Raw genomic sequence first — 68556 nt, forward strand, 5'->3', positions numbered from 1 at the left:
TTTTTTCTCTTTCCCTGCTTGAGGTCTTTAACTGAACAAGATGGCTCTGGTGGAATTTCGAACAAAATTCTCCACTGCTCATCCAAATCGTAGCATTATTATTTTCCCAAATTTTTTTGTCAGGGGATTAAAAGGTTTTAGTGCGGGTCATAATTAATAACTTCGCGATGTACAAGGGTAGCTCAGTGGTTAGAGCGCTACCCTACTGACCAGAAGGTCTGTGGTTCGTAATTAACCTCTACCTCCTGACTTCCCCTGTCTGGGCTCTGGCAACCGGGCAGTATCTCAAATCCTCGTGTTTCCTTCGTGTGGCATGACAGCAACACCGAAAGGGTGCTAGAGGTGAATGATTGATTGATCGGTTTGATGCGCGAAGATATTCCCTCATAAGTGCGTATTCATGTGGATCTGCAAGTGCTGATTGTTTCGGTTATGGGTTTATCCATGACAGATGGAACCCGCCTCCTAACTCAAACCCTGATTTGGGTCTTCAAAACCCTACGGGTATCCTGACCACTCTGCTTATTCTCCTATCCCCAGTATTTTTGTAGTACCTATGGCGCGGTGGTGTGGTGCTGTCTGGGGTACAGTTGACCCACCACAAGTCTTCCATACAGTTGTTTTCAAGCGCATTTTCTTGTGCATTTCATCAGGCGTGACGTCCTTATGATTGAGACTAACCTCCTCAGTGTAGGCGGAAGGCATCCAACAGCTCTGCCTTAAGTCTGTAGTTTTTACTAAGCATATACTTTTTCTTACGACGCGTACATATCGTATGCTCCAGGTTCCCATTTGTTTTCTCTGTTCCCATGGTATTTAGCCGGTACTGCCAGACAGATGCCGATGTGGGCCAGGCGCATCTCACGTGAGTGCAATCGTTTGTCTTTACTGCCAATTTCAGTTAAATATCTGCGGAATACTTGGCCAAATTTGCAGATAAACTGAGTTTTGCTAATGACTGTTGATCTCAAAAATCGATTGGGAGCACAGAGCAGCCCTACTCTCGTTTCTATGCCAAGTTCGTCCATGGAATGAGGCACAAACTAGTTTTTTCGGGTGGTGCTTTACGCCTAAGCCTCAGGGAGGCACTGGATTCACCGAACAGACACTCCTCGGGGCTAGGGAATGATTCATATGGTTTATTCTTAGCCCTCTTTCTGTCCACAGGGATCTTGCAGCTTTCCGTTTCCATATGTAGTACTTCATGTTTACTGGGGCTATGAAAAAACGTAGCTAATTCAGTCGCTTTCGATAGGCTTTCAGGATGCTGAGGAGTGATACTCGCTGCATTCGGTTACTGATGAACTATGGGCGTGTTGATTATCGCATCAGCCGGTGAACCGGTCGATCCGCTCTCAGTTATTTGGTCATGTATATTGGTAACGTGGTGCGAACCATTCCAATCCATTGGTTGGTTTGGTTGCATAAGTAGGTGAAGTGACTTTTTAGCATACCCATTTCTTGCCGTTAGTGGAATAAAATACTCAACATTGTCAGCATCATGTTACTATTTGTGTAACAGTAGTTTATTCCGCGTTTGGTCACGGTACTTCTGAACGAGAATCGCCCGATGCAATTACGCCCACTGGTTAATCGCGATAATATTCAGGAAAACAAGTTTTCCTCTTCGTTTTGCTACCATGTGTGCGGGATCAAGAATTCTTATCTGTCAGCACAGGGATCAACAGCAGCGAGAAACAATTGAGATATTTCAGACAAATATCTCACCATTTTTGTGGAGGATAAAGGAAATAGTCTAAAACTGTATTTTTCGCAGTCCTAAGGGAGACAAAAGAATCAGCATGTTGAATTTTTCGAAGACCACAAATGCAGCACCGTTGGGGTCATCGGTCTAGTCACGCAATCATCGCCATTTCACGATCATGTGAAAGTAAACGCTGATGGCGGCATATGGTAAAAAAACAGACGACTTGTAAGTTCTTGACATATGGTGGTGCTTTTAGGACATACTCACCTGGAAGACATTCCTACAAGTGTCTTAAAATGCATCTAGCTGAGATTTTCGCGTTTGGGTCAGTCCACTTGCTTATACTTAAATTCAATGAGGAAAATAGCCGTTGTGACTGATTATGAACAAGGCTCAGTGCGCAACCATCGAGACCTTCATTATATTTGGGTAAAATCAGTTGTTGATAGGCCACGTGATTCGGGAAGTCTATGGATAAAACCACGATTATGTTTTGAGTTTCCTTGTGATTATCAACCATCCACCTGTTGAATGGAGGTGAAATAGCTCATACTCGTTGTCTCAGCGGCTGAGTCAAGACATGTGTCGCTACACGAAACCGCACAAATGACATTATATGAATGAATGAACAAGGTCCGCGCGATTTCTCCTTATGGAGGATCATGTGCTTAACCTTACACCAGCACCTCTTTGTTGAGTTACTGATTGATAACAGTGGCTTTTTTAATACCTACCGAGCGGCGTGCAATGTAGAGTAACTGTCATAAATAAGATAGCCCTTAAGTCATTCGCCCCTGTTTGTGCAAGTTTTCACGTAATATCATCCATTCTTGAAAGAAGTTCCTTCTCCTCTTGAGTGGTGATTTTTAAACGATTGTTTTCTCATAATGGTCATTTTATGTTCCTAATCCCACCTTATTTGGTTTTGCTCTTCGATATCGGCTGGAAAGAAACCAACTCCTCGTCCCCATTTTAATAACATTCTTGTTTTATTTCTGCTGCTTCTGGAGTTTTGTCCATCTCCTTAACTAATTGACCCTTTATTGTTATTCTAGCCATCACGACCCTCCTATTGTCGATGCGGATCACATTCAACAGTAACCCATGTAAGTACCATCCTTACAGATAGACCTACTCTTGATTGCACCAGAGAACACGAGCTAGCCTAAAATATCAGCTTCGGGGCCACAGTATCCATTACCATCTTGCACCAAATGGAATAAGCGTTGAGAAGAGATCCTGTCGAATAACTAAAACAGTAACACTGTTTGGGGTTTTCGTAGTGTTCTACCCAACCGTAGTCATGGGAGCAGCTGTCTTCTTCCTAATGAGGCTCACCAACGTTGCGGCACTCTGGTTCGAATCACAGACTAACGGCTTCTTTGAGACTCTACCTCGTATTAACTATGTTGGGTGATTGGATTCATCATCTCCGTAGGCTAAATCCCAACGCCTGAAATGCTGAAGTGCTTTAAGTAAGAGCGCGGCAATTGTCCCATGATTCGCAAACCAGCTACAACGGGGCTAATCAGAATAAACTGAGGCCCACATTAATAAAGCCTTAATAATTGATCTTTGGTGTTCGCGAAGCCTACTTACGGACTTTCGAAGGTTTTCCGTGCTCCATGGTGAGCTGCTTTGAATAGACACGACAATCCCGTCTATTCTGTTCATAGATATGTGCGTTCTTTGGAGTGTATCACGCCAGAAGGACAATCTGCCAAAGTTAGATGTGCATATACTCTGAAGGGCAAGCTCCAATTAACTTCTTGGATTCCCTAGCCTGCCTTGAGAGCAGGATCGGTGTTGTTAAGTTTTATCCCCGCGTTTATTCATTCAATAGAATGACAGATCTAAGAGACCGTCCAACCTATGCATGTTTTCACTGCTGAACATGGTCTGTATATCTGTATATCTGTTCAGTTGGGCAACTGCTATCATTTGCATAACCTTAAAAACATTTCCTTTGATAAAGGCGATGGATTAATTTGTTTTTCCCGGTTAGCCATCGATTGTACCGTGTAACTGCATTCAGAGCATTCCTTACACTCGGTAAGACTAAACATCAACGCACTAGGGGACACCTACCAACCCTGCTTATTGGTGTCAAGGTTTTGTGCTCTGGTCTTCCTAGCCCTTAGATTTCTGTGTTCTTTCGCCATCCCCTCCCCAATGGCGTCGTGTGCGTTAAATGACTGCGCGTCTGTGCAGCTGTGGGTGGATGTCGTAGAGAATTGGAAGAGTTGAAGGACTTCTTTTTTGTTGGAGATCATTTGTTATCTTAGAACAGTGGTATGGATTGTTTTTATCTTATGTATTATTTTTGTTTATCCACACGTTTCGCTAGGTCGCTCTCGGTTCATTGGGTTCACGTGCGAATCCACGATCCACATGGATCGTATTGCGTTCCAACATTAGGATTATCTAGCAGGCTGGGTTAAGTGCTAAATCTACACTGTTCAGCCGCATATTCACCAGCCCATCGAAAGCACACACGCATGCATGAACATGTCAGCACAAACAGATAACGCTTGGGGAACATGTATTAGTAATTCTTTACGCCATATCTTTGGCTTTGGCTTCTGTTTAAAGGATGGGCTTGCCGGAAGTCTTTTTACGGTCCCACTCCCGGCAGGTGTTGCTATTATAGTCTGTATCAGTTTCTAAGGCTTTTTATCTGTTTGGGCGCACTTGCTGGCCGTTCCGGGTTATTCATCCAAACACCTGCCTAGCATCGTGTAAAGATGTGATATCCCATCGAGAGCCTTTGCGCTTGACGATAGTATTGAATCGGTCGGATGATACAGATTTATCCACAGCTGAAAATCCCCATCGTCATTCTTACTCTCAGCTGCCGAGAAATGTCGTGAAATCTAACAAAATGCATTGACAATGATTACTGTGCCGCCTTCTACGCGATAAACATCTGTTCGGGTGTCTTCTGTTTGTGAACACTAATCTGAGTACCATCTTTCACTCAGTTTATCTTGTTTTTTTTACAGCCACCAGCATTTCCCAAGGATGAGCTAGTGGTTATTTGTTGTGGCAAAGTTTTCCGAAGTTGGGATCTGCTCCACGAGGGTAAGTGATCACTTGTTTAGACCGAGTGACTCGTTCAACCAAAGTGTCACCAGGCACGACTCGCCTTTTAACAAACTGCCTTGTGCATATTTTCTCATGTGGGCTTCTTACAATGGCCACACGGCGGCTGCTTTCAATTGACACCTTCTGCCACCTAACCGCAATATCTTTCTCCATCACTGTCAATTTCGCTTGCATCAATAGTCGAAATATTTTTTTCCAGCACTTTCAAATTCCGTAATAGAAGAATGGAAACTCGAGTGGAAGGTAGAAGGTGCTTGTTACATTGTCCAAATTATAAAACTATATAGGACAAATAATATCAAGCATCCCGTCCTGCTCCACTTTTTCAAGAGAATGATTTCCCGTCCCTCACCAGACGCGTCTCCAAGTTGATAAGTAGTACCACTTTGAGTTTCGAACGCCTGTTGTTTTCTACATTGATTCTCTGTTGGCAAAGGTAAATGCCACACAGAAACGGATTGTTGCTATTCTATACAGGTGGTTCAAATGCTCGGCCTAACTGCTTTCAACTCTTGTTCAGGTTGGCTGGCTGATAAACACAACAAAAGTTTCAGTGTTTAGTGCCTGCGTCAAGTCAAATTGGGTGAAAGTCTGGTAAATTCGTTGTTATTATTACCGCTTCGTCCGTCTAGTACTGATCATCGACTTTGTTATCAAATTGCGTCGTCTGACATCTTTGGATATGGCAACTATTCATACGATAGTAGATAGTTGGGTATCTTCTATGGATCCGCGTGCCTAAAAAGCCGATCTTTATGTGCTCACTCGTGCGTGCGTTTGACGTCCAGAAATTACGGTGAAGTGACTTTTATCTTTGGTAGCTACCAAGGACGCCCTTTCGGGAAGATTTACTGATACCACTGTCTATAACCTTTTTTATCTCCTAATCGAAACGCATGCCCTCAACTAAGGATGACCGGATTTTCAGAAACTAATACTTTTCCCATTGGCTACCAAGACATAACATAACTAATGGTCTTTAACATCTAACCTCCTAAATGTCCCCTTTTTGCTGCCATGAGCAACAAAAAAATGGGTGTACTGTGCGCAGTTGCTTAGTGTGCCAAATAGTGATGTCATAAAATGCTCGTTCGCTTACCAGAGACTTTGTTCTTTAAGCCACCATTTCAATAGCTTGAACTAGTAGCTACAATATGTGAGTTTCTACTTTCGAACCGCTGTTGTTTTCACTTTACGGTATTATCTCTTCCTCACAAGGTTTTCGATCAGTGTTCGACGAGGATACGATACCCTTCTTACAGTGGCGAGGAACTCTGAAGCTTGTCAAACTGAATACCACAGCCGGTTACGGGGCTGCGCGTCTGGTTGCTCGGTTGAACGCTGGTATTGCGCTCCCGATTCCTGCAGATGCAACTGTACCGCTGGACACAATAGCAATTGATTGTTCTGAACTCAGATGGTCTTCTGCCAGGCATTCTCTCAAACAATTCCAATAGGATTTTGTTGCAGTTTGTTATTTTTTTCGGCTTTTGATTCGAATCCCGTTTCTGTGACGTTCTCGCAATTTCATTGTCATTTTTTATTGTTTGTTCTTTGAATTATTTTGTTGGCATCGTTCAATACCGGTTATTTTTTGGGCCAGCCTCTGGCTACCATATATTTAATTCTGCCGACTAGTACTTTATCACTGATTCAGGACTGGAAAGGGATCGGCAGTATTTTATCATTTTGAGTGCCTGTAGGGATGGTAGTGGCAAAACGTCCAATGTGCTTGTTTTATTCAATTCCAATGATGATTTTGTGAATGGTTCGTCCACATCTCTCTCGGTAAATGAGGAACGTGATTTAAATGGTGTGGAGATTGGCCGAACATCCCTACTACTTGGAGTGTCACCCTTGTCTGACGGCACGTCCAGCGTTCATTTTGCCGATTAGATCTTGGGTCCTTTCGACTTACAGTCCTCCTCCTTTGGATGGAATCTCTCCGTAGAGTGCCTTTCAGGTGGTACCCTTGAACCCCATCTTAAAAGTAAACCTGATCTAGCTTTGATCAACACATCTGAGTGCTATCTCCGGGGACAATATACCCGCATGGCATAAAGGTTCTAATTCAGCTCACCTGTTGACTACATTGGCTTTCTCGACAGCGACACTGCGGACGAGCTGCTACATCCCACTCTAGATTTTTCTTGTTGCAAGCACAGGCACATCAGTCGCTCGTTCCTAGATCCAACGATGCGTCTAATACCGGGGTCAAGCTCAGAACTCTTATCAATGTAGCTGTAAATATTGATATTAGGGTTCATGTAGAATAAAAATTCGTTATTTATAAGGTATATGTCTGTTTCGTGGTCATCTGGTCAACATCAGCATTTTGGAATAGCTTTGTTTAAAAATAGTACTCTAGACACCTGTACATTTTCGAATTACAGTAGCTAGATATCTCTCCTGTAGAATGTACTTCCATATCCGTTTGTATGCAGTATAGTGTGTAGTTTACAACGCGTGCTGTGTGATTATTCCTTCAGTTTGTAAACTGCATCAACAACCCGCAATCTGAGTCAGAACATAATGGATCTATACCCGTTTGCTTAGCATTGGTTGCTTGCCACTGGTTTGTCTTCGGAGCATGCATGAACTCAATGATTCCGCACAGTCGACTTCCTTGTTTTGGGGACGCTGCGATTTACTCACTAGAACTTAGTCTTTGGTGCTGGTTTGGTGTACCGTTTGACGGCCCCATTGTCTCGTTTCTGGGATTGCCACGGCGAACTGTTACCCACGGTCATTGTGCCATAAACAAGCTAATATTTAACCGATTGTAATCTGGAAGCATGACTAGCTGACGCTCCAATTGATCGAGAGCGCTGGATTCAAGGTAGCATTCCTACCGCCGCGGGCCAGGCTATTCGTTCACTGCAGCCCTTAACCTTGTCTTAATCCTGTCTCTCATGTTTACTCCTCCGAACCCGTACGATTAACTTCCCTGCTTATATTGACTCACTCACTAGTGAAGACCGCTGGTGATACAGCTCTACATCGAAGCAAATCCCGGATATCGCCTCAACGGAACACAGACAGCTTTTGCGTTGCCCACTCAGTTGAAGGACCTTGTAGTCGAGGCTCGCTTCAACTCCCCATTTGCAACCATATGAGGTTAAAATATCCTATAAATACAAAGGGTTACCAACTGCACTCATGTAAGACCGAAGCTTGGGTTTACGCCCAAGACTACGCCTGTCTGATGATTCATAAGCAATTCTACCCCGAGTGGATTGTCGAAGAAGTCTAATAGGCCCCGCCATATTTCTCTGGAAATGTCGCCTAAAAGCCCCAAGTATAGGTTTCCTGACGATGTCATCCAAGTGTACCCAATCTGTCAAACTCCAGACAGGGCAACTTATTTTAATTGCAATCGGTTTTATCGCAAAGGAAAGTAGTCGGTGCTTCAGATACCTAGTGTTCTTACTCGCGTTCTCTTGGTAAATGAAAATAGTCGTTCACCTGTAACATACTTTCAGCGTCTTCCTGCCATCCTACTCGAAGAAAGTACGAGGGCTGAGATACCTCCAGGTTGCTCAAGCCTAGACAGGGTCTAGATGCCAGAGTTTTGAACCGTGCAGTGTTCTTACTCGCGTTCTCTTGGTAAATGAAAATAGTCGTTCACCTGTAACATACTTTCAGCGTCTTCCTGCCATCCTACTCGAAGAAAGTACGAGGGCTGAGATACCTCCAGGTTGCTCAAGCCTAGACAGGGTCTAGATGCCAGAGTTAGGTTTGAACCGTGCATATTCCGGTCGATCGGTTCGGATTTCCACCACGTAGCTTTGTTGAACCCATTCTCTTGGTCAGTATGCAGTTCAGTGGAATTTGCCTCTGGCCGTACGGTGCCAAATAATTGTAGGCCCAAATACAGCTGAGTTTCGTTACTTTCATTTTAGCACAAAGTTGATGAGTGGACAATCAGTGATGACATCACTGTGGAACTTCGGAAATCACTATTCCTCCGTCATAAGCGAATAGGTTTTAACAAAACAGATTGAAGTAGTTCTGTTTCGAACATTGATGTTAACCCCCGTACAGTCTTGCTGGCACGAAATTTTTACCGAAGTGCCGTGCATGATACTCTCGTGGGCTCCTGAAGTCAGCACTTGATAAATCGTCCCAACACTCATTCAGTGTGCTTCATAGTGCCACCTTGATCCACTACACTTGAAGTTCGATTAGGAAGATTTAGTAGCTCGTGTACAGGAAGTACGGAGGGACCCTTCCAAGCACATACTGCCCAGCGTCAACATGGGGTCCAGACTTTCTTGGAGGATTTCGCGTTTACTGATCGCAAAACATGTCTATCGTATACTTGGTATATTTAATTCCAAAACTGTCAAGAACTTCGCACCTCCAGCGACGGACTTTGCACTTCGTTGGGAATTCTAATAATCCAATAAGCGCATTGTGCTTCCTCAAGGCTGTGCACGTATACGTATCTGCGCAGGGCACGCAAACGATTGCGTGTGAAGCTAACGCTGCTCCTCTCGGGCTCGTGTGTGACAGACAGGAGCTCTATCCTCCAGTTGCGCGGGCACGACGAGGCGCCAGTTTAATTGAGTCGGACGATTGAAATCGCATTACATATCGGCTTGTCTTCGGGGTTTGACGCAAAGAGAATGCAACTACTGAGAACAGCCGCCTGCCCTTGGCAAACTCCAGGTCGCCAACCGAAAGGTCTACAGCGTCCGGTGTCTTGTGTGTCAGCCCAATGACATTGGAGAGAAAGAAACCTGACGTTCGGGTCGCATGTGATCTCGACAGTATGAGTTGTGCAATCCTGTCGATCGCCATGTCAGGTTTTACTGTCAGTTGAGCTGCAACACTTCACCAATGAAGGTGGTTGTTTCACTGGAAACAAATGCCTGTGTATGTATGTGAACTTCTAGGTTCTTTTGAGACGTCAGGCGTGGTTCGCCAGTCTCAAGGAATAAGTAACAATCGTTAAAACTGATCAGGACGCAGAATTTTGATTGAAGTTCGGTAGATGATTGGTTCTTTTCAGCGAGTAATGCATTTCATTAGATAATGCAAGGTGTGAGAAATCTAACGACGTTATATGTCACTCTGTCTTCGGTCTGCGTGTTGGTACCATGTGAGCCAGAATATGGTCGTTTATTGGAAATGGGGCACCAAGTAAAGTGCCGCAACAGCTTTTCTACCTCTCGACTCAGTACTGGGAGCACACCGCTTTCAATCAGAACAAAGATTCTGACCACTGCGGCATAAGGATTCTCTAGCTTGAACCTTATACTCAAAATAATTCAACCAGCGCTCGCGTGGCTGGTTGGTCAGTTGATAAAATCACGTGGCTTTCGTAGTCCGTGTTAGTTTTTAAGAAATACAAGTTGACATTTGACCACTGAATATTGTCGCATGATAGCATCATGTCTCGTACATTTCTGAATTTGGCTAAAAAGTACCCTTCACTCGATCTTTTTTCTGAAAAGTACAACAAGAAGTTGTGATCGATTGAGTGCGATCATTCTTGTCCGATTCTACGGCAAGGATATGCGTTTCTGGAGCGTGAACACTGGTTGTTACCACAGAGTTAGCAGAAAGGCTCTGGTAATGGTTAATGCTAGCACACTAGAACGAATGAAATCACGGCGAAACTTGCCAGGATTGGTTGTAACACCTAGACCTGTTTTTATTTGATAGCTAGCAGTGTCCAGTCGGGGCTGAGAGTATCATAGTATACAGATGTAAGCTCTGCCGATATGTTACCTTCCGTAATCCACCCAATCTCAGAGGATAGGACTGGACATCGATCGACGCGATTAACGACCAATGCTCCTTGTTGCGCAAGTTACCACTGACAAAATTAGGTGTTAACTGGTGTTTAGATTATCATCCACTCTCTGAATTGCACCCTGATCTAAAATATATATGAAGAGAACGGAGAGTTTCATCTTCCCGGATTCACGGCAACCAGTATGCAGAATGGCAGTGACCGGTTTATTTCGGTCGCCATCAGTCCTTTTACACAAACAGTAATACCCAAAGAAAAAACAAAAGGTTCTAACTGCGCGCAGTAGTAATTAGGAAGAATTCCATCTTAATTATGCAAGCGCAACAAACGCGTTTCTTCACAGAATAATGGAAGCTCAAAATCAGGGAGTTTTTGGATTCCAAAGTGAGGACAGCAACTTAGTGGGCAAATTCACGTATGGATGTTTCCGAATATCACTATCAATGCACAGGAGAAAATTCCTATGTCGCTAAACTCAACTCAATCTTCTCTAGACAGAAGGGAAGCCAACCGATAATTCGGGTACAAAGTCCAAGAAAATGCCTCTCGAGCATCAGACAATATGTGACTGCTCGTTCTGATGCATCCGTGCTCGGTGTTCTTCATGTGAACTCGCGTGACGAACTCGCCGAGTAATCTCCAGTCGAGATCGTTGCTCGTGATCCCCAGGTTTTACTAACACAGCGCGAATTCGAACACGTTTCCGTTAGTTGCTATTGTCGGTTCTTACCTTAGGGCTGACGGGATCCGTGAACCAGGCCATTATACTAGAAAGTAATCAGCAGATTTGGGAAGTTCATGTAAGGTAGAGCAAAGGATTGACAAAGGTTTACTTCTATATCTTCATAAAATTCTATGAAACAGTACAAAATTAACCAGTCCCATCCTAATGTAAAGAAATCCGCTGTTCCAGAGACTGCGCTCAATAAATATCCGCAAAATGGGCACGGTTGCGTGCCACATAACACATGTTGAAAGCAGAACAGGACTCAGTAGGCTAATAAGCCTAACATAATAGACAAGGAGGGTCCGGAAGTTATTTTTAGTGGCTCTGACTGCGCGCTTGTCATGTGCCCAGGCGATGAGATATTTTTGGAGCGATGCAACTCTCCTAAAGACCCGAGATAGACGTTCTCTATCAGGCAAGCTTTACTGTTGTTGAGGGATATCCTGCTAAGACTAACCAAACAACTTTTTAGCGTGGTAGCAACATCGGATGGATAGCAATATTCGGATGAAAAGATCCTGGCAAGCAGACATAATATTTCCCACAACGGTCTTCAGGTGGGGAAGAAAAGCACAACTGTAACCACGCAGTTATTGTTTTGAGTCCTGAAGACGTCAATAGACCTTGAGTCAAAGCATTCGTCATCCCGGTCCATTCGAGTTGATCATTGTGCAGGAAAACAGGTGATACATGTTACCATTCACGTGGCTGTCTCCGTGCTATCTTGACTTGGATGATTTCGTTTACTATCCACGTTTGTTCACTCCTAAATCACCATCTGCATATCCCTCAGCTTTGAATGAATACACAGCGGTCTCTGTGATCTGCAAACAGAGTTAAAAAAGAACAGGATAGCTTGAAGGCCACAATCAATGGTCTAACACTCATTCCAGTTTTTGCCGGAAAAGGCAGATAATCTGGTTGATCCTAATAATCATATTTACGAAGAAATTTTCTCGTCTTCAGTTAGACCCAGCATATTTATTTGAGTCTGCTTGCTACAACAAATTCGGGCCACATTTGGGCTTCGTCTAATTTGACAACGAGGCAAGTGTAGAATTTGATGAGGAGACAGGCAAGCTGAAGCACTAGATGTCTCAATTACCATTTAGCAAAATGTGGAAAGTAAAAAGAAAGTGGTTCAGTAGTTTGCAACAAGCTAGTGAACTGATGTGCGATGCGATCTTACACGTCAGTGACGGAAAATCACCCTGTAGTGAACTAGCCTGTAGCCTGACAGATAAGCGCCACAATGTTAACACCCCTCTCCGTGTACAGAGCGGGTTAAGCTACGCAATAAACCTACTAGAGTTTTTCATTAGTACAAGTTGTGCGAGCAAAGGTTTTGATTCGCTCATGGAGAATGTTTAATCATGTGCTCTAACAAATTATTATCACTTACATGTACACGTATTAAGTCCTTATGATGGGTGACAATAGGTTGTTAGTTTGGCGTGCTGACTTGTCCCTTCCAGGGTCGCAATCTTACCCTCAACAGATAAGTCTGAATGTGAGCGAACTTCGCGAACTTCTACTTTTGTCTGACACTCATGTGCCATGTTCGCTCTTGGGCCCTATCAGATTATTTGTTTCCGTACTGATTTAATCGGCAGCTCTACGTCGGCGAGATTGGTCTCACTTGAGTGCCACTGTTCCTTCATTAGTATGGAAAGACAAGACAGACAGTACAGACATCAGATATTGATGGGAGATCTGGTTGATGTTTGCGCTCTAGTGGCAGGGTCAAACTTTGGTTGGAATGAAAATGAAATTCACTAATGGGAGTTGAACTCAAAAAAGTGCTTGGGGCCAAAAGATAGTACGATCTTTGCTCTTCTGTCAGAATTGTTCCGGTAGCAAGGTAGCTGTTGTCGGTGAACGTTTTCACGTAAATCCTAATGAGGCACTGAGTGAGATTTAAGTAACCTTTCCCTCAACGTTAAGAATCACCTTGGGACTGGAAAACGGCTGTCCTTCTTTGTTTCTAGTTCTTTTTCCTCTTTTTCCAGAACTCTCGCAACTTTCGGATTCCACATGCAATTTACTGTGAATTCGAACAAACCTAGCGGAAGCTGCCGCACTTGAGAGTTGGCCAGCGCTGATGTACATTGTTAGTTTGATCTTTATCTGTTTGTATGTCTGTGCTCTGACGTTCCTTGAGTCAAATATTGATAGTCAGCATACCGATAACTGGGCTGCAGTCTTTGACCAAGCTTCACCACACAGAAGGCGCTTACTGCGAGAAGAAAATGGAAGCGGTAGGATTTTGAATATGGAAGGATCTCATCCCAGACAAAGCTTCGAAAGTGGTTTTGGAAGAATTGCGTCGGTTGTATTAAAGCCTAATCATAATAAGGACATTTTTTAGAGGTTGTGCTTTCTAAGTGAATGTCGAAACAACTCGGAGCTGCTCGGTATGCATCACGATATGCATTCTCCCATTCAGTCCTTTTGAGGCAAGTAAGTAAGGTAGTTTCAGCATGACAATCGAGTCCTTATTGGTCATTTGAGACTCAAGCATGAATGGACATGAACAAGGTGTTGCGCGTAAGAAATTCCAATACAGTCGTAACATATGAGTTTTGTGGCTAAGAATTGGGCTGATATTTTGTGGTCGTTGGCTTGTTCGCTGAGCTGGGCATTTGGATTGCAAACGCTTTATCACCAACCGAGGTGTAACATCATCAGTGGGTTATTGGAGAGCGTAGTAGTGCGTAGCGGTGGGTTAGTGGTTCTGCTGAAATTCGTCTGAGTGGCTCCATTGGTGACTATATTTCGAAAACACCATCACCCGTTTCATTCTTGAACTGCACACTGAACTAGCGGATTCGGCCAACGTATGACGTTAAAGTTGTTAGGAAAGATGGAGTGACTCGGGTATTATCTTCAAAAGGCAATTCTAATGCTCCCAATAATGGCTTTCTTTTTCGTTTTCCCCATACATCTGAAGCACTGTGCGGAACTACACAAACATCACGGTCAGTCGCTGTAGTTTCTCTGCTTCAAGCAGTCCAGACCTTGGCCGTAGCACTCATCTGCGCCATCTTTGTATCTAGTAGGCAGACTATGTAAATTTGTTCGTTTCCATTTCTTGTTTTTTTTCCACTCGTCACCCAACTCGTCGATATGTCAGGCGGCACTAACAAGGTTCACGTCAAAGAAGAAGTAATGAGAAGTCGCACTCAATGGTTCTATATCCCTCTGGGTTACAGGACACACCCGTCGTGCCAAAATCCGTAGTTGAGTGCTGATAAACTAAGGTTGTTTCTGTTGACCAGCTTGTTAGGAAAGACTGAACCGATCAGTGCGCACTCATTTGTTTCTGGGTGTATGCTGGATTACGTGGAGTAAACCATTCCGATCAAATGATTGGTTACACGATAAGGCGAAGTGACCTTTTAACGTACTCATTTCTCATCGTTGGGTATAATGAAAGGCGTAACATTAGATATGCATATGGTAACGATGTTTCCGAACGAGGATCGCTCGACGCAACCACATGTGCATGCACTCACGGAAAGCTTGATTCGATGCGCCCCAATGACGAGTGTCTTGAGCTCAGTTGGCACGTGGTGGAAGAGTGGATTTGACAGAACGTCATCTATCATTCACGCAACTGAGGTCGCGTGATCTGTTACAGTGCTACAAATGTACCTTGAGTGGCTGTACTGCTGCTAAGACAAGCAGGCTCATGGACCTTTATCCACAATTCATTTGCTCAATAATTTGACCTGCAGTTACCTGCAGCCGTAGAAACCGCACTGGACAAAACTAGAACCTTTCCACACCCTGTTGACAGTCAGTAATAATCAACAAGGTCTCTGTTGTGGTGTACAGATGAAGGCAGAATGGATTTTACCTTGTGCGTTAGTTTTGCTTATCCACATCGTTTGCCGGATTGTTTCCTCCGCGGTGTGCACATGGGACTCCACCACCACAGTCTTTGTAGTTGAATATTGCGTCAGTAGGATTATCTACCGAGAGCCACAAGTGGGCCACTCTGGCACATATTCATCGGGTCAGCAAATATGTGCACAGATTGGCTGATGCGGTATCGTGATTAGATAACCATTGAGGGGTAGGTATGAATTATTTTAGATACCGTATTTTCATGATTCTTTGCTTTCTTTTCAAAGCGTAGGGTGTGTCTGAAATTGTTGTTCATAGTTCCACCCATGTAGGATGTTTTTGTTATTATTATGGTTGTCCGTACCAGATAGACGAATGTTGTTATTGTCATGTTTGATCGTATTGGCTGGCCGTTCTGGACTGTTTGTTTGGTTGAGTGCCTTGCATTTTGCTGGTCAGCGGACGATAATCGTAGTTCTCACATGCCATTCTAGTGGGCCTTGTGCGTAGCGATCTCTGATACTTGAAATCAGCCTGATGAACCTAACTTCAGGTTTATCAGATTTTACGTGGTTACTACTAACTCCATCATGCGTCTAACCCTGAGTCATTCGGAAATTATGGTGATAGGAATTTGCCTGTAGCTTTCACGTACTCGGATCGTCTTCTTCGCGATCAGTGTCTGAAGAATATTGTGGGTCTCAGAAAATTCAATGGGTAATGAAGGAAACATTGTACCGGCACTCTGGCATCTGACAAATGTACTGTTTTGAGAAAGCACCAGCCAATTATCCTACAAAGGCCAGTGTAACCTCTGAAAGAGTTGTGTTGCATTTTTCTCTACGGCATTGGAGCCAAACAGATCTTCGGATGCTCGACTTGATTTTTTTCCCCTGGAGACCACAAAATTAACAAGTTTTCTATTGCTGATACACTTTCGTACGTAATGTGAAATGTAACACGAATATGTAATTCGTAAAACCACTTGAATAACACGTTTTGCTCAAATCAACCCACGTTTTCCATTGCAGTCATCATCAGTTCGTAATAATAAAGTGATAGTTACTTGTTGTCGCGAAGATTTCCGGAGTTGATGTCGTTCCGTGGGGGTAAGTGATCAGTTCCTTGTAACTAGTGGCTCGTTAAATTAAAATATCACTCAAACATATTGTCTTTGGATAACTTGCTTGATACAAAAGTACTTGTGAATAACCTCCATGTGGTGATGGAACTTTGGTTCTTTTCTCTCAAGACCTAATTTTTTCTCTTAGGACCCGGGTTATCGTAATGGTGTTCGTTCTGCCTGTATTGACTGTCGAGGTATTGACCCACAGTCAATATGATCAGCACTACATCATAGGTAGGAGATCTTCATCAATGTATGTTTCGATAGCATTGTTGAAGAGGAATGAAATTGTGGACATTTTTTTCAATTTGATCTGTTCTAAATCAGAATGTCGGTGGTCCTTATTAGGACCTTCCTCACTTAGAAACAAATAACTTCACCGCATTTTGGGTTCTTGCTGACAATTTGTTTGCCTTGCTTTTCATTTTGAAGAGAGAGAGAGACTAAAGGTCGTTGGACCTCACAACGGCAAGTGGTATGTTGGGACGTTGTTAGTGTTGGAATGTTTGTGAAGACCAGCTGGTGTGCTGGTCAGTGGTCGTAGTTTGTAATAGAATACATGCAATGTGTGAATGCCTACTGAGTGTCATCTCAGCAAAATTTGGTTTGTGGAGGCTATGTGGCAAACACAGATGGAATGGAATACCAAATTGACAGGTTGACTTCATTGTGGGCTTCTGAGCTTGTTACGTGACCATAGGGATGCGCGAAAGTTCATTCACAGTCAAATATCTGAAATGGATCTGTTTTAGGGGATTCGGTGTCTTAGTCGCACATTATGGGGGATCGCTCTGCGCGTTTTTCAAGTCGGACTCTGACTGCTTACGCATGTCTGCCGGAGGTCTTGCCTGTTCTTTTGGCGTGAAAATACCAATACTTTCATACAGAAAAGGACTGGGTGTGCACACTAACTGTGATATATTGCTGAATTGTCGCATACTATACGAACCACTGGATATTGAACTGGGGTTGGCTGAGTGCATCAAATGCATTTCTCGCCAGAAAAAGGACTTTATTTTTGAAAGGTTCACTCATACTTATTAGCGGGTTTAACCACCGTAATTTGAGATCCCCTAAACTCCAACAGAAAATAAACGTATCTGCCGGTAAAACGAATTTTCCCAACAGTGAGGAAGCATGGTAACACGATGGACACCAGCACAACCAGCGAGTCTGTAAAGTCAGCTTGGCAGCATAACCCCCAGATGAGATTGATAAGAGTGCGAAACCATCAGTCTTTTTCCAGGTCAAACGTTAAGAGCTGGTTTATAGTGCACACTATCACGTAAGAGGATTGGTCAACGAAGAGCTCGGTAACAAGAATTTGTGAACAACACTGCCAGCGAGCTGTACACCCCTGAACGTACCAGCTATCTTAGATTAGATCAGTGTAAAAGGTCTCGATTCCGCTCCTTTTGTAATATATGGTGATGTGGATTCTGGCCCCGGATGAACCCACTCTCGGTAACTCTGTGTAGTAGGAAATCCGTTTGATGCGACAAGGATAACTGGGTGTCTTACGATGGTAGTTTTTCTGTTATCTTCTCCCTTAATCTCGTTAATGTGTGCTGGACTCAACCAGAATATTAAATGTAGATTACGCCTAAGCATGAACGTTTTTTCTACAATAAAGCAAAATAGGCTACCTCATTTTACTCAGACTTCTCGTAGTGCAGATGTTCGTTTCTTGCAATTTATGGACGATGTTGGGAAGTGCTTATTGTAAGTGTAGATACTATTTTGGCAGACGCAAGATTTTCCGTAAAACTACCTGAATTCCATACTCCGAACACTGTTGACGTAAGTGCTCTGTCATTTGAAATTCCCTGCCAAATTCGGACCATTGATACGTTACCTAAATTGACACTTCTCGCCTTGTGACGTTGATTTGATTCTTCATCACAGTGTTAATGTTAGCCGTAACACCACATAACTCAATCGTCGTATTCCTAAAACTTATTGGTCACCTTTGGAAGCACATCCACCTGATCGGAGGAATTCGACGCCTTTTTAACATTTCTGTTAGCGTAGCTGCAATTGATAAGACCTTGTGCTGTGTGACACTAAGCTATGCGTGCCAGTTTGCCGCGATTTTTCTTCGCACAATGGGGAGGTGACGGCTGTAAACCAGCAACTGATACACTACGACTGTTCAGAGTCTTCCCTGTGACCATAGATTAACTTTATTTGGTTAACTGAGGTACGTATCCTAGAGGAAGACAAAAAGGCTACAGCGATTCTGGCGTTCACGCGGTTCGCTTACCTGCGTCAAAAAATATGAAGTTACTCATTCACTGGTATTACTGCCACGAATAAACTTGGGAGCACCTTCTTTGGCTGGGTTACATTAAAGAGAAGACCTGGGGGATAGGAACATTTCGGCTAGAATATAAACTACCAGATGCTTTCAGCAACATGCTGTCGTGTTACTTAAACTATGCCAACATTGAATTATACTGAATGCATAAGATCTAACCGCAGTATAGCTTAGCACTCCCGCAAAATGATCCACGTGGGTAAAAGATCTTTGCTTCTCCTGAGGAGTGGATCGTCTAGCCAGTGTGATGTTTAGGATCTAGTACCAGAGTACCAGGTCGTAGAAATGTTTTACACGGTGTCGGGGGTGTCTGAAGATATGTTTACGTCCAGAATTTTCCAAACTCTCCTTATATAGTAAAACTCTTATAATAAGTCCTGTTTCACAGTTTTGGCTTTGGCTTGGTCAGTAGATTCCGTCAAATTAACTTCGGGTTTGCTGCCTCCTACACTTTATGGGCGCATGGATGATGATTCGTGACAGGTGATGAATTGTTTGCGAGCAGTTTGCCAACCTTGATGAGCAGGTCAACAGCAACCCAATCGCAAATCAGTAAACCAAACTTTTGACATATTGTTGGCATTATTCTTTATCGGGGACATTAAGTAACTCCGTGATAATTGCGTATGGGGTGTACACGCAAAGATCTACGGTTAGCATCTAGTCATCTGTGCCCCAAGATATGGGTCACTTGGACGTGTGTTCAGTATTCCGGCACAAATTAATAACACAAGGCGGAGAAGTATTCTACGCTTAACCGCTTCCGAATTCACCTGTGCCCATGTAAAAACAGTTGTAGTGTTTGTAATGCACTACTCATAAGGTTGCTGAAAATTCGTGGACAGCCCACGACCGGATTCTCCCTTCTTGGGGCTCATCAGGTAGGCGCAGTTGCAATGTTTTTCCATTTCGATAAATATCAGGAAGGCCAGATTCCTGAAGCAACTTTAGAAGGCCCGGAACCTACTGCTCCACCAAAAACTCAACAGGAAAGCCGGCAAGCATCCAGGCCAATCAATCAATCAATCAATCAATTCAGCAAAACCTGATGAGTGTTCTTGCGCGCCACAGAAGCACGGCCGAATGTGATCAGCGTTCAGGCTTTTCACAGAGACACGATCGATGTTGATGGGTGTTCACTAACGCCTATCAGACAGCCTGCATCAATGTCAGAAAGTCCTCTTTAAATAGCGTGGGGCCGTTTTAATTTTTGCTCTCGCACCCGCTTTGTTGAAATATAGCTATTGTGTCCCCTTCTGTGAGTTTTTTTCTCAGGCATTAGGCACTGGAGCGGGTCAGCAGCAGATACCACAGATTGACGAATCGGCAGACATAACAATAAAACGTCAGCTTAATAAGGAAAGATGTCCATAACATTCTCATCGTCGATGGCTCATGAATGACACGACCCACGATAGTGTTGTCTTTTATTTTTTAACTGATTACAAACACATTCTCAGTATAGTCCTGGCTAGGTGTAAAATACCGCATTTATCCGTGAAATATTGAATATTGGGGTGGCCGGTCTCCTAAGACTCAAAGAAAATTTCACGATATCTTTATTAACAGCAGTGAGTACTGTGAAACTTTCTAACGAACATCTGAACATTTGTACTTGTCACTGAAGCCCGCGGACGCGTCTGTCCTTTATATTCGATCTGCTTATCAGAATGGCGTCAAGAGCTAAGCTGGTAAGTAATAAGCACTTATATGCTCATCTAGTATGTACATAACTAACAGTGCATGGTCGTTCAAATACCTTTTGTTTACTGGTCAACCGCATATGTGCCTTCTGAGATCAACAGTTTCAACAGCGCTTAAAGCTATCCTAGACCATGGCCTTGGTGATGACCTATGGCCCCATTCGCTAATTCGTGATTTTAATGTATAAACTCACTTAAGGGTGTATAACATGTTCTATTGGTCGAACAAACGAGCACAACTTTCTAATAACGGTTACCTGATATATTGACGACTGCTAATGAGACTCTCAGTGGCGGATTCCATTGTTATCTAACACCAGCTTCCGTAAAAAAATAGGCATACCTAACCATAAGTTCACACTTGTTGTATAGTCTCTCTTTGGCTACTCATCTCGTCTAAGGACCGTTTTGATTCGAGGTGAAATGCATTTCATCCCCCATCATGCCTCGTTGGATGATTGCTTTAGCCGCTTTTGCTGATATTCTTGACCCCAACAACGCCCTGGATGCTTTGGTCTGGTCTTGGGGGCAGGTTATTCAGTGCGAATGTGGGAAGGGAATACTTTCTGAATGAGACTATCACATTCATCGCAGGCCTATCAACCCTTGCACACTGGTAATTAAATCCTCAGGTTCTACGTTCTTCTTATCATAAGGGATTAAATGCTACTCTGAAACATCAGAAACCGTGAAACAGACTATTTATCCTCTACTGTAGAGTGAACTAGAAAGCCATTGCCCTGATTTCGAGTGTAGGCATATGGACAAATGAGGCGCTCATATTCCTGTCGTTTACTAGCAGATGTCTATATCAATTTATTCGGGAGATTTCTGAGTTTCTGCTGGTATGATTTTAAGGCCCGCAGAAACACTATCCAAGCTTAATGGCTTCCCATAGCCGCATTCTCATTACTCGTTGTGTCTGATTTAAGTGATCAGCGATTCTCATGGCTGTAAAAGTAAACAAACACGTATATTTGTAATGTACTACGCATAAGGTTGCTGAAAATCCATCGACAGCTCACGACCGGTTTCGCCCTTCTTGGGGCTCATCAGGTAGGCGCAGTCCCCGGGTTTCCGTCAACCTTATGTTCTACTTGAAACATGAGGCGGCCTGGTGCAGCACATTCAGTTGCCTGAGAACTTCAAAAGCATTGCACCATTTTTTCATTCCGAATCCACATGAAAATACTTCGATCGATAGGGTCTTCCTCTACCGTAGCGGTGTCGTCGCATCTTGAATATTCGTAACCCAAGGGTGAATGAGGCGGGATGCCTGCTATATCGTCCAAACTGCTTAATAGGGTAGATGATGTCGGGAGTGTGAGGAGATTTGGGATTTTTGTGGAGATTTCGTCCTGCAAGTGAAGCCAATCTATGCTGAAAAGCCGATAAGCACTGTACAAATGTTTCATCCTTATTGGGAATCATCAGCAGTGCGCATCTCACGAAACTCCGAAGAGTCTCGAACCCGCGACCTCCCGGCTAGTAGTTTGAACACTTAACCGTTCGGCCGCGAGTGGCTGATCAGCAGTGTGATTAAGTCGCACTTAAACAGTCAACATGCGCTATATCCTAAGTGCGAGTTAATCACACAGTTGATCAGGCACTCGTGGCCGAACGGTTAAGTGTTCAGTATAGATTGGCTTCACTTACGGGACGAAATCTCTACAGGGTAGATGATGTCAAGCAACCGCGTTACTCATTTTTCCTTTTTCTTCACGGCCTCCGAAATGAGCAGTGCTATTCTGTTTCCCAAAGAATGACATCATCTTGCATTATTTTGCTGTTCGGCTCTCTGTCGTTCAAGGTAATAGCCACACGGAAGCGTGTTGCTAGTACTGGTGTTGATATTGGAGGATTCTACACGTGTGAGTCAACTGTTAGGTCTAGCTGGGACCTCCTACATCTCTTGTTCTGGTTCGAACTGCAGACGCTTCAGTGGGTAGAACTGGCTTGTAATTAAATGACGTTAAAGAGCCTGATAGATCGCTTATCATTATTAACGTTCTCCATGGTTTCTGCCAAGCCAGTTCAATTTTAATTACGGTCCTTCCTACCAGACAGCGTTGTTTGTCGTCCTATGATATGCAGACGAATCATATTGTAGGTAGTAGATAGCTGGGTATCTCCTATGGATCAGGGCGCCCTCCAAAACATTGATTCTACGGCTGGTCCAGTACCGATGACATTCGAAATTTGATATCTTAAATGCTATAAGTGGTGCTGAAATCAGTATCAACAGAAATGTGTTTTCACTGCAGACGGTCATTCAGGAAGCTAAAAGCTTCTGATTGCATCTGTGTGATGTTCTATCGGTTCTCTTGCGGTATATTTTGCTTTAGTTTGATTGTGGTATGAATTGTCACTAATATTTCATACCGGTGATTTTAGGACCAACTTCAGTCCATCATAGATTTGATTCGCCGATGAGTGCCTTGTCACTGAATGAGGACTGGGATTGACCAAAATTCAGAGAGTATGTGGAGATGACCGTGGCAAAACTTACAATCTCTGTTATTTTTACCAGAAAAGGTTATTCAAATTTAGTCCTCTGCAGCATATATAAATGGAGGATTCTTCCACCTCTCTAGACAGAAAACAAACGTTACATCCACACGATATAAGTGCTCTAGTTCAGATTACTGAATGACAAAAGACAGCATGTTTAGGCTGTGATATGAGAATTTTATCACTCGTTTCCCCTTGTACGTGACAAAGCATCTAGAGGCATGGTATATCCAGAACTCATGTCAATGTTACTGAGAAATGCTGTACATATATGCATTGACGTACTGGACATAGGGACTTGTTTGAGGCTGCGTTGGCTATAATGGTATGTCGGAAAATACTTCATCAAATTTCACCCCTTAGGCACTCTGTAATTACAGAGGCTAACTCATTCTGGAAACAGGGTTGTGAAATGTGGAAGTTTTAAGACGGGGATACGTTTACATCACAGGCCGCGGTGATGGAAGTCACTTACCATCCCAGCATGAATAGAATAGAGGGTGTAGAGGTGACGAGTATACAGGGGCGTCTTTCGTTAAACCAAAGTATAACGTGAAGGTGTGCGGAATCATACGAAGTGGCAAGTGGCAAATAATCCAAACTAACCGTACTTCACGTTATCCTTCCAACGAACCAAACCACTTTAGCACTAGCCCATCCACACAGCGCAATAATCACCATAAAGGACGCTCAAGGGGGATCTCTACATGAATCGGAAGAACTAGACCGTAGACCCGGTCCAAGTTCATGTAAGTCACCACCTAGAAAGTTGGCCTTAGAACTTGCTAACCCAGACTAATAAATAAAATAAGTGACTGTAAGTAGGAAGCTATCTTGATAAGTGGTTGTTCTGCAGGAAAAACTCTACCACACACGTAACCTAGTCATTAGGCCTGACTACGTTTTATGTCAAAAGCGGGACGCTGCCGAGCAAGCCTTTCTTCCGTTTATTTGCACTGCAGCACTAGTGAGATAATATGAGTGAGTAGGATAGCTGGACATGAAAAGCGGTGTATTGTGAAGTTCACAAACCACTTTAGTTCAGACACGCTTTCTAGTTAATCTCCTGATTGTATGCTGCTTCAGTAGCTAATGTCGCTTTCAAGGCGTGTCATGGTAGACCTGCATCCATTTACTCGGCATTAGCAGGATTTGTTTGGAAACGGCCATTAACCCGTTGATTTCAAACAGTTGAAGACTAATGTGGTACTCCCAGCTTCGCTGTCTCGAACGGACCGTTTGGTACTGGTTTGTTCTCTCGTCTGGTAGTCGTATTTTCGATCTTTTGGGAAAATCACGGAAGCACAAAATGGACTAAACTAAGTGGTGCGCAAGCTAAGGTATGAAATATTGTGACAACAGAGACAAGAGTTCTTCTCAATACATCTTCAACCGGCTCTTATATAAACTAAGCAGTGATCCAGTCTAGATGAAATGGAAAACAGTAATATCCCAGTCGAAGAACTACGCCCAGGTTCTCAAGCTCTCATCTTGAAATCGTGTGTTACAAACATGTGGAAGGGGGTTACAGGATACGTAGTTGCGTGACGATAAATCGACGTGTTATTCTTTTGAGGGAACAGTGGTCGGTAATTCATTTTTGTTGCTTTGAATGCAAACGATTAACCGACTCTCGTTCTTTGTGGCGTTCTTTAGCCAACCTGGTATATGACGATAAGCTCCGCCCCACAATCTACTCAGCATTTTGATTTTAGCAGGTGCGCTAAAAACTGAAGTGTCGCATATCCCTGTCGTTCCTTCTGCCGGTCAAGAACTGATGTCTTCACACGTCCGCTTTGATAATGTTCTAATTCTCCACCCGATGTACAGGAGCTAGTAAACTAATCGCCGAGTTGCCTGGACTTTGTAGCTGGTCTTTATGGAATCATCTTAAAAGGGGATATCTATAAGAAGTATGCATCTTAACATTATGGTGAGTTTATGTCTTAACACCTCGCCTTGAATAACAGGTGGCGATGAAGTGCTTTCCGTCGTAATTAAGCTTTCAGCTCTCCATGTTTCTTTGAAAAACCTATCTAGAAAGTCATTGTCTTAAATTGTTAAGGATGAAATCAAATTCATCGGAGAAGGTGATACACAAAGCTTTCTTGCTCTGGCATAGGGACAATGTACTAAGTTTGTTTTCACCGTCAAAATAAGAAAAATGTGAAATGAGTGTGCTAACCAATCCAAGCTGGTGCTCCATAAACACGTCTCTACTCTCTCAGCACCACATAAAGAGAATACCCAAGGTCGGTAACCTTCTCTTATGTTCTGTTTCGCACATGAATCTTATAGCAGAGTTAATATCTGCAGAATGCTCAGTTAACTTTGCCTAGTTGCTAGTCAACAACATTCCTAGGGCGAAGATTCAAAGGTCCCATTTATCGGAGGTCCTCGTTCTCTATCTTTGCCATAGTTATATCAACAAGAACCGAGTTAACAGATGGTCGCCTAGCAAAGCCGTCTCGTTTGGGATATAGGATATCACTGAGCAGGAAATGTAGACTCGTTGTGTATGGTAAGTTAAATTTGACCTTGGACATTTGATATTGTTAGCTGGAACATTTTCAGCAGCCTACGACCAGCGTTGCCTTTGCTCGGGCTCATCCGGTAGGCGCGGCCTCCGAGCTTTCACCAACCTAATGCTCTACCTGAACTCATATTGTAGGCAGTTTGGAAATGCATTCAGTACAGGTTGATTTACCTCTGACATGAGACTCAATGAAAGCCTCGTATCAAAAGATTGATCAAGGCTGGTTTGAAGATCTTCCCTCCATATGGCCATGTGTTTCATACTATATTACGAAGAGTATTACGAAGAGTAGGATGCCGTTTGGTGTTAAACCCTTCGGCTTTTGGGTTTATTTAGAGCCAACTTAGGACAAGCTGCCAGAGCACTAGTTCTTGATAAACTACTGATAAATTTTCTTAAAACATGCACCTTTGACGCTGTTTTCATATAAACCACTTTCTACCTTGCAGTGGGGCACTGTGTAGGCAATATTGAGGGTGGGTAATATTGCTAATTGTTATTCTGATGAACCCAATGAGGGTCTCCTACTCATTTCCCGGCCTGTTTCCAATGAACAGTGTATATTTTTTTCAAAAACAAGGACACCTGAAATGTAGCGAACCCGAAAGGAACTAAACGATAAATTTCCGATTGGCCGCACAGTCTGCTGTGTGCTACGATAAAGTGTCTTCCGAGTCGAGGTAACAATAGGCCGTTACCTGAAGCGTCAACAGGAATTCTAAGGATGCATTGTATTTGTCAAACTTAAAAGCCATGCTGGCAAAGTGGTAGTGAGCAAATGATTTAAGAACTTTACTAACTTGCCAGTCCGGTTTGAGGTAACTAAGTGCTTCAATTCTGACCTTCTGGCTGCCTAGTTTTTTAATTCATCAGCCAAATGATAGTTTATAACCCCCCAGGAGGACACCGTCACATATGGAAGAGGATGCTCGAGAGTTCAATTTTCAGGATAGACGCCCTTAATACCAATGCGAACGCATTCTGTATGATGTGGGTGTGTTCAAACTTGGTGTAACGGCATGTGGCACTTATGGGAAGTTTAAGTGGTGTTCAAAGGAGTTTACATTATCCCCATATCCATTCATCGACTGGATTGGAGATTATTCAGCTGTTCAATTGTAGCAAATAAGCGAAGGACATCCGGGACAATTTAGTGGAACGCTTTAGAACATTAGGTTTTCTGACCCTGGGCAAATGAGATTCTTGTATTCGTGTCCGATTGTCTTATACCGCTCCGTTCGTGTTTGCCGGAGGCTTATTTACTTTCAGTGACATTATCGGCCCATCAGGCGACTTTTACTCACCTTATTTGTCTTCTGCATCGAAGGCCTCGTCGGGTTTGCTGGTTTCGTTTATTATCCGCTTGGACGGCAGACCACCAGCTCAGGTGAGTTAAGTATTGTGCATACGGGAGCCCTTGCCAAGACATTCATCTATGTTTACCACCGCCACTCCTCTCAGAATGACCCGGTCAAACTTATCACTATTTCTCAGGTTGACAAGTGGTCTTCATCTGGTCAAACGCTGCCTGCACAAGTTTCGTTTATGTCGCTCGGTTTGAAACTCCTGTTCGACCGTGAGTGTGCATACCAGTAAATTGACGGACACTATCGTGTCGAAGAATGTTGTTTGGAAGTTAGTGGCCTGATGCTTGTTCCAGCTTATCAACATCCGGTTGTTCAAGTCATCTGCTGGATCGTGGAAAGTCAGTTTGCCTAACAACACATCCGGTCAACACTATAGCTTCTGACCACACCCAACGGCTCGCTTATTAGTATTCACGTGTCTCAACTCCAGATGAATGCATTTGATCCTTGGAAGGTTGTGATAGGCCACACCTCCACCAAATAAGAATCTCTCTTGTGATGTGAGTAGTTGTAAGTTGGCCCTGTCCTTTGTGTATGTATGTCTTGTAAGCTTCATCGACATGAAACCTCTTTTAACTCCAAATCATGGTATTTTGCCAGTAACTGTTCGATAAAAATGCGTATGAAGTTAACCGCGGAAGTTCCCAGTCTTGAATGTATACGCCTACAAATTTTCCGAAATTCGATTGGTAACGAGTGTACAGAGGGAGCCTAGAAACCATATTCTGTTATGTGCATCTCATTGGAAGACTTGAACACCAGCAGATAGCCATGCGGAAAACATGTTAAGCACGCAGGCTAAAACGTGCTTCGCACATACTCACACGAATCTATAAAACAGGCTGGCTAACTACAACAAGTCTGACGTTTCAAAGCTGGAGTGACTTCACATTTCAATAAGGAAGGTTGACGGGATGGTTATGTGAGGGCATAACACACCTGTGAGAAGCCTAGAAATCACCCCACATTAATTGATTAGATAGCTGATAATTTAAGAAATACCATCGCTACGCATGTGGGTGTCGCTGCCATAACCACAGTTAGAACCCATTAACAACAAAGACGGCACAGTATAGTTCGATAACGTCAGCCGTCAAAGAGAGGTCGTATTCGGGTGGCACAGGGCAACCAAGTACGGACAGGGGTGTTCCACAGGCGGTAGGTTTGCGCTTTGATTCAGTACGATTGCTGAATGGGTGAAGGCAGTTACGGACGTGCGGTCGGGGACGTGTAGCGAACTGTCGATCCACTGGAGTTACGGACAGCGCATCATACCAATTTCCATAGAGAGAATTTCTAAGCTGTCCTCCAGGAAGCGCATACGAATTTCAAAGAGATGGTAAGAAAAATTGTCCAACAGTGAAAGACATAGAAATATGAATTGTAAGGTTATTCAGGAACGCTAACTTTTCAAATTTGTTTAGACGGGACGGTTTGAAGGTTTGACAAATTTTCCGAGCTCGTTTTTCATCCTGCTATCCACAGACCAGTTTGCACCTGACTAGCAAGTTCTGCTCCATCGGGTTTCAAAACAAATGCAAGCCACATCAATGGACGTCTTTCCGCGTCGGGCGTTTAGCTAGATTAATGATACAGAACCTACTAGGAGGTCTGTGATTTAGAATGAATCCACATTAGATCGCAGGCATAAAGAGCATCCCGGGGGTACTTCTACAACATAAGTTTACCTGTGTTGGTACGTTCATCGAAAGTCCCTTAAGCTGGGGTCGCTTGTGTTCAAGCCATAAGACATGAATTAGTTTCAAAATGTACCGCACCTGAATTTGCAGTCTTGTAGTAGACGTCCCCCTACAGCACCATTTTTCCCTATCTTCTACGGTTATTGAGTTGGTGAGATGAATTTCAGTTGATATATAATCTTCTGCAGATGTTGTAGGTTGTAGGCCGAATCCATCAATGAATCGGACATACCAGACATTGCCGTGCACTGAATCATCAATGAATATGGAACTCTCATATTTCTTCCAGATTTTTCTCTAGCCAAGTGAATAGTCACGTCTAGATTATTGACTGTTTTAGGTGATTCGTAGAAAAGGTGCCGTAGAGAGAACCGAAATTTTGCATGTGATTTCAGAAAGAAAACCTTTATCGGTAGGTAACATTAGGCCTACAGTTCAGTTCCAAAAAGCAGCTTGATAACATGAATACAAGCTGATATTTTTAGGTGTTCCATTCAACAAAATCAACCAAGGTGTCAGCTGTTCAGTATTCTTCAGTTTTGTAGTTTGAATTTTATGCAACTATCGACTCTGTACTGTTCGGTGTTACTCGCTAAATTCGGCAGTTTTAATGTGTTTTAGGTGGTTTTTTATCCTTCATCTGACATAAACAAAAGAGGCTTCTTGGCTACCTGATGTCGGAAGTCTTAATGGTGCCACAATTTGAAATATCTTAAGTGCTTACAATGATTGTTGTATTCTTATATGGCCAGAGGCAGGAGCCCGCGAGCTCCCAGCACATCAGAGGTCAGCAATTCTGGAACGTCATATAATGTTTGTCTGACGTGTAGGAAAAAAAATATAAATATTCAAAACACATCGATCTCCACGTGTGTGATCTCCCCTCTGGAATGACCAACTATGTACTCATCTCGAAGGGGTAGGCACAAGCAATAAATCGTAATTTTGTTGAGGTTTTTGTACAAATGAGGTAAGTAGTAACTGATAAGAACTCTGGAAATATATTTACTACTTTATTTGGAATAAAAAGTGACATAGTTGCCGAGTGTATCAAATAAAATTACAACCAAATGTCTCTGTGACAAACTGCAGTGCTGAGTAAATTTGGCGGCACTTGAATCTGAAGTCTGCTAGTAATGACGAAAATTCTAGGACGAGACAGATAGAAAATGTATAAAGCTATTGACAAGTGTTTCATTCAGTTGCGTGTGAGTTATATGACATTACATTGTTCGGTTTCCACTTCCGCATCATGGACTTGTTAATGGTTTATTTTTATGAGGCTTGCACTGTTCTAGACCACACAAGATTTCCGCGGAATACTTTGAAGCAAACCAAAACTCGCCTATATGTCTACTTTGATTTTCTGTATAAAGAAGGATAGGTTTCTCGTCGAGATGTTTCTTTAGTAGGCTGTGCATCGTAAGCTTTAAGAAGGACTTTTCCAACCGCTATCATGTGGTCCTGAATGGAGAGGCGTTCCAAGGCCACCTGAGTCCAAAGCTAAGTTTAATACGGCTCATGCAAGTTTTCCAACCATGAAGCATGCACCTCAGGTGTACCGTTTCATCAGACAAAGGTAGTATGATCATAAGTTGGCGGACTTTTCGGGCATATGAGCATCTTCCGTCGGCTGGATTATTCTTTTTTATCTCAACTCTACCCCATGGTCATGTGTGGCTAATATTATAAGGTCTGGCAGGCATACGGGTAGATATTCTGTCAGGATCGTGTCAGAAAATGAGATGCTAGAAGAAGCATTTGTGAGAGAGATAAAAAGTTGGGTACAAGAAAATGGAGGCTAGCGTCTTGAAAGCAGATGTTGTCGGATTATGAGACAAAATTATGAGGCAAGATTATGACGACGAAATGTCGGTTGCAAGCGACTGTGAACGTTGATTCCCATCTAGACGACAGAATGTCAAGGGTTTTGGTATAAAAGTCAACCGGGAAGGATCAGAGTGCTTACGGCCTTCTAAAAATCTACCTAGGAAAGAAGGCTCTATCGTGGTTAGAACCGTGGTGCACTACACCACGGCTGAGAATGGTGATATATAATTTTGACGGAAACCCAATGGGATTTTGGAAAGTTGTGAAAGTTTTTCCACTGAGTGTAGCTAATCAACTGTTCGGAGTTAACAAGTTGATGTACCTTCTCCATTACTGATGCTGGGGAGAGAAAAGAGCCATAAAGCTCTACGTGTTCCTTCCTGGTAAGGCAGACTATTAAAGACCACGGGTATCCTCCGGCAGACCACATGCCACATTACAGTCATTCGTGTATGAATTATTTGTTGGGGATGCTGAAGACGTTGATACCTTTCGAAGACTGATCAAGAAGATGGTTAATTGAGAAAGTGCACTCAGACCCAACGAATCTCAAGCCGTAGTAGAACCTTTGTTTACTTTGTCATCTTCATCGCAGGGGGGTTGAAGTGGTGGACTGCATCCGGGTTCAGAGCCTGAATTTGAACACCTCGTTTTATTCTTTGAAAGATGTGCCTTTCCTGCCTTAGAGCCTTACGGAGTTATTGCTAATCATAAGAGACATACTAGCCAATTAGATAAAATAAGCTGTGTCGCCAAACTACTACAGAAACTCACATCAACTTCGTGGAAATGAAGAAGCGCACTGCTTATTCTCATTGTGCACATCACACATAATCTTTCAAACCATGAAGTATTGGCTTATCTTCTTTATCTTAAGCAGCTTGAGGGGCTAAAATACTTCAAGTTATGCTTTAGCTGCTTGGAACTTAACCATAAAGCCTTTGAATGTCTCGTCCATACACGTTGCGACGTCTCTGATTGTAACCAACGACAACACCATCTGCATAACGACACACAGAGAATGACGGCGAAGGATAAGAAAGATGCTGACGTCCCCCAACTCAACGGTAGTTGGGGGACACTGAAGCTACCTTGGGTTCGTCGAGAAAAAGGGCAGTGTGTTAACTCATGCTCTATTGGACAACAGTTCTGGCCGGCATAGCTAAGCAGCTTGGGGTAGAAGGTGAAGCAACAGGTTTAGAATTTCCAGCGGTAAATTTGTCCACGATCAAGAGTACCATGGCTGTCAGTTTTGCTATACAGTCTTTGCTTGATGGGTATGTTTCCGACGTCAACCGCGTCACCTATAGTCACCAAGGCTTCGATCCCGGATGATTTGCTGCTAAGGGAATGGACTCACCTTGCTAATGTTCGTCTCGCGTGAATTCCCGGGAATGGTGTCTCGAGTTTGATAATAGCCAATGTTCTATTGCCCAGTGGGTTATCGAGCAACATCTGGGGTCTCAGACACATCCCTACGCGTATCTAACGGCCTCCAGTCATTGTTGGAGGACCCAAATCGGAACCAATCAATTGCCTCAGAATGCAACCCAGTTTTGGGGATTCTGTATTTAAATTTGATTCCGGTGGAAGCGGTGGTGGAGTTGTTGAACCCAATAAATCCCCAGCCCACAATATCAAGATACCGAAAGCAACAAAGCAGCAATATTCATCCGTGGTCATCCAGCCAACAATCTCCAAAGAGTACAGAGTTCACGGAGTAGATATCGAGAAAATAACCGCTCCTGATCATACACGGCCTCACAAAAATCTGTTGATTGCAAACCCGACTGAAAAGTTTTCATAAGTTAAGATGGTATTGGGCGAACGTGCCTTTCCAATGGAACAGCTGGAGCAGCTGAACGTTCACGTGATGGTGATGAAGGTATCTGCTAACAATGATACAAAGAATTTGCTATCAGTTGAGAAAGTTGTCTATAGATGGTAAAACCATCCATTTCCATTCGTGGGTGAGTCACCTGGTGAAATCGTTCACTTTGCTCCAGAGACGAACGAAGCACTGGTTATAATTTGTAATTGTAATTGTAATTGTAACTCGTAACAATGGAAATTCTATTGACGCAATACACTACTTATAAGATCGCTGTTTAAAACACCATCAGCGGGAGATTGGGCTGAATGCCGGGTGAATCTCCAGCAAAACCAAATTGGTTTTCACACAAGTGTAAACATACAAACTTTTCGACAAAGGACGCCATATTCGGCGCTTTAACACTGGGTTCTTGGGATTCTACTCAAGGTCGGTTCCAGCAACCTCATTCACTGCGTCACAAAACATGAAATTCACTGACCATACAATAAATGTGTCCTACTCGAATTCTGGTGAAGCGAAGACTGCCTCCAAATCTGTTCGCTTGTTTCAAGTTTGGTTACTCAGTATTTTGGGGGTATGCTACCGATGACAATGTGTGGCCTCTATTTCTCTGGGGCGACTAAGACCCATCGCACACACGCGAGACATTTCCCGAATTTCCTGATAAAGAACACTGCGTACGGCCGAAGTAGGACAGATTGCAGGAAATTGTATTCCCTTTGATATCCAGGACAAAGTTTATCTGATCAGGTATATACCATTCGGTGATTCGGAATCCGACTTGCTCGAAGCTCATCCGGAGGCTTTGGAGAGCAATTTGAACCGGAGAAATGATGGTGTCTTGGATAGGTCTGCAGTTGTAGAGTTGTCATTTGCTGTTCCTGACCAGTCGGCTCTCTAGAAGTGTGTGGCACGGAAGGGCTGGCGACCTTTTGGGATTCCATTCTTTGTAGAAATTCGCACGGAAAAAGCATCAGTGCCGAGAATGAAACCTTGAGTAAACAAAACTATCCGGAAATCCTGAGGTTACTCCCAATTTGGCAATAGATCAGAAGAGGTGAAAATGACTTTGACGAGTCAGAGGATGACCTCCTAATTCCACATAAACCTCCATTAGGAAAAAATAAGGACGCCACGGGGAGAGGAGAACCCCCTCAGTGAAGGCAGCAAGGATGAAGTTGATGAGGGTGTGGATGGCGACGATGGTGAAAAAACTGAGAGCACTGGTTCAGAATCTGAGGGGAAAGGAGAGACCAGTAATTAGGAGACGCCGAATGGAAAGCCGCGATAATGAAGTTGCTCCGCTCCATCCGGAAATAAACAATCTGAAATCCAGGGTAGAGCATACTGTGGTTCAGGACGGAAGTGAGTTCGGTGCCTTCTTCCTCAAGAGGGCAGAGGCTTTAGTGACAGGGGTCGTGGTTGCCACAGTCATGGAGGCCACGACAGCGGTTTCAGGTATCATGTGGAGGTCAAGCCCAGAAGTGATGGCCATTTTTGGAAAGAGCTAGTGCAAACTGCATCCGGTAATGTTAGGCGTAATATAGTCGTATCTTCCTGCTGGAAGCAGTAGAGGGTAGTTGCCCACCTATCCTGGGTTCATGATCCCAGCTGAGGATGCGTTTGTCACCAGAGCAATTTTAGCATCCTTGTAGAGTGGTGGGTTGAGTTGGTAGATCAGGAAAAACCATGCCAGCATTTAGGAGTGAACCTGATTCTTCTCCTCTACTCTCATTATATACAATGTGGTTCTCCGTTTGTTGTTACTCTCTTACGCCTATGCCACTTTTTGTTTCGATCGGAATGTAAACCGGCTTTTTTACCTTGTCACCACAAGTCTGGTTTAGAACCAGCCAACCGGGTTTCGCCATCTGGTGGCTACTTTGTCTTGAGTCGATGTAAACTTTGTGTAGGCGTTGTATTACCTACCTACCTATTTGTAAAGTATCTTATTTTGAATAAGAAGCTCGTAAACCTGTGTATAGAAGCAGGCGTAACCCCACGATTTGATGCTTGAACGATTTTATTATTTTATACGTGTATTCATAGTACCGCGTTGATTGACCCACCTTCATCTGAGCAATTCGACTTTTGGGGTTTACCTCGTAATTCAGCGTCACCCAACTGATTACTAGAAACAATTCCTACTGGGAACTACGGTCATCCGCAGACACTGTAGTTGAGTGACACTAATAGTTTGTCAAAGTGGAGGTCGCCAAAGATTTGAAGAATTAGTCCTTATATTCCCCAACTCAGACTAAACATTCATTGGTACGAATTTGTATGCTTTCAACGACTTCATTTAACGGAACTGCTGAATTCGCCGCTTCTATAAAGATCCGACCACAAAATGCATTGTCCCAAAGCATCTTAACAGAGTGATTGTGCTCCAAAATTGCTCTGAAGCCATGTCGTACCATGAGTTGTTCTGAAGTATGTATGTGATTGACGCACCACTTCTAAGCATCAGACATGAAAAATACACTAGATTTAACTTAAGACCGAGATGCTTATGCTTATGATTCCCAGGTTTCAGTAATTGTTAAGACGGTCACAGTATGGTAGCTAGCCAACTTACATATTTGTCAGTCACAAGACTTACAGTAATATGACGTTTTATAGTCTCAAAGTCCGGGTGTTAGGATTCTGGAATTGTTGTGGGATCGAGATAAAGAAATAAAGATAGAAAAGAAAGGCGGAACTTGCACACAAACTAGATAACAGAACCTACTCTTCCAGGAATACCTGAAGCATCCCAGACCAAATAATGCTAATCCAGTTATATCAACCCAATTCGGCCACTTTACAGACGACTTTATTCTGAGAAGTTAGAATGTTCAGATGTCGAAATAGCTATATTAGAAAAAGAGGACTGAGTTCGCCAGCTGGAACTGAGTCTCTGCAGGAGCTGATAAGGTTTGTCGTATAATTTACCTATTTATCAAACCTCCTTGATTACGATTTATGCAACATTGATTATGTACTTTTTGAGAACTTTTCGTGAGACACCTTGCAACCTATTAGTAGCCATGGTTAATCTTATCCCATAGTCACTCCAACGTTTTTTTCAACCGGATCAGACAAATCGATAAATTAATTGTCATGCAGTAGGAAAAAATATTTAGCTTGGTGCCTTACGTTAGGCCTCAGGTGCACGTTGACAAAAGTCATGCACTCTAGGTTTTTCTGTACTTAAGTCAGATTGAAGTGCTACTGAGTTAATACTACGGTCAAAAGCTGCAATTGTGCATCAGCATGGGGCAACAAGGTAGATTAGTCTACCAGTGATTTTGAATATCCGTCTTCTTCTTCAACGAGTCTCCTTCAACTTTCCTGGATGATCATTTTTTATCACGCAAATCTAAGCGAATGCTATAAAGCAATTCCGCAAATTCCGTATTAAATCCCATCTCCCATTAGATCAAGGCGGGGTTACGAGAAACCACATACTACTCGCGTACCTCATCAGTAGTATCCGCCGCTGCGTCAGTATCAATACGGACATAGTTTTGACCAGGAGATGCTTCGAACTAAGCAAACAACCATCCTAACGGTTGAAAATATGCATACAACCTACCCGACAGTGGAACGTCCCCCGCATGGATGGTTGTTCAATAGAGGCTACATGGTTCTTGGCCGAGGACACTATGGTTGACCACAGTGTCGATTTCAAACTTGACCGTGATAGCTATGAAGATCATCGCCCTGATTTTATTACGAGTGTACTTCACTCTAAAGAATTTTATAAATCTGCCGGACAAAATCCTCAGTAAATTTTCAAATTTCATAATCTCTATAAATGGCTTGTTACTTGCCTCATGTAGTATGCTTTGCACCAGCATACATGCAGCATAAAGTCAACTGGATTCCAGCGAAATATACTCATTTGCATACCAATCTGGTCTCGACAAAAGTCTTACTTGTAACATATCTAAATCCCTCTTCTATGATGTTTTTGAGCAACTGAACATAATACATCAGACAGCCTCATGTTTCAGGTGATACAATATTCTGTATATCGCCGGACATATACAGACGTAAGGTTGTTGAAAACCCTTCGACAGACCGGTTTCACCTTTTTGAGGCCCATCAGATAAACGCAGTCCCCAAGTTTTTGCCAACTTTATGTTCCACTTGAATACAGATTGTTTACAGACGTTGTAAACGAAAGATGCAGCTAGATTTCAGGTGAGCCTCCCGTCAAAACCAAACTGGTTTGCAACCAAGTGAATTTCGCTAATTTTGTGCAATTTGGGTTAAAATCGCACATGAAGTTGGCGGAAAATCGATGATTGAGTCTAACTGATGAGCATCAAGAAGGAAAAAAACCAATCGTGGGCTGCTGAAAAGTTTTCAGCGACGTGATGACTAATGTATTTGTTTATCAATTGAATCTCCCGTTTATTCACAATTAGACTAGTAAAACTAAGCACTGGGAATAAAGCCTGACATTCGGAAATCCTGTGGGATTAATCACACCTTACGTAAACCATTCGTTTGTCTACTTTTTGTCTTCATTCTTCCAATGTCACCATGGATTCACTTTATGGACTTTGCCTTTCTGGCTGTTGGCCAACGAAGTTGATGATGATTACGCCTTTCTTTATTTTGGTAGGGGATTATCCAGAATTCCGGTGGTTGTTTTCATTTTTGTGCATCAGGTACCCAGTCTCTTCATCGATCAATGGTCAACAATCTAACGACGGTGATCATGTCACTATATTGCGAGTTTAGTTGCGCATTTCTACCATGATATAATCTGACAACAATTCCTGTCGGTCAGGCTTGCAAACGGGTTATTCTTTGTGGTCGGAGGCTGGGTGACGCAAACGACTTCGCCCAATAAACTTGCAAGGATGGTACACAAAGCAGAATGAAACGTCAGGCACATTTATCCGTGCATTAGCGTGATTCAGTAAACTGTTAAGTCAGTTCCAACTGTGGACCTGGAAAATCAGCGAAAAATGATTACATAAATTACGTATGTAAATGCAAAAAGTGAATGCTATTGGCTTCCGTAACGTTCAAGGCATGTGGGGAGACAATATGGTAGATAAATTCGAATTCACTATTATATGCAAGTAAGCTTGGTAATTTTGTGGAAGACGTCAACTCACAGATTGACGCAATGCGAATCGGTAATCACGTCAGGTGGGCGTCATGATACCGACTTTTTTTCGGGGAAGCAGCGTGGAATGGTTTGTTTAAATCTACAATTCCTAGAGAACTGATTTTATTGATCAATCTGACCAGCCGTCACACTCTCTCCGCCTGTTGTTTGTATTTTCGCGATTGGAGGTGAATCAGTTTACCGATAAGTACTCTCACCTTCATACAAATTCGGTTTTAACAGAAAACTAAAATGAATACAGCCGAGTCTTTTGTTTTTACGACTGTACGCTTCAGCTGAATGTGCCGAAGAGTTTTCAGCAAACTTATGAGTACTGAATCAGCTTGTTTGGTTTGTGCTGTGAGTTGACCCCTAGTTTTTCAGGAAAAGCTGAAACTCATAAGCTTCCAAGGCTGATGGGTTTACTCCAATACAATGTGTGTGTCTGGGTTGGATCACTTCAAAACACCACCAGAGGTCAGAAAATCTGAAAGACAACTTTTAGATGAACGGTACAAACAATTAAGGACTGTAGACATACAACCATTAGTCCTTGTTGTACGTTGCATAATGTTTCAATATCAGTAAGTCATATTTTTCCATGCTTAGCTGACAACTAAATGCAGGGAATTTGACTTCAATCAAAATTAAAAGTATAGCAATATAGCTAGTTGGTAAGGACTTGGTTGAAACCAGATTTGCATTAGTTTGCGGAAAAAATTGTGGAAAATCTAGACTAATTCGATTCCTTGCTACAACAAAAGCATTGAAGGATCAAATACAAAAAACGGATAAGATTGGTTGTGATGGAACGCGTTGTTTTTTAAAACTGTGTTCAAATAATCGGCTGCCATCAGAGGGCTATATGTCACAATGAAATAAGAAGACATTTCTGATGCCCATGGATTGTTCACAAGTGATCCAGAAACACACAGATATGAATTAACCACATAACAGATGGATATTTAAGGTTGTAATTGTGTTTTGAGGAACAAACCATGATGTTCTGACATAAATATACATTACAAAAGTTTAGTCGCACAGTTATCTGACCTTCAGGCACACTCATATTTATTGATAGGTTGACTGGCTTGTGCGCTTCGAAGTTTGCCAGAAACACACAACTAAATCAGAGTATACTGTTTATAAGAGAAGAGGAGCACGTCAGCTGGGAAGAGTTCCAGAAAAGCTAGGAACATCAAATTTCAAGAACTGGAGGAAGCAAGACATCTATGAATAGAAAATGACACAGAACCCACAATTCACAAGAACAACAGTTTCCAAAAAATGAAAACCAAGAAGACAAGGGGCATCGGTATAAGCATTTTTATCAAAACTCCTACGCTGCATAAAGTAAAATACACTGAATAACACAACAGTATTTGGGCCAGTCCAACCAGCAGGCATAACAGTTCTCAAGTTGGACGATGTCATTTCCCACTGACGTGTGATCTCTGCCACGGACTACATTTGCGAATTCGTAAGAAATAATGAGATCAGAAACTAAAACAATTATTCTTTGAACACATTTAAGTACAAGTCAGCTTCAGTTCATTTAACTGGAAAATTTTGCCACCTTTTTTGATGGTGTAGTAATGTGGTATCCACTCCCGCCTCTATTAGCCAATATGTTCACGGCTAAAATAGAAAAATCAGTTTATGCAGCTTATACCTCAACCAAAAACAAGTAAATAGGTTTCTGTGTTTTAGATTACAACCTCAATCTTGTGGGTGTGCCGGTAGTCGCAAAAAATGGAAACTGATAACATATGACTTACAATAGAATAAGAAGTGGCGGTTAGCTTCCTCAAGCATCTGCATCCCGACGATTAGCCGGATCGATCCAAAATTCTGTTCTCCAGAAAGAAGCCTGCAGCAACCAGCATCATATTTTTTAGAGTTTATTCTGCTGACAAGGTACCTCAACTTAATGAGTTGCCTGGTCGATCCAACGAATGAACTAACTAGCATAGATACGGATGTTTCTACGAAATGCCCTCATGATGAGCACTTGTCCAGAAGGACTGACGTCAATGCGAGTACGACCTATAGTGCATTTATATCGCATATTCAAAGTAAAGTCGAAACAGCCGTACATATGTCTGCTGTTTGGGAGTTATCTGATAGTCAAGACACAATATACTGAACAGTTATGGTTCTCAATTTTATGCCACCATACATACTATGAACACTTTGTGCTTCTAGGGTGGCAATTTGTTTGAAGTATGAAGAAACATTGCATGGTTCCCAACTAACTTCAATACTTTTCTCTTGTTTGATGACAGCAGAACAAGTTACGTTGGCTGTGCGATTTTGCTTGCTATAATCTTCCAAGTTTTTTTTAAGATCCCGCATAAGACCTAGCACAGAAAATTGGGATCTATTCTTCTTATTACAACTTGAGAATTGATAATAGATCATCGTATGTGTCGATCAGAAACATGAAAATATTTGGATGCCCGTAAGGATGATTGGTGCAAGATCGTCAACAGTTAGTCCAAAATATTCCAGTGCTTTATCTTTTTTACGATCACTTTCTCTTTTGACGCTAAAACTCCGGATTCTTTCGTAAAAGCTATGGGAAAACTTTCATTATTTTATAGATTAGTTTCGAAGTCAGCATCCATTACAAAATAGTTTTGGAATTTTGTAAAGCTAGCTCAAGTTGCACTTGCTGTCGCTTTTTTGCACCTTTTTAACCCAAAGTAGAGCCACGGTTATTTCTATGTGTGGGGGTTGTCAGATTTCCTACGCTTCTCCCATCCAGTAGAACACCCAATATTCAGGCAACAATAAGCACCGACGAATCATTGCCAAGCAGTTAAATTAACAAATATGTGAAGTATCATACAACTAGCTCAAACGAAGTTGAGTTGGTTTCTGATATACTTGAAAATTATTTAAAGTGATATAGCACCTTAGTCTTGTAGTCGACTGCAATGAATCCCTCAATGAAACTATAGGCGAAAACTAGCTCAAAGAATGAAGTAATCAGTTTTCAGTGATTCCTCCGGTTTATCTGTCAAACAACTCATTCTTTTACAAGTGATGCAAGATATAGTTTCATTTATACTGGCCAAAAATCAACAGTGCGTGAAGATTCACTTGTCCAACATTACCCTCTACCAGCAAGAAGCTTTTTGAATAAATGCGCAGCTAAACGCCAAAAACATCTAGCAGAATGAAAACACCTAGTAATGAAACACGTTGAACAGAGTACGTATGAGGGGAATATGTAGATGTTTAGAACAGTTTATCCGATGGTGCCAGGTAAACAGCACTGTTCATTCTCTATCTCCAGTCCCACTAATCAACATTAGTAACTCGACATTGATCGAGATGAGGGGTAAATTGCAAAAGCCAAATATTTGAGGACTAAATCGGTAGCGTCATAAGTTAATGAATAATGAATACCAACAAGGGACTTTGAATATGCGTAAATCAACTAACCTGATATGGAGATAAGTAACAGTGTTTTCCTCTCGTGTAAATGTAAGTAAAATAATGAAGTAAGTGAAGTGCTGAACACTAAAGTCATGCTGTCGATGATAGTGATGGTGAAGCCTGTATCTGAACTGTGATAACCATGCAGCCTGTTTCAATTATCAGTCGTTTTAACAGTATACCAACTTGCTGTATCAAATAGACAGGTTGGAACTGGGCGACGTTTGTTATCAGAGTAATTACTACTGGCCACCAAAAACTTTATGGGAATCATCGTTAAACTAAGGCAGAGGAATTTGCTAGGGACAAAAGTTTCTTTTAGAAACGCTTTAAAAAATACACAGCTTGTTAAAACAGAGATTGGGTATCTATTAGGGGATGCAATATTTTTGATAATTCTCGTAGAAAGTAAACTCTTATACGATTCGGAAAGTGAGACGAACTTCTCCATTCAGATAGATTAGTACCAAACAAAGGTTTTGCCCGGAGAAATTGGATCAACGGAATCATTTTCGGATGGATACATTTTTGCATATTTTATCGATATATTTTAAGTGATGGATGGACGTACTGATGTCATATCACGTACTAATATCGTAGACAAAATGGCCTGGTCAGGCTTGCAGTCTCTCTGGAACATGCATTGTGCTCTCAGTGAGGATGGCAAACAGCTATTAATGCGGGTTCCTATGTTATTGGATTGCGCTGTTGGCTGCAGTTTGGGATGGCAGTTTGTAAATTCTCCGATACAGATTTTGTTCAACTTTACCGATCTACATGTCACCGCAAACTTGTATGAACTGATAAATAGTATTGGAGAAAGGATGAGCTAGTAGCTAACGTTCGTTGTCGTTTAACTGAATACCCTTCTTGAACGGCAGAGGTATCAGCTGATTTATTGAACCCTAGTCGTCTTAGTCTTACTGACTGATACTGTGGAGTGCTGTGAATAAGTCAACCTCTTCAAGGAGGAGATCACCTTTTTCGAAGGTAAGATGCACCTCATGCATTGAGCGGATCTGTTATCGGGACTTTGTTATCGATCAAAGTTTCGGTTATAAATCTCTCTTCTTGTTTCATTTGGTCCTCAGTACACAAAAGATGCCCACTTCTGATGAATTTGCAGGAGACTGTTATTTTGAAGGAACCATACATTTGAATTTTGAATTTTCCGGGGCGAAATGGCTCAATGACTGGATTGCAAGTTTACTGACCGCAAGGTCGGTGTTTTGAACCCGACCTCCGCCTCTTGACTTCCCCTATCTAGGTTTGGGCAACCTGGTATTATCCCAGTCGTCGTGCTTCCTTCTGGTGGCCTGGCAGTTAGGTACCGACAGGGTGCTGGAGCTGAACGATTTTGGTTGCTGGTTGCTCATAAATTGAGACGCACTAAATTTATCTGTCTTTAAATAAACTGAAGCATCGAGGGTCTGCCAGCACCAGTATGCTGCATTTGTAAAGTGCGACAGAATCTGGGCGTGTATCAAGTTTCTGCTTAGTTTTACAGAGGAAGAACATGAGAAAACTCTCCAGAGGACAATAAACAGCTACACCGTCCGTCCATATCAACACCAATCACAAAAGAATTTTTTACATTTGACAGTTCATACCTTCCCAGGTTGCAAAAGTCAAAGTACCATGAGCTGTTTGGTCTTGAATGAAAATAGCAAAATAATCTTCGAGGTTCATGTTACCGAAGTATTGCAATAATTCTGATCATCACCCAAAAACTCTTTTCAGTGAAAAATCGAAACCAGTAGCTGGCAACCCGAAAAGAACTGCAAAATCTAAAAAGATTCAAAAGATCTTAGAATGATTAACCTTAAACCAGAACATTCCATTCTTTAGCTAACGACAGAACTTCCCAATCATTATTGTCATACAAATTCCATGGGTAACCCGCTTGACTGTATCGCACCTGTTTCAAACGAGGACCTCATATGGAATTTTTCTATAAATCTAGACAAGTAGGTTTCAAACCTATTCAATGTTTTACTAGGCGAAGTACTAAGACTTGTTGTCGGTTGGTCTGAACTAAGGTATATCACCACGAAGCAATGTTTCGTACTTGGTGGAGGAACGTAATTTCAAAAACGTATCCACACGGCTGAAATACTGGGAACCTACACTAGTGGTTTTAGCCCCTTGCTACGAATAAACTGAACAGACAAAAACCTTCTATTATACCGTGAATGTAATCCGAAAGTACACAGCCGGTTGCTTGTTCTACCACCCAAAGCTATTCTGCCTCACTGAACTGACTATTGTGCTAAGAAAGCAAAAAATCTGTACATCGAAAAGAAGTTTCAGGTAGTTGAGCAAATCCGTGTAAGCTATGAGAAGGACGAAAGTACCGAACAAAGTATGTTTTCACTGGTTGGTCCTCTTGACTGTTACGTCAAAAATTTATATGGTACCGAAAATCCCGCGGTACTCTTTAGTGAAAGAAAAAGAAGAGAAGGGGTTGAGTGAGAGATACGTGGGTCAATGGGTCACCTGATTGGTTTCATTACCCAATATTTAAAGTCCTGCGGTCTTAATTCCGTAGCTTCAAAGAAGCGTGGTGCGCACTTTGTCCCTCTGCAACAAGTTTATTTGCATTCCTCACTATATCTGTAGGAAAAAAGTTCCCAAAAGGGACACTGATATATAACGATTAAGAGAGGAATTTATCAACGCCCACATCATGCCAAACCCTAGCGGAGGCCTGACCACTCAGTAAAATAAAGTTTTTTTATCAGATTGCAGTTTAGGGGGAACTACCTAACCACAGTCAAATACCATAAAATTACGTGCTGAAATCGGTCAGAAGTACTTAGCTGCTATAATCAACGAGACAAGTCCATCTCCAATAAGTTCTGCACATTGCACGTAATCTCCCAAGGTCCCTGCCACAAGCTATCTACTCGCCTTGGACGTATGAACCGAGCCTGATTGACCCCTATACAGTTGGTTCAGTCTCATTGTTTAATTGCTATTTATTCCTATTCATGTTTTACAATTTATATCTAAATAGACAAAAGCAAAATGTCAACAGAACTTCGAGCCTTTGTCCTATTGCCGTATTATTCTGAAAGGGAACTACTGAGAAGAAGAGTCTTCGTTCGCAAATGATTTGGTATTGAAGCTCACGTTGTAATTTTCCAGGACCTCCAGCAGTGCGTCTTTTATGTAATATGGCCTGTAAAGCTTTTCTGCTTGCTCAGTGAGCGCAATGTCATTGTGACTTCTAGCCATTCGAAATCTTCGAATGTTAACCAATCTAATAATTCCGTCTTTGATCTTGAGGTGAATTACTGCGTATGGGTAAACTGATCTGAATTACATATTGAGATCATATATCTTATCCTATCTCAGATTCTGTACCCATAGCTTCGTAATTGGTAGAATACAGAATCTAATTTTTTGTAATGAGAAGTCCAAGTACATATTCCATGAATATGAAAGATATTTGGAGTCAGGCCAAGACAGTGAATATTTTCCCTCCCACGTACTTGGATTCAGCATTTCGGAAACTGCTTATTCCATTTCTATTGTCTGTTACCATGGCTAGTCACAGGTAGTCAAACTGTCCGAATAAGTCAACGGCTGACGAGTTCAAACATAAACTATCAGAAAATTAAGTTTGGAGTTCTGTGGTACGGGAGTTGTCGTCGCGTTGATCAAGTTGCGGACGCCCCTGGCAAGGCGCATTATGCAGCCTATTTGTCAGTTTAAACGTAAGCGAGTTGCAAGGTACCTGTTTTGTGTAATGAAATAGCAAACCGGAAGGATCTGTTTACGTGACATGGCCCCTTCAAACTAAATGCCAATTAGAATCCATGCCCTAGAAACCCTGATCCAGTAGTTCAACAATCTAAGTAATACTGAACAAAATTCGGCTATTATTGGTCCCTGCTCCGTACATGTGCTGCAGCATGCTCTGTCCACCTCATTCCACGGCGGACTTTTACGACGTGTACGTATGTTTGTAGGTTGAACGAGCTGAGGATATTATCAAGACAGGAATAACCTGCTCTTGTTATTCTGATTAAGCACCAACTATATAAAGGAATCGATTTAGTCGCCAGAATTTTGTTAGATTGCCCACCAATATTTCCAGATATTGAATTCTACAGAATAACGACTTCAACCGCAATGATAGATTTTGAATTCCGGAGCGGATTACACGAACCCTGGTTGTATGACATACTCATGGTTTTAGCAGCGCTGCTGCAAACAGTCGACTACATTTCTGTTCAAATCTGGAGTTTGCAGTTCATTTGGGCAATGTTCCCGGTTTTGAGACGAAAGACAGACAGTTGCATCATAATCGACAGAGTAGGTTACATGGCTTTTTACTAAAACGGTCCCGCTGAAATGCTTTGCGATTTTACTATGATTTGAACACGTAAAATGGGGCATATTTATATAAAACTAATTAATGTTTTACTACGCTACCTAATTTCTGTTGAAATATCTTCTGAGTCGAGTAGAAAGACTTCGTAGGTTGTGAATAACAATGATTATCAAAGCCTGACTTTTATAAATATACTCAAAATTCTGCTAAGCATGCAGTATTTTAGAGAATTGGCGCATGTTTTCTATTGTTGGTATTGATTTTCCGCCTGTGCGTTTCATTCTTTCAAGTTCAAACTAAATTCAAGTCCTGAGCCGCGGTATTTGTACTTATCTCCTGGGTTTCAAATGCGGCTACATTTACCTCACAAGCTTTCTGTGTTCCAGACCTAACAAATGTTTCGCACGAAAAGATCCTCAAATCAGCAAAATACACCCATTTTCTGACCAATCTCAGCTGAACCTTTCGTTTGTGATGTTCTATTTTGACTGAATATGCTAAACCAGGTTGCCTCGTTTTGCATTTGGTGCGATAGGTCAGTATCTCAGTGCAGTGCTAAGACACACTGTTTATAGTGTTGATCAAAACTCTTGAAAGAATTTTCAGAAACCTTATGAGTAGTGTGTTACGCAGATACCCAATCAAGTGCTTTGCTGGTCATCCTTTTCAGTAACCTTGTGAGGAGTTTCCTTGTTGTGCTTGTTTTAGTGACATGCACGAATGTGTCAACCAATACGATACGCATATCGTGAGTAAAATACGGTTTATTGCTGGGGCGTTTCATATGAATAGAAAAATGTTATGGTGGACTTGTCAGCAGACCGGGGAGCCAAAGCAAAGACCTCAACAAAAGCGAAATCTAAGTTTGGTTACAGTGAGGTAGTAGAAGAATTGGATGAAAATTGCAAGAGGCAAATCACAGGGTATTAGAAAGCTTTTCCAAAGGTTGATTAAACCCTTCGGTGTGAGTGCAGTTCCTTCACCTAAATATCAGAGAATGCCAGTGTTGCTCATATGCTTCCTGCTACCTCGCGATGCAGAGTTGGCGTAGGGAATGGGTAGTATATACATAGTAGAAAGGGAAATTCCTAAGCTGAGAAATCAAGGGTGCCGTTGTGGGTCTTCTTCGGACATGACGATGTCGCATATCAATTTTGTGACATCTTCCGGCCTTGGAATTTGGATTCCCAGTTCTACTTTGGCAGCAACAATAGCTGCACCAAATGCAGCGGTGGTCTGGAGCAGGCGAAGATGAAGTCTGCCTTTCCGACAGTCTGAAATATGTCTGGGTTGAACACCGGCCCGGAAACCTAACGTGGAATAAAGTATACGTCAAAGATTATAAGTCCATTGACCTCGTTTGTAACTCTTTATCGCATCGATCAAGTGAAAGAGGAGATGACTGTGAAACTACGACCGGTAAAACTTTACATTTGGGCATTTTCTGTACACGTAAGTCTTCTATTTGACTAAACTGTGCAAATATGAGAGGCCGTATGCCAACAGGTTAGACGGAAATCGCTTACCTGTTTCTAGAAGGTCCCAACTTTTAAATACTGATCCACAGCAGATAACATCCATGCCCTCAGGAGCTATAAGACCCTCCTGTTGTGGTAAAAAAGCAGCAAGTAACGGTTTAAAGGAGTACATGAGTCGAAAAAGAACAGAATATGACGTGTTCAAAACAGCAATGTTGCACAAGGATGAAAAATTACGCATTTATATTTGGGTCACAATTACGTATTGGTTGAATTGCTCACCTTATCAGCGTTTCGCACAGCAACAGACACGTGGCGACCCAGATGCAGACCAGCCTCGAAAAAGATTTGTTTACAAACTAAGTCTCCCTCACGAGCAGCTGCGAAAAAAAAGAAAATTATCATGAGGTTCCAGTCGGCCATTAAACATTAATTCCTTCGTTGGCTTGGATAAAAAAAATGCGCACTCATGGGACCACTGCGCCAAACACTTATTCCGAGGCACTTCCAAGGTGTGGCGTCTAAGTGTGCGGGAGGATTTAAACTGACAAAATCACACCCAGTTGTCTCTGTTGGGCTTATGCTTGACGCTTTATTGCTAAGATGAATTAAAACTAACATCTAACGGGTCGAGAGATCGGCTCCTGATTTGGTTTGCCCGATCATCGAAGGTGAAACAGTGGAAAACTGCCAAAATTTGGCACCACTTCAAATTGTGCTATTACCAAGAAGTAGCGGGTTCTTCAACTTTATAAACCCAAAAGCTCAGTTTGTTAAGAGAATGTGGCACTGTCTGGCTCGCTTTAAGTCTGCGTAAGATGTGTTTGATACTTTCCGTCGCGCTGCGCAACCAAAAAATAGGCTGTTAGCTTCGGTGAAAAATAGCAAAAATGGATGAGCGCAACCCCAAAGTGGTTCGAATTGGTGAAGCAAACTTTTGCACCACCGCATACTGGGGAAAGCATGTAGAATAGCAGCGCAAAATAAGAACCCTTCTAACCAGAGCTTCGGTTATCGACGAAAGAATCTTCTGGGATGATAACAGATTCTGCCGCATTTGAATGGTTCTGAATTACCGATGGCCAGATGGCGATAAGCATCAGATTGAATCCTTTCACGTAAAGCATTCGAACACATTTCTCATACTTTAAGCTATGTTCTATTACAACAAATTCATCAACCCATTCACTGTCCTACACAAGCAGACAAGGTGGAGAAACCGCAAGTAGATGTCACTAGACGAAGGTTATGTGTACTTGGTGAAAGTTCCCAGTTATCAGGCTGTTACACGTGGCTAGCCGAAACCCTTATTAAAAAATCCTCAGGTCTTTTCTATAGATTTCTATGATTACCGGACAAAAAATTTACTTTAGTGTTGTAGAAGATGTGCCTGACTGTTCACATCTTTGCGAAAACCAGCGCAATTATATCTGCTGAAAAATTTGGTTGTTTTGAAGTATGGATTCGTTGAATGAGCCCTGATTATGTACGTGCCGCTCCATCAAATCATTTTCGATCGCCTGAGTGTTGCTTACATCCGAAACATATATCCCTTAAAAGAAATGAAGAAACCGGGCAGATCATTTATTTTTTTGTTTCACTTTTCGGTTTCAACACCTGAAAAGAGTGCTTCACCTTTAGAATGGATGAAGCATTTATATTGTTCTTGAGTGCATGTCTGCTTTGTTTCTGTGTCGTCTGGGTAATCGATTCACTTCAAACAAAAAAGAGTACTCTCACCTCCGGTAATTCGTAATAAGACATTACGGTGACTGATTGCATGCAAATTAATTTAAGATTTGGTTTCCCCCGCAATAACTCCATAAGTCAAACATGCTACACTATGTGAACCTCAGGAAAATCCACGGTTAGCTTCCGAGCTCTAAGGGTTGAAAATTTTCCATGCCTATGTAATCGACATACTTGAATCGAGTCAAGAAGCAACTCACCTTCAGCGATTGGTCTACAAAGTTGTGCGATAAATGTCTTGTTGATGTTTTCATGGAAATGCGGCAGCAGCTCGTGGTGATGACTGATGTTGAAGTGTTTGTAAATGGCTTGGGTCAACATTTGTGTGCCAAATTGGTCATGATAAAGCCCCTCAGTGGTCTTGATGTAGGTCATGATGGCTTGGTGTGCAATCCAAAAGGCTGTAAAGTGAAATTTAGACATGATACTCTTGAGCAAGTTCCAACAAAAAACTCAGATAAACTAGGAGGAGATTACTGCAATCCCCATAGTGCTGTCACGAACACTGAGAAATACTTCCATTGACAAAATCCTCACTGATCATGTTCCAGGCTAAAAACTGAACCTGCAATCTATAGTGAACAAAATCCTACCCGAAGTTTTTTCGAATGTGTCAAACACCATGCAACGTGAAAGAATCATATTTTGTGGGACAAAATTGAGCCCAATATATACCAAGATATATGTCAAAAATCATGGACGTCATACTAGCTGAAAAATGAAGTGGTCTTTGTGGGGCCCATTCATTTGGAGAATATTTCAAGCGAGAGGTTTAGTTGAATTTCCCGTGAACATTAGCGTAACTTGCAAATAAGCGTGTTTTGCAGGTGCATAAAATCCGGTGTTTAAGTAGAGCTTAAGAATGACGGAAACCATAGAATTAAGCCTACCTAATGAGCGGCAAGAAGGCAACAGCCATAGTGGGTTGTCGAAGTCTTTTGACTGACGTTGTAAGTGGCTACCTACCCCATCTCCCTGAATCATCGGTGAACAAAGTGTGGCAGCCACAGCTACTGCACGACAAGTACGTGGTTATTATAGCTGACAATGATGACGATGACTGACACGATAGAAAAAACATTCAGACACTGGATGTTGATCTTGTGGGGGGGGGGTTAAATTTAGTGAACGGGGAAACTCAAGCGGTGATTTCAAAAGGGAAGTGGAAGTCGGATTATGAATCTTTGTTTCATAAAAAAAAGACACTGGAAGGGATCAGTCACGGTCCTGGTTCAATTAAGGAGTCAATTAGGAGTCCAGCAGCAAGACCAGGTGATATGGTTGACCTTATTTCGTACACCTAATTAATCAAGATTCACTACTCTACGTGGATGGCAAACATTCTAGGTAATATAATACGAGGTTTGATCCAATGCTTGTCCAGAAGAGGCATTTTAGTCAAATCCGTTAGAAATCCTTGTATTCCATTTGATATGTTTTATTCCTCCATTCACACACACATGTCATGGACGCCATTAGTTGAGGCATTCTCCTGACTGATTTATTTTTCCATACAGTATTGAGTTTAGTCATGAGCGTTCAATATTTCATCGTCCTGAAAATTAGATCTACTGGAAGATTTGAGAAAGGTAGCCTTTCTAATGGCAATTTGTGCACTATACGAAAGCACGGATTCTATGAAACTGAATCACCTTAGGAAATGGTGAAATAAGCACGAGGACAGGGCGAATCAGTTGATGCAGTACAAATGACTGAAAAATGGTTGAGTCTGAGCTTTTATGTTGAAAGTTGTATGATGCTGGGAAGCTTGCTGATACTGTTAATAAAGTGCTTGCCTACCCTGAAAAAGCTGGATAGAACAGACAACTCCTACACAGATGGAACCTCCTGACAAAGTCGCCTGTTTTGGACTCATGATTAGTGGGTTAAAGCCAATTTATTTACAATAAGTAATATTTACATTAGAATTACAAGGCGTTGGATGTATCAGATGAATAACATTAGCACAGAAATTGCTCCCGTTCAAAGTGATCTTGAGTGCATTGTTTGACTGAACACCGATTTTAACTCTCCTCTCACATTCATTTCCCAGTTTTTCTGTAGTTCTGATTACTCCAGGCTACAAACTTTGGAGAAGCCTTTTATATTTACCAAGGTTAGCGACATATGAATGCAGGCTACTTCAGGCATTGAATTGTTTTTTTGTAAGAACCAGCTGCTTGCCCCCAATCCAAATTATATGGGACGTATTTATGCTACTCGATGGTTTTTAGTTTGTTTAGAAACAAACACAATGTGATCTACACGAATGAAAAGTCTCAAGCTCTTCCCTAAGGAGCTATAGCCTTGTTTCCATAAATAATATCATTCCACTAAACCAAACAAATTCAATCTATCATGCGAACTTCAAATGGTGTCATCTACAGAATCTGGGCCACTACTACTCCCAACAACTATATGAAGCGATGTACTTTAAAACTGACCCCGAAATCGAAAAGTGAATGGATTCGTCCAATGAACGTTTTAGCACTGGCGGGCACGTTCCTCTGAAAGCTCACGAGACAAATGCGCCAATCATTAAACGTATTATTTGTTAAGCCAATGGAAATGGGTTTTAGGAGCCGTTGGTTTAATTACGGTGCCAAATGGAAGCCGTCTAGCAATGACCAAACGAATGTTTTTAAATAGTTTTTGCCATTAGAAAGCTGCAATTAAGCACCGCGTGTTACCAAACAAAGGGGTCCGGTGTATTGGATTATACTTATTCATTATACGAGTAATGCTGTAACTTTAAAGTTATTAAAAAGTTGACACAATTACCTGATCCTTCATCGCCCAAAAGGTAACCAAGACCTCCGATGCGAACAAAACTCAAATTTTTTCGAATCAGCTTGCAAATTGATCCAGTTCCAGCAATCAGGACAATCGCATCTATATAAAAAAAAATTGTTACTTCACACATTAGTTTCCACCCTGATAGGTCTTATGTTCTACCAGGAGGGAACGAAATATGTATAACTATCAGTGGGTAAACGAACTTTCTTCAATAATCATTTTTTGAGCAAAACTCAGACAACCTTACAATTTTCCGTAAACTACTTGGACAGTTTAGCTGTGGCAGGCAGCACTCGTTTTATGAAGGTCTGCACAACTGTCAGCTTTGTTTGATGTCATTCGGATGTATGGAACATTTCTCGGTTTCGCAATTTGTAAACTAATGATTTGCTCCTTTGTTGTCCGACCGATAGATGTTGGCCTCTGTGTTGCATTTCAGCATGCGATGCAGTCTTAGATTTGCTCTACAATAAAGTCCACCGCGGTTCGGTGCGGATGTCAGTTGGTCATTCTGACTTTCCGTCACTGGTCGGCAAACATCTATTATTGTTTATCGGTTCCAGCCTGTTGACATGCTAATGTGAAGATGGTTGTTTGATCGGTGCCTGGATTGTGTTTCCCGCCAGGGTTTTTTGCACTTTGAAAGCTCCTAATGGCATTGTCGTCTGGATAGAAAAAGTCAGGTTGAAGTTTGTAACAGAACGAAGGCACAATTACTTCACTTGAAATGATACTTCTTACAAAATGGACGCATCGGCTTGAACCTTCTTCGTTATTTTTCGGGTTCATGAGGCAGACTTGGCCCCCAGCATTTCACATGTCTTATTTCATACCTGAACACCCATTGGGCCATGCATGTAAATAAAAACTTGATTTCAAATTAGTCGGTTTTTAAAGGGGTTTTCACCTACTCTTAACTGGGTTTTGTGTTTATTAACCGGTAGGGACAATCCAGGCATCCCCACCAAACTTATGTCGTATCAAGGAAAAGAGTTCACCGTCTTTCAGTCGTTCTAGACGAACCAAGACATATTTGGCCGAAGCACATTAGAAACGAGAGCTTTATCCTCTTAGCTGAAGCCCTCATTCCAACAGAATTTTCCGTTACCATCTCTTTCGTTTGCAGACGAATGTTTATCTGAACTAATTTAGTTATTTGTTTATAATCTTTAGGAATTTCTCATCTAAGACCCATTCCAGAGGAGCATTTTACTATGGAGTAAGCTAAACAAAATTATATAAAAGATTGACGCACAAGTGTGAAATGCCTGTGCGGTTGTAGGTTTGAGATATAATGAAAATACCTTCGTCGGTTGCCGTTACTAGGGTTCCAACAGCATCATTGCAGGCGTGGATTTTTTCAGCGATCCCTGGGCGGATCTTTCGAACTGCTTCAATAATTTGCAAGCAGTTTGACTCTGTGTTAACTCCGCTTAGTGCCAGGCCCTGAAATCATAAGATCAAGAAAACGATGTGAAAGCCAAAGAATGAACCAATTTAAGCAAAAAGTATTGACGTATTCATGATGAAGCTCATTTTAGAGGAAGATACAAAGGGGTGAGTTGAGTTTAATGTGTCTATTTTTGTTGAAGGTATGTGGTCAATCTGTTTGGAAGTATTCGGCTCACCCTTTGAGGATGAATTGCAAGGAACCTGCGAGGGTCGGTCACTAAAATGAATGTTTAGGTTTCCCTAAACATGTCAGTTAAGTTTCTTTATCAAGAGTAAACTAGGGGTCTTTAAATCGTTTGTCTAACACCCTTCAGAATGCATTTTATTCCATTTATAAGCCACTATTGGAAGGGATGTGTATTTTTCTGACTAAACTAATCCATATACACAGATATTTGAAGAACTGACTTTGACGTCACCATGTCTTGCTTAGACGGCCGCTTGAGATTTAGCGTGTCAGTAATTTGGAGGTTATAAAAGTTTGGTAAGTTATTTAGTGAATGAAGCTTAAAATAGTTTCTACAATAAAGCAAGCTTCCAAAAGTGGACATATTCATCCGGTTTGAAAAATAATTGCAGTGAATCTCCTCTCTCTCCAAGGGAGACGACTAAAAGAACAGCACGGTCCGCTTGCTCTAGCGCTCACTTCCAATGAAAAGTGAAGTAGCTCGAATAACATAATACACTCATTTGCCAACGAATTTGGTTTTTCTAGAAGCTCATCTGGAACCTAACTCATTCGCTTGTTTACGATGTTTATAAGTAACTGACTGTACTGCATCATGTTTCCTAATGTTTCGGTTGGTTTCGAGACATCGCGAAACCGGTCATCGGCTGTCAAAGAATTTTTAGCAACCTTATACTTAGTGTACTACGTCTGTACAAGTAGCTCGACTGTTCTTAGGGCGAGATGGAGGACACAATTAGTTGTATTAGCTAACATCTTTATTGTCGTGTGCGTCAACCAATCTCGTTGGAGCAGTGGATGGGAAGATTCTTTTCCATGCAGCGACTAACACGCGCTATTCGTGTTCGATTAGCATCGTTAAAACGAGGTGTTGCAAGACAGCATGGTCAGCGTGAGTGGGACGGTAGTTATCCAAGTCCGTCCACATCCACATGCGCCGAAGCTATTGAAGAAATCAGTATCTGATCCTCCGGACCTCATGCAATTTTTAACGCCAGCCTAATGAACCATAAAGATAAAGTCGATATTTGTTCATAACAGGATGGTGAAAATCCAAGGGGCGAACAATTGCTTCTGTAGCAGCTAGCTGTGCAATTAGTAGGATCCAGATGAGTAACCTTATTAACATCAATCAACGTGTAACTTAGCAACGGATGTTTGAGCGTACCAGCACTATGAAAAATTAAAGCTATAGGAAGAGTGAATCGAGGTATATCAGCGTCAAAAACACCCGGAGAAGTATCGCGAGACAAGGTAGTACAACATTATTTACTTCGGAAGCAAGCGATCTTTCGAGCAAGTCGAGGATGGATGCACAAGGTTCAGAACTTTTATCGGCCAAATTTTCGAGCTCCTAATGGAAAAAGGCTGAGGTTCTGAACAACGCTCCAGCTGACTAGCTGGCATATTGGAATACTCGCACTTTAGCTACACAACAAAAGATATCTTCTTAAGCATTTTCTGCCGTTTCTATTCATTGTCACCACCGTATGTTTTATTATATCCGTTTCCAATCACATGGCGCAATTATGGGGCTGATCATAGGACGTCTCGACATTTAAAATATATGAAATAGCGATAGACAATGGAAAAATAATCAGGTAGGTTCCGTGTTCTTAAGTATTTATGATTCATTTGCAAACAGTGCGTGCACTAAAATCTTACCAGCGCCTTAAATGGAGTTTCTTTTGGTAGCCCAGCTGCTTTCAAGGCATCATCAGCAAGCATCACAACTCTACGGGCAGCCTCTTCCATTCCAAGGTGCTAAAAAGTAAGAAGGGTCCGTCATTTTGTCGGGTGGAGTGAGAGCATAGTATAAGAAGCAAACAGTTTGGAGTATGTACATTCCTTTTTATTTTGATGTCTTGATGATTCAGTCATTGCTTTCTTGTTTTAATGATGTATGAGAGTCTTCTCCAGCTCTTACCATTTTCTCTGGTTGTACCACAACTTTGTTCAAATTTGCTGACTAATTGCACGTTCTTCATTGTCGTATTGCTTATCTGGATTTTGTAGTGAAAAAAACGGTGTAGTTTCGCTCAGAAGCCAAACTGCAGTTGGTTACATGTGCCAGGGTGTTGACTACTCCAAAAAATTGCGCCTACTTCTAGTACACAGCGGAAGTCCTGCTCCGATATTCTCTTCACTGAATAATTAGACATATTTCTAAGTTAACTGACCGAGGAGTTAGTTATCACCGACCAACTGAGAATACACTTTCTTCTTCGTGTATATGGCTGTCTATGGAAGGTGTGTACAATCATTAAGTATGGTGGTAGTGAGTTTCCGCATCTTTTAAGGTCAAACAAGTTCATGAACCGGTCGGTACCTCCTGCGACTGACCCCGTTCATCTGTGAAATGATCGTAGTGAACAAATACATACGCTGTTACGGAATTTTTTTCCTTAAAAGAAATAACCTCAGACATCCGCAAACCGCAGTGGCCGTACCGTGATCCACAACGTCAGCATAATGCATGTGGAAGGGCGCGGTTAGCTTACCAGTCCAGTGGAACGAAGGTGATTACCTACGTTATAAATACCAGCGAAATTAATTAAATTCCTTAGTGAAGAAATGGTGGTTTCAATTCGGGTATGATATCGCGTGCAGGGAGAGGACCCAGGAAATTTACAGCTGCAATAATAGACATTCGTCGCTTGAAAACCTGCCAACACATTGTTTGGAACGGCAAGGTTTCAAAACGACGTATCCAAAGCCGAAGCACCGTTGCCCTCCTTGACTCCTGACTACCTCTTCTTGGCGGCTGATACTGCGCAAAGATTCATTTTGGCCTTTATATGGCCGTTTGTGAAACACAGAGCAACAGCTTTCTGTCATGTGTTTAAACAGGAAATCTACAGCTGGAGCATATACAAATACCAGCAAGGGGGACGGACGCAACCCTATCTGTATCGGCACAAGTTCATGCTTGGATAAGTAAACCTGAGTAACAGAGAGTGCGTTTGAACCTGATTTTTATCTTCAAGGCTGTCTTTCTTAAGGTACTTCTTAGCTGGAGGTGTCTTTTGTCCGAAAACGGATCAAATACAGAAATGCAACAAAATCGACGTTTTGCATGTCTGTGCAGTCAGTGTACCTATGGGATTATCATATAGAGCGGTCACGTCACCCTCGATCACTGGCTCATACAGGCAATAGATAATCATCTTTTGTACATCTCCAGCCACAGGATGTGTGAGCTAATAAACGGGGTTCCGAATCGTCGAGTTCCAAGACCAATTCGCCATAACGGATAACTCTAAAGAGGATAGAGCCAACCAAGTACGAATCATCTTCCGCCCTCATCAAACTGAACCCGAAATTACGAATCCGTCTAAAAAACCTGCGTGTGCTTTCTTTGGCACCACATAATACTATGGTTACATCTTGGTTATGTGGTGTTCAATGGTGCTCTGACATAACATTATGAATAATTGTTTATGCGTGGATTCGTAGTTAGTCTCCGAAATATTCAAAATTTTAACGGGAATACATGCATCTATTTACCCAATAGTTTGTATGGGGTCCTTCTGACTGCCCCAGTTGCTTTCCTTCAGCAGACAAGATGACCATTCGTGAGCCTGTTGTTCCGCTGAAAAACAAAAAAATTCGGATTTGGTAAGAAGCAAAGACTATCGGAAGTACCAAAGAAATAAATTTAGTTGGTATTGCCAGGAGGTCATATATTTTTCAACCAAGATCTCATCATGGAAATGAAACCAGTCTGAACTGAAAAACCAATAAGAGCTTTAGAACTGCTTCATCTTTACCGGGGATCAGTTGTAATGAGTGTTCCACGAGACGAACCCATGCACTGACCAGTAGGCTCGTTGTCGATAGCTGAAGACTTAATCGGTCGGCCACGAGCGGTTGATCGGCAGTTTGATTAACTCATAATTGAACAGGATATAGCATCAAATAACTTTTAATCATGAATTTACCATCACTTGGTCACGAGTTGACTGGCTCCTCAAGCGGTCAGTTCTCCGATGGCGGGCTTACTCATTGTGCGAATTATTACGCTTTTGGAGCTTCTTGTAAATTGTTGGCACTGTGAGCAGTTTTTGGACTTTGAGTAGCGAATGATTCATATTCAAGAGCTCGTCCTACTTTGGCAGGTTTAGTTTGCGCCTAACCGTTTAAAATTCCTTGATAATAATGTATGACCTGTGATATTTGAGTTAAATGGTTACAATCTATTCGGAATTGTGGGGTAACCGGTTCAAAGCAATAAATATCAAAAGTAGCGTGTTAAGCTCACAACGCGTACAATATGTCATCGACCTTTAAACTCTGAAATGTTTTGGTAGGTTGGTGGAACCGTGCTCAGATCATGTGGTCACGTAACTGTGTTCAAGATCAATCAAGTAAAATACTTTGGTTGAACCTACCCTTCAATTCCAGCGTAATAGGCCATCGGTTGCTGCCGAAAGAAATATGAAGCTGAAACAAAAATTAACAGTGAGCCTCATCAAGGTGCGACATCGGTTTTCAGGTATTTCCTGCGCAGTTGAAAATACATGAGTCGTGCTGAATTGATGTCACGGAAAAGCACTCAACTTTGTTGAATTTAGTGTAACTCATGGGTTATTTTGTTCGTTTCCGCGCAACAAAAAATAGGACTATGCTCAGGGGGTCGTAGTGCAATTCACGAAGAGTTGACAAACATCACTGTTTTTGCGAGATTTTTCTTATGGTCATTACAGATATGGTTTTATATGGCTTCAATCTATATTAAAGAATATGTAGAGGGGTAACTTTGAAAAATTTTTAGAGAAAGTCAAGTTTGTGTATGACCACAGATATGCCGTGTTTGTTTACGGAATAAAAGAACCAGTTTTTGTGTATTAAAATCATACGGCACTCATTTGTAGTTGGCTTGAAACACCTCCAAGTGGAAGACTATGTGAAAATGGCTGAAGTCCACCCCCAACACCGTCAAACCCTCCAGAGAATATAGCCTTGAAGGCTTCATTAAACATGCGTGATATAATTACTGATTTCAAGCCTTTCTGGTGTCAGTTAGGCAGCTAAGGAAGAGAACACAAGGTCTTGTCATCCAACCACAACTAGAAAACCATAATTTGTCTGCCAATGTGTTTAAATCTTAGCGAAATACACTCATTTGCAACATTGTTTGACAGCTTATGTTCACACTGTGGCGGTGTTTTAGAGCATCAGATGGAAAATAAAAACTGAGACGTTATTTCACCTTGTTTTAGGGACAAGTACACTTTGATTAGACAGTTTTGTGCAATTACTTGGGTCTCACCATCAAATTATATGGCAAGCTAACATGGTGTGTAAATTTGATCCGGGAAACAAGAATTCTGCAAGAAACACCTTAATAATTGTAATTTCAGTTATCCTCCTAAGAGACACCGAGCCGCTCAATATGCTCATTGGTGACGGAACCCAGTGTTTTCTGACTCAATATCATTGCAGTTCTCCTAAGTTGGTCTCTCACAAACTAAAAATTCTTGGTCAATGCTTGTGTTCAAGAAACGTGGTCTGATAGCGGCATACATGTTTTTATCCAAAAATAATGTGAATTTATGGATTATTTTGTTGCGCATTCCTCAAGTTACACAGAAAACGGAATCCAGTGTACAAAATTCACATAGCTTACAAAGATTATATTGCAAGCTACCATGGTGTGTAAATTTGATCAGCGACCACTATCTTAGACTTCTGCTATCAGGCTAACATGTCAGTAGGTGACTACTGAACATTTTATGAACGACTTAAGCGATGTTCGATTAACATAAATTCAAGATTGCTGTGTATTTAAACTCAGGATTTGAGATCTAAAAACACACAACAAGCTTTAAGTAGCTCGCTGTGAGATAAACACTTTAGAAGCTATTCGATTCCTTGTTTGTGTATGTTCATCAAAGTTATCCTGGATAAATACATACGCACCTAGTGTGCATTCACATGGATCCGGGAAATAAGAATTCCGCAAGGAACACCTTAATAATTGTAATTTCAGTTATCCTCCTAAGAGACACCGAGCCGCTCAATATGCTCATTGGTGACGGAACCCAGTGTTTTCTGACTCAATATCATTGCAGTTCTCCTAAGTTGGTCTCTCACAAACTAAAAATTCTTGGTCAATGCTTGTGTTCAAGAAACGTGGTCTGATAGCGGCATACATGTTTTTATCCAAAAATAATGTGAATTTATGGATTATTTTGTTGCGCATTCCTCAAGTTACACAGAAAACGGAATCCAGTGTACAAAATTCACATAGCTTACAAAGAATTGAAGCTTTAAAGAATAATTTCAAGCAAATATAGCGGATGTTCTCGAGATTTCCTATACAAAATCTTTCTTTATAAATTAGTTTTTAGACTGTTAATGAATAGAGTACATTGTTTCAACTGTAGCGCAGGACAACGGCTGCGATTTTGCTTCGTTCGACTCTCCTGTCTGCTCAAGTCAAACTCTGCTGTTGAAAGCACGGACAGTCTGATGTGGAATGCTTAGTAGGCAGAAATTTAACTTGCATTTGACAAAAAAATATCAGGAGGCTTATAGGTTACACGCTTTAAACAGAGTGATTAGGAAAATTCAAACTTGCATGGCACTTCATATATCACCTTAACATTAGAAAAGCCAAGATGTTTTATACCAAAAACTTTAAACAGTACGTTCGTAGTTCCATAAGCACCTCTAAACAGAAGCCGACTTTATCTACCCGACTCTAAATTCTCGAGGTCTCTTGGACAGAGCATCGCTTCAAGTAACCGAAAAGCAAACCTTTTGAGATTTTAATAAAATGTATTTGTTACGAAATAACTAATATGAATTCCAGAGAGTTGCTTCTGAGATTAGCTCATAACCTCAATATATTGCAAGCAAATCAAAACAAAGCAAAATGCTGGCCTTGTCTGCTGGATTTAATTTCTTTCAATCAATTATCCTTGTGATATTGAGTAGATTTGTGGGAAATCGCTGAAATAAAACCAATAGTGTAGTAGAAAACGGATTACGTTCTGTGTAAGTATTGAATTTGAATTACGCTTGCACGTAGTCCTTCCTGTTTCATCAAAAACCACAGAATTTAAGATCGTCTATAGATCTCAAAATAATCCACCATTAAACTTGCAATATGGTGCGCTTTTTTATTGAGCTACTTCGTTAAATCGAACTGCTGTCTTCTTGCAAGAAATCTCAGTACAAATTTAGATTTTGGAATCAGGAACGACTACAACCCACTGTGGTTGTATTTTATTAAATTTTCATGCTCATGAAAGAGCAGTTGGGAAAGGCAGACAAAAATATCAAAAAAACACGTTGTTTGAAATCCCAAGAATCATTTTCATCCGTTGAAAAAACGCTTTGAACGAGCACTCCCTCATACGCTAAAACTGGAACCAAAGAGAATGTCTTATTTTTCCGGCGCTGTGGTGTGCATAGGGAAAGATACCAACATGAGAAAGTCTAACCGAAATCTAAATTTTTACTGCCTGATTTTACCACGAAGCAGAACTTCTCGAAACTCTTTCAAATGAGACGCTGGAATGTCATCTAGCCTTATTAAAAACTTGGTCATCTATGTGAACCTATAGAAGATAATTTTTATGAAATCTGATGAGGACTCAATCAACAAAATACACAAAATTCAAAAAAGCCTTGAACAAGAATAACTGTACCCGCAACGCAAAAGTTAATTAGGGCTCTTAAGCTTCATTGGATTTTTGAAAACCTCAGCGATAAGGATATGCTGGTTTTTACATATTTTTCCTGGACGTATGTGTTTATTTTGAAATTGACCTGATTCTGCCAATTTCTGTGGGACTTGGGTATTCACTCTTTTTATTCCTTACTTCTGTCCACACTAAGTCATTGATGTAGTTTGATTGTTTTACTTCAATCCATCGGTCATCAAACTGAGGATGGTTAAACCAAATTAGCTGCTAAACTCCCTGGTTTCCATTCCTTAAGTGCCATTTATCCTTGAAGATTTTGTCCAACGATTTTGCTGCTTACACGTCTATGAAGTCGAATTAGCTTGTACAGCGTCCATTTTTGTGCCAATATTCTGAAGAGAACTGGCTTTGTTCGTCCTTTTATTTAATTTCGACATCACTGACATTCTTCCTCACGACTTTGATTTTTTATACCAAGGGATCATAAATTCATAAGTTGTATTGCTTATCTAAAGTATGAAGCAACATAACTTCAAATGATAACCAACTACTCAAAACAACGGTCAACTTAGCCAATAATCAACCGTTCGTTGGTTACTCAGAATGCAGAAATATTTTACCCTACTATCGACTTAGGTATGACTTTTGTTTTGGAAGGTGCACTGCTTATATGTGAAGGGAAAATACAAAAACCTCACGCAACCACTTAACCGTGCGATACATGCCACTTGATTTTTTTATCAATAATTTCAGTAAGATTACTAAAGGATCCGTAGCAACTTTGGCCTATAAAACCTTCTAGAAGATCACCAATGCACTCAATCCAATCATCAGTTTTGAGTTCTTTGCGTTGACTCAAGTGGTACAGAAACTTTGTTATCTTAGTTGTAAACCTGTTTCACTATCTCAAAACGGTCCGGGAATTTCGCATGTTCTGGAATCGTGATGAAATTAAAAGTAATTCTAGGCTACTAGTCACTCTTCTGATAGCTATCATCCACAAATGGACCAGTTTCACCTCTTGCCGAGGGCAATTACTTCGTTTTATTGAATGGATCTAAATGTAAGTAAGACCTAGTACCCCTTCCTCATTCACAAGTAACCACAATTCGTTAACTTCCTTTGTTTACTAAGTTCTGGCTTATTTGAAATTCTGTTGCATCGTTCGTTGTTCAGTTGTGTTTTAGTTGCATCTTATGCTCCAGGTACCGTATCTGGTAGGAAGATTTTAGCTCTCTTCACTTGCGTGTAGCCTCTAGTTTCCCATGGTGCCTGTTTTTTGGAACAGTGTTTGGCCAACTTTTGGCTGGAGATGTTGTCACAAATACGGTCAATAAATTTGCTCTCTCCCGCAATCTGTATTGGAGGGAGGTCTGTTCCCCGTACTTTTGGAATCAACACCCTTGCTTTTTCTAGGCATGATGCTAGCTTCAAATTTCTCAAAGTAGTTATGTGACCACTGAATATCAGCGATTTCTGATTCTTAGACAGGGAAGATCATCGCTAGCTTCATTGAATCACAAAGCAAGGAAGATTCCCCACTGTCTCTGGAGTTAGAATGTTGTTTCCCTGAAATTTACTGGGTCACCAGGTAGAAGGAGACCTCTGATTTTTTAGACTGTGACCATCCAGCAGAGTAGTCATCTTTATTTTTGCTTAAACAACATCTATTTTTTGCTTCGGGTAGACACTTGAAAATATCCTGTCTGGTCTATGTTAATATAAACCCATCCGTAGAAGGTACAAATTAACTTGCGGATTCTGGTGTGACTGTTCGATAGGTCACTATCTTACACAAACAACACTGAGTCAAGTAGCCGTTTACCTATCTACTGCTCGGTGATGCCACGGAGCTTCTCTCCGTTTTACTGGTTCATTTACAACGCAAGCAGTAGCTGGTAGGAAATGCCACAAATAAAGCCAAAAGCTTAGCAGTGTATCCGTCATCCCAACGACATGCGTTAGTAGGAAGGCCAATAAAACATTTAATTCATCCCGTTGTTCTATTAAACTTCTCAAATTTGCGGTTGAGATATCACTCTTGATGGACTGGGCTCAGTAGTCGTCTACATGACGGAGTTGCTTGCGAGCCTCCAACATATCACGTAAGAAGTGGAATATAAATTTCGACTTCGCCGTTGTCCAGCTGCTTCTATAACACAGCATTTCTCTAAGTCTCGCCGAATTAAGATAAATGGCCAGCGTAGAGGTCTCGTGATATATTCCCCCGTTGTAAACTAGTGACGGAGTAAGATAGGTTTTTCCCCACATAAATCAGAGTTATTTACATTGATCTCTTCCGGGTGGTACCCTTCAGCCTCCTTTGATGTGGATGGTTATTTGAACCAACTACCCGCTTTAGCCACACAGTCGCCGCGTACTGCGCCTCATGAGTCTTTCCGCAGGGCTTACGCTAGCAGAAAACCACTGAAAATGCAAAATCCTCGTCCACACTGCCAAGTTTTTGCGATTACCGCCCACTTTACTGGTGTACTAATCCGTCATCTGAAGCATTGATCCTAGTGATCTGTCTCTAAACAATGTGTACTTCCTTCCAGTTTTATTCATTTTTGCTCATTAAACCAGATGTACTTCACTTTTTAGTGTGGCTTCAGCTCTAGATGACATCTTCTGTAACTACTACTTCTTTAAAGACTGTACAACCTTTCAATATATTGCCAAATTTCTGTGGAAAATCTTCATTCTAACATCAATCAAATTGTCGGTCCATACACCGGAACTTGTCTGCTGGGATGTTGAAAATTGCCGTAGGAAGTTTTTAATGTTTACTGAAACTGTGATACCGACTACATATTCCCAGTTTGCGAGTACAGAATCCCACAGTACGTAACGCAGTTTGCTTAGGGCGGAGGGCGACTAGAAAAAACACTCAAAAACCCTGTAGCAAAGCATATAAACCAAATTAACATACGTTCTATTCATTATTAAAATCCTACGGAGCCTTTCATGAACTCCTCACAGGTGAAAAAATGACGAGCCATAAAGTTGTGGTAATAGTGATATTCTTCGCTTAGACTGCAAACCTTATTTCAGTCAACAACTATTTCCCTTTAATAAATTACAAATTCTCCATCACTGGCCCCAACCAAAACCGAGCAAAAACACATCGCTTTGTTTCGACAGTCCCTCCTGAAGGACGGAAAGACTTCGACGTGGTTATTCTTCTCTGTTTACAAGATACATTCCGAAATCAGTATTACTATCAATTGATTTATAACTTTGAACTTAAACCTCAAATACTGTCGTCGGCAGTTATTCTTACAATAATTGTGATGGCCAACATGTATGAGGTTACTTAGAATGAACGATTCACCTCTATAAACAGACACAAATAAAAAAATACTCACTCCAAGGGGTGATGGTAATCCATCCCACTAGCGTGGTTGTAAAATTATAAACGTACAGTTAGAGGTGATTAAACCTTAGCTCAGTAAAATACAAGCCTCAGTCAACCAGACTGAGGGAAAACGTTCAATAGGTGCACTCAATTCCTAAGGGAGTAAAAACCCGGTGAACCGTAGGTCCAGTTATCACGGATTCTGATCTCGTATTCGGTTTAACCTGATGGTTAGGATACGGAAGCTAAAGAGGAGAGTTCCTGCTCGTTTGTCAGTGTCTTGGGGGGGGGGGGGTAGCCACCATTTGCTGTTTTTCTGAGTGATAGCTAGGTGGAAAGGGTAGGCAACTTGACGTTGACAAGTGGACCGCTCAGCATTGTGGAATTCACGCAAAAGTTAAGTGGAAAACTTTAAGGAGCAGGTCAGAGGCAAACTGGCCGAATTGTTATCCGTGACTTACTATAAGAAAGATCGCGGAGGCTTGAACCGGGGAGACAGTTAGGCATTTCCAACAAAACGTGATAAGGAAGTATGAAAGTCGGTCGGTCCCCACTAAACGTTTGCGGTTTTTCTAAACCGCTCTGCGCTTAAGGAAAATTTTTTCTTTAAGTTTTTGCGTTTCTTTGTGTGTGCTCAAGCCCACGAGCACCATAATCTGCTTTAGCCTTGTCGTAGTCTTCTTTAATCAACTCATACCATGTAATTTTTGCGGGGAGTCCTATTTCATAGTTGTACTGACATGACACAGTTACTCAGTACTCGCGAAATGGCATTGAATACTCGAAAGCTACGACGTGCCCTCGATGAACTAAAATAGGCCATCAATTAAGTTCACAATACCAATCCATCCAGGCCCCATCCAGGCACCGTGGAGTCCTCAGGAAAGTGTTCCACCAGACTTATTCCGGCATCTCAGTGGTCGCACAGCGCAACTGATTAATTGAAGGCTGCGGCATTTTCAGGGTTGTCACTTCATAATGTAGAACATTTCTGCATTACGAATTATTATGCTAATTTTCCACATTGGTGGTTTGCTTCAGTGAGGAAGGTTCCAAAGTCAGTCAAAACCGACTGCGATTACGTTTTCTAATGCAATAAGAAATCGCGAACTGCGGTAAAGTGTGAGTGACAGAACTTTCAGATAGTTTTAAGTCTGAAATAATTCGCCTTACATTCTAGAATCTACAAGGCCTTTGTGGACGCAGAATATGTGGAAGCACGTACTCCTCTAAATAATTATTACTCGCTAATATTAATTGTGAGTTTGAAAACCGTGCATGTTCGTTGTTGAACAGCAGAATGTTCCATTACCACCTACAAGATTTGCAAGGAAGACCATGACGTCGATCACGGTGGACAGCTTAATGAACCTAGCTGACGCGCACCACTTGCACCGGTTGCTCGGTCTGATTAGTTCATCCGAGTCCACTGTCTCCCTCGTGCTTTGTTTTGTTCCACACATCACAACGTGGATCACAAAAAACATTGTGACATGAATACGACAGGTTCCGTGATCTCGTTAAGAGCGCAATGTGGTTTCACATTGTTGTTTTTCACGTTTCACTTGACGTGTATTAGGACAGAATAAGGCCAAGAAAAACACGCTACAGAGTCGACACAGACTCGCGCGCGCGGAGAGCACGGAGTAAGCCAAACTGCACAAGCTCACGGACAAGTGAGGGACGCATGTAGCAGCTATATCAGCGGAGAAATACGTTCTCGCCGTCCGGACTCTCACAAAAGTACTTTCACAAACGATTAGTTCCCCATTTGACCTGCTCCACATTACGCATTGCATTTATTTTTATGTGTGATGCAACTCACAACTGTAAACCACTGTCGACCTTAATAAAAACTGTTATCAGTACATATACCTCTTGAAGTATATTATGACTATCAATTACCATAACTTGCAAACTAATGGACCAACTTGCGGTTGGGTTTCACGATGCCTGATCAGCTAGCCGGAGTGCACCCATCTATTTCTAACGGGGAAAAGTTCCGGATTGAACGAAGTGAAAAGTTGAATTTTATTGGTCGTTTTGATGAGTGCACGTATTCTGTCAAGAAGCGCATGGCCTTCTTGGAGAGAAGTGTTCATTAAGCTTTGAGGTCCGGAAGGTCATCGAAATGTCACTGTAATGCGGGCGGCTGAATAACCGGGAGAAATACTCAGCCTATAATGAGAACACCTCAGCGGCTACAATTCTTGTTTGCACAGTTTCCTCTTCAGCGGCTGTTTCGCATGCCTACTGACTATAACCCTTAAGGGATACGAGAAGTGGATGGAATCCATTGGATCTCATTTGTAGACAAAATATGTGGGTCACATGAAATCACCTTCATCTTTTCCTCCAGCTGGTGCTGTACAGCATCGTCGTGGTAGTCAGACATACATACGACTGTTGAGTGGAGCCTGCTAAGATGCGAAAATATGGACACAAACTGACTTCCAGCGCACACTGTGCTCGGATTCTGTGCTTTGTTTTAAGGCAACATCATAAGCCGTTTTCTTTGCGGACTGTGTAGCAAGCGCACTTTGCTTTTTCTGGACGGGACAAGCTTGGAACCAAAAGTTTTTTCTTCTTCCGTGGACCCACATTTTGGGCAAGCCTGAGGAGCGTCACCGCACAGTGGGTCAGGTTCACCAGTACAACAGTGGACTTGATACGATGCGCAATCCATTGCACGCCAGTGGTCACTGGTGCTGGTCGGCTGGTCACAGAGCACATAAAAGTCCAAGGCCCTGTCCCTAGACCGCCAGCTGGGTTGAAGTGTAGCATACTCGACTACAGGCGGCAGGCCACCAGTTACGGAATTGGAGCCTTGATACAGCAGCCAGCGCCCTGAACAATCAAGTGCTTAATGATGGCTGTGGCGGTTGAAGTGTATCCACCGTTTTATGGGGCCGTCCAAAGTTGTCGGCGGTGGTTTAGGAACAAATGTAAGGGGTACACATTTTCCAGGTGGGTAGTAATCCAAAAGCCCCCTTTGGTGGATAGGAAAGCAACCTGAGAAAAAATCCATGAAGAGTGGTTCTTAATGTACGGAACCACTGGCCTCTAAATACAGAGATAAAACAGATGTGGGGCGGTGACGTTACCAAGCACAAGGAGCACGTGCATTCTCCGGCACAGGTTTCAAACATCTGGGGGCACTGGAAGTTCGCACCACGAAATATAAGTTAGTTAAGGTAGGTTGATCTCACCCTTGTCTTTCCGACACGACGTGGTGCAGCTTTGACCCTCGCGGCCACTAGTGCCTCAGAACTAGGGAAAATGCACACTTGGTCTTCCGGCAGACCACATCCAGAACATAGGCTGCACATTCCAAGATTTTCCGTCGGTCACACTGATATGATGTATGCATCTCAAATTCGCGCGTGAGCCACTTTGCGTGCCAAGATACCTTTTGTAAGGCTACATTGGTCAAAAGACGAACATAGGCATTCCGCAGACGGTTGCCGATCACATTATTACAGTGAATAATCCCGGATTGTGCGTGTGCAGCCCATTTTCGGGTGAAATACAACCAATGGGCCACAAGATAAGATGCGACTCACGGGTCCGTGCGGCGCAATGTTTGAAGATGATAATGATGTTTACTCTAAACTACCGGGTGGCGTGCCTTGATGCATCTTTCCGGAACTATGTGCTCGTAATATAATGAACCAAAAAACTCACTGTACGTCATTGCCCAAGTGGTCCGTGCGATGGAATATATTTTCGCTGTTCACGGAATGTGTCTGTGACCAAAAGTAAGTGGGTGGTACATGATACACACGTGTTTCTAATAGCTTTTCTAACATGAAAGTAGCGCAGCATTACGTTGCAGTCGAACACGACTATCGCAGTGCGCGTTTTATCTATTTTCATTACCTCTGGAAAGCGTCAAAACAACGCTGTCTGCTTTCATCTGAAGAAACATCTGTAGCTATAGTGACCTTTTCCTAAGTGCAGCCCAGGGACGCGTCCTGAAAACATATCATTTGTCACAATAGGGCATAACTATGAGGCAGCTACCAAACAGAGCAAGTTGACACTTCCGGCGATGATAGCATTCGTGCTGAGTGTCAAGGATCTTGCCGAATTCATTGGCTTGAAAGTGCCACACATCACACGACGAGTCGTGTGATGGAAACGTGCTGCAGGTTCCCAACGCAGCCTCGGTAAGTCGTCGATTAACCGAAAATCGACCGTACAAGAACCTAGATACCTTATGGCTGTGTTCTAGATAGTATGAGGTGATTGCAAGATGGTTCCTCTGCCTCCTTAGAAAAAACCCGCACTGAATAGTCAGTGCTTCGCGCAATGCGTGTAATTGGCAAATGCGCTAAGCTTAGTAGATTTTCCAGACCCCTTGACTTTTCGGTGCTATTGCTGGCCGCCGAGCGTATTTTTACTATACCCACTCGCATTGTTCAAATGATACCTTCAGGAACACTACTTAGTTATTGCTCCTGTATTCATTTAACGGTTTGTCAAACGCCGTAAAGGATGAAAACTGAACAGAAGTTAATTTCTCAACAAACTTATCTGAGGCTATACCTGGAACTGTGCCGCTGGCTATTCGGATAATGAGATTGATTTCTCGAAATCTACGGCATTTTCAGACTTGCCACTTCATAGTGTGGAATGTCTATGTATAATGTATATGCTCCTGTATTATTGAACATCCTTTACTATGGCAATTTGTTTAAGTGAACTAAATCACCAGGTGAATAAACACCGCCGACTTTGTATACCTTACCGGATGATAAAAAATCGCGAATTTTGGGTAAGATTGACTCACATACAATAAACGTAACTCTCAGGTATTTTTCCGCCGGAACAGATTTCCTCAACATTCTAGAATCTAAATGGCCTTTGGAGATGCCACATATGCGTAGGCGCATTCGTGCAAACAAATTTTGG

General features: G+C 42.0%; 4 protein-coding genes across 4 annotated transcripts in view; 2 read left to right on the plus strand and 2 right to left on the minus strand.

Moving 5' to 3' along the window:
- T265_01266 (hypothetical protein) overlaps positions 1-6448 on the plus strand; it is a gene marked incomplete at both ends in the record, with an annotated part of 34424 nt that extends 27976 nt beyond the window's left edge. Inside the window, 4 exons of the mRNA XM_009165251.1 lie at positions 821-865; positions 2764-2814; positions 4711-4789; positions 6032-6448. Of these exons, the coding sequence (XP_009163515.1) occupies positions 821-865; positions 2764-2814; positions 4711-4789; positions 6032-6270 (414 nt within the window). The remainder of the gene's footprint in view (positions 1-820; positions 866-2763; positions 2815-4710; positions 4790-6031) is intronic.
- A 5599-nt stretch (positions 6449-12047) lies between these two features.
- On the minus strand, positions 12048-43865 carry T265_01268 (hypothetical protein; the record flags this gene model as incomplete). The annotated part of the gene is made up of 3 exons (XM_009165253.1): positions 12048-12125; positions 32833-33066; positions 43761-43865. The coding sequence occupies 3 exons, from the start codon at positions 43863-43865 to the stop codon at positions 12048-12050; spliced, it is 417 nt and encodes a 138-aa protein (XP_009163517.1).
- T265_01267 (hypothetical protein) lies at positions 13690-32975 on the plus strand (the record flags this gene model as incomplete). Its single annotated transcript, XM_009165252.1, has 3 exons — positions 13690-13761; positions 26671-26730; positions 32805-32975. 3 exons carry the CDS (start codon positions 13690-13692, stop codon positions 32973-32975), a joined length of 303 nt encoding a protein of 100 aa, XP_009163516.1.
- A 1848-nt stretch (positions 43866-45713) lies between the features above and the next one.
- Positions 45714-57277, minus strand: T265_01269 (hypothetical protein; the record flags this gene model as incomplete). Its single annotated transcript, XM_009165254.1, has 9 exons — positions 45714-46277; positions 46494-46572; positions 46728-46825; positions 48395-48595; positions 50976-51086; positions 52295-52436; positions 54295-54393; positions 56137-56221; positions 57021-57277. 9 exons carry the CDS (start codon positions 57044-57046, stop codon positions 46069-46071), a joined length of 1050 nt encoding a protein of 349 aa, XP_009163518.1.
- Positions 57278-68556: the final 11279 nt, after the last annotated feature.

The sequence above is a fragment of the Opisthorchis viverrini genome (assembly GCF_000715545.1).
Source record: "Opisthorchis viverrini unplaced genomic scaffold opera_v5_13, whole genome shotgun sequence".
NCBI lineage: Eukaryota > Metazoa > Platyhelminthes > Trematoda > Opisthorchiida > Opisthorchiidae > Opisthorchis > Opisthorchis viverrini.